We start from the raw sequence: 72089 nt of genomic DNA on the forward strand, positions 1-72089 counted from the left end.
GTCAGGGGAGCCACTCAATGTCAAACACAACACTGTCCTACGTCATGTATGAACATCTATATTCTGAGACGATATGATTGCCCTGTTTACACTGTAAGTCACAAGTGTTTATGCCAACTTCTAGACAATTATATGTCCATAATATCACTTGGACGAGTGTACGCGTAACCGAACATGGCGCGGATGATTTTAAGACCATCGTTTATCTGTGCATTTATAGAGCACCTGACGATGATAATGTGCCGGTATGGGCTCATTGTGAATGAGATAAAATATAAACAACTTGCATAGCAGTGTAGCTGATATTATTCATAAATAATACCTTATGTTGTGCAAAGAATTTTCTGGTACACTTTTCTTTGAAGCATTCGGAGTTTTATGTCTACCACTATGGCACCAAATTTCTTTTAATTACTGTCTACAAGCCTCTGCTGTCAAAGTTTGGGTCCCATGAGAAACTTCTGGACAAAATGACGCAAGTGTTGCAGTGATGTTGTTGTTTCTAAGTGACTACACGTATGACATCAGTTACAGAACTACCACACAGAACTCTAATGCCGGATATCTGTTTCGTTTGTTTTGTGGCCTTAGTGCTGATTTTGACAGATGAGAGGCTCTCTTTGGCCTTTGGCACGAACCAGCGGTATAGCATTGACTAGTTTCCCATTGTGGCAGGATATGTGGCGGTAGGGACAAGTCGGGACCCATTCCTTTGCAGGGTGTTATCTGCGGTGTAGCAGGGCTCTCCTGAACATCTGCCTAAAGATATGGACTCCGAATTACGCACCTATTTTTTCCTTAGGCACAGACATAATGTTATGGATAAAACCATGCGGAGTATCGCGAGTTGTGTCTTCCGTCCTCAGCCCCAAGATATTGCAACTCCTCCACACTCCCTATTGTAGAATGTGTCAAATGAAAGCAATGGGGCAGCGTGACGTGTGTTGGTTTGACGTAGACATCGCCATTGCACGTACTGTCCGCAACTGCTGCCTCTGTACGCGTAATCAGTCGGCCCCAGCGTAACGTTCTAAATCATGGCCTCACACTGACCACCCATGCTAACGAGTACAGGTAGATTTTGCACGACCTTCAAGTAAAGCAGTGTGGTTGTTGGTCGTTGACACTCACCCTTTTTTTCCGTATGTGCAGCAAATGTCTACAACATCCTCTAGGGCCATGGTCTGGACCTTCTCTACTATCTTCGCTGTAGAAGGGGCCCCAGATACATCAGTTTCCGACACCAGCCCACAGCTTACGACTTCAGCGATTCAACGTGTTTTCAGACGTAATGGTATCGAGCACCTCACCACTGCCTTGTTCCGTCCGGCATCTAATTCGGAAACCGAGCGGCTGGTCAGGATTTTCAAGTCACTGACGAAAAATATATTCCCACTGGCGAACTCAAGCGATGCACTGAGCATCCGGCCACGTACCAGTCCACGCCTTTCAATGGGCATAACGCGGCCGTAATATTGCAATGGCGCTGACCGCATACTCTATTTGACCTCCCGCATCTGCTGGTGCAGGCTCTGGGCTCCCCACACCTTGCCATATTCTCGTATCGGCTCGCATTTGCGAGCTTCCACATTCCCCAAAGCCCCTGGTGGATCCTGGGTGCCATGTGGTAGAAGTTTTAAGGTTTTGTGACCTGTCCACTTGTTTATGCAAATGTATTAACAGAGTAATGTATTAACAGAGTAACGTATTAACAGAGTGACTGGCACGCCCATGTTTTTTGTAAGTGGTCAGCCAGTCACATATCCACGTGCTTTTCTTTTAGTTATTCTGTGATTATACTTTTGTTTTAATCTCATGCCTAAGACTTCTCACCTTACTCCGTACTATTAAGGCCTGTGAGGTACGGCGACTGTGGGCGTCAATGCGAGTGAGGTGGGAGTAAGTGAATGAGTGTCATTTAACAGATTTACTTCAAACTGTGAGACAACAACTTTAATAATTTTATCCCCATTCATTTTTTTAAATATGTGTAAGGGCCCTGATAACCTCGGCATTGAGTGCCGATAAACTGCAAACACACACACACACACACCAGGACGTCGTGGTTGTCAAGAGGAGGCGACAGATCTTCAAGGTCGAGGTCGACCAGGAGCAGCTGGTCCCTCACCGAAACAACTCCATCAAGGACGTGCCATTCGAGACACTGGCGGATATTCCAGTTTCACCTTTTCGCAATCTTTGATGCAGACGGCATAGCTCAGCCCATTTTCAGCCCTATGTGTCGATTAAACCGGGGGTGGTTTGTACATGACATTGATTAGGGCTTCCCACGAAATTTGAACATGTCAGATGGAACAAACACGGTTCATATACAGGGTGTTACAAAAAGGTACGACCAAACTTTCATGAAACATTCCTCTCACAAAAATAAAGAAAAGATGTTATGCCTAATTTCCATGTTAGAGCTCATTTTAGTTTCATCCACCTACGCACAATGGAGCACGTTATCATGATTTCATACGGGATACTCTACCTGTGCTGCTAGAACATGTGCCTTTACAAGTACGACAGAATATGTGGTTCATGCACGATGGAGCTCCTGCACATTTCAGTCGAAGTGTTCGTACGCTTCTCAACAACAGATTCGGTGACCGATGGATTGGTAGAGGCGGACCAATTCCATGGCCTCCACGCTCTCCTGACCTCAACCCTCTTGACTTTCATTTATGGAGGCATTTGAAAGCTCTTGTCTAAGCAACCCGGGTACCAAATGTAGAGACTCTTCGTGCTCGTATTGTGGACGGCTGTGATACAGTACGCCATTCTCCAGGGCTGCATCAGCGCTTCAGGGATTCCATGCGACGGAGGGTAGATACACGTATCCTCGCTAACGCAGGACATTTTGAACATTTCCTGTAACAAAGTGTTTGAAGTCACGCTGGTACGTTCTGTTGCTGTGTGTTTCCATTCCATGATTAATGTGATTTGAAGAGAAGTAATAAAATGAGCTCTAACATGGAAAGTAAGCGTTTCCGGACACATGTCCACATAACATATTTTCTTTCTTTGTGTGTGAGGAATGTTTCCTGGAAGTTTGGCCGTACCTTCTTGTAACAACCTGTATACAGGGTGAGTCACCTAACGTTACCGCTGGATATATTTCGTAAACCACATCAAATACTGACGAACCGATACCACAGACCAAACGTGAGGAGAAGGGCTAGTGTAATTGTTTAATACAAACCATTCAAAAATGCACGGAAGTATGTTTTTTAACATAGACCTACGTTTTCTTAAATGGAACCACGTTAGTTTTGTTAGGACATCTGAACATATAAACAAATACGTAATCAGTGCCGTTTGTTGCATTGTAAAATATTAATTACATCCGGAGATATTGTAACCTAAAGTTGACGCTTGAGTACCACTCCTCCGCTGTTCGATCGTGTGTATCGGAGAGCACCGAATTACGTAGGGAACGGTGATGGACCTTAGATACAGAAGAGACAGGAACAGCACGTTACGTCCACATGCTAACACCATTTTATTGGTCTTTTTCACTGACGCACATGTATATTACCATAAGGGGTCAGGTACATGTACACACGTGGTTTCCGTTTTCAATTACGGAGTGGAATAGAGTGTGTCCCGATATGTCAGGCCAATAGATGTTCAATGTGGTGGCCATCATTTGCTGCACACAATTGCAATCTCTGGCGTAATGAATGTCGTACACGCCGCAGTACATCTGGTGTAATGTCGTCGCAGGCTGCCACAATACCTTGTTTCATATCGTCTGGGATTGTAGGCACACCACGGTACACATTCTCCTTTAACGTACCCCACAGAAAGAAGTCCAGAGGGGTAAGATCAGGAGAACGGGCTGGCCAATTTATGCGTCCTCCACGTCCTATGAAACGCCCGTGGAACATCCTGTCAAGGGTCAGCCTAGTGTTAATTGCAGAATGTGCAGGTGCACAATCATGCTGATACCACATACGTCGACGCGTTTCCAGTGAGACATTTTCGAGCAACGTTGGCAGATCATTCTGTAGAAACGCGATGTATGTTGCAGTGCTCTCCGGTACACACGATCGAACAGCGGAGGAATGGTACTCAAGCGTCAACTTTAGGTTACAATATCTCCGGATGTAATTAATATTTTACAATGCAACAAACGGCACTGATTACGTATTTGTTTATATGTTCAGATGTCCTAACAAAACTAACGTGGTTCCATTTAAGAAAACGTAGGTTTTGAAACGTCCCCTTAGAACAATTGTACACGACTGAGCTTAAACTGACACACAATATTTTTAGCGCAACGCAATCTGACTTTCAATAATCCCTACAAAAGAATGGCCCTGAGTAACATTAAACTATACCTTTCACAAATCACTTACCTCACAAAAATCTTCGTTACTGGAACTACTGCAATACAGCGAGCGCCACTACTGCCAGCTAAATAAAAGATTCAAACTACTGAAGGCACTAACTACTGATAGGGATAGTTAGCAAATGAAAGATATTAATAGAGAACAAACAATGTATTTACCTTAATATTCGTAATTGACATCCAGTATTACAAATTATCAAAACTCCGCCATCTCTCTCCCCACATCCACCACTGCTGGCGGCTCACCTCCAACTGCGCAACGCTACGCGCTGTTCACATCCAGCTGCCGCTGCCCAACACTACAATGGCAGACAACAATGCAAACTAGCACACAGAGCGCTACGTAACTTTGTCAATAAGAAAACATAAACAGCCTACTTACATAGCCCCCATGCTCCCCACAAAAAATTTTACAAATGGTGTTGGGCACTGGCCAATACTGATTTGAAAAAATTTTTCATAATTACAGTAAGAAAGATATCAAATGCACACACTTATTAATACAATGTTGGTCAAAAGCTAAAATTTTCTCACAGTCCATAAAGACAGTCCAGATCATTCATCATAATAGTAATTACAGTTTTTTTTCACAAAGTCTCATTAGTAAAAAAAAATTGCACACAGAAGTAGTGGATTTCCATGCAGTGTTGAAGAAGTAGTGGTGTCCTTCCAACGGAAAGACAGTGCTGACTCTTGACATGCTGACAGGTAATGGGCCACAATGGAGCAAACCCACAGCAGAGTCATTCGAAGTTCTGACGAATATTGGTAGGTAGATCATCACAGAGCAGACCCACTGTAGTCCTGGTAGAGGTTACGGTATTGGTGGGCCACCAGAGTTGCAGACCCACTGTAGTCCTTGTAGAAATAATGGTATTTGTGAGTCATCAAAGATGCAGACCCACTGCAGTCCTTGTAGAAATAATGGTATTGGTGGGCCATCAAAGATACAGGCCCACTGTAATCCTTGTAGAGATGGCCAGCAGCCATCTGTTGTGACTGTGCGGGTGCACAATCACCATCGAAGAGTCTTGCAGATAATATAGCAAGTTCATAACCACCACTTGTGCACTCACAAACTTTTTGGAGTTGTCCTTAGAACCAGCAATGCTGTTATCCAGTCCCTTGCTGAATTATTAACACATGTTCAAACACTAACAGTCCCTACTCCTCACATATTGTCCATATATTATGACCACCAGAAACGTGTGCAGTGAAATGAATGCTTACAAGTTACTTAATGTGATAAACTGGTGTCAATTACAATTATATAACATGAGAATACAATTACAAAGGCACAAAATACATCATTAAAGAACATAACAATACAGATAACATTTGTAGTACAGGCTTTACAACAGAATAGAAATAAACATATACATCAGGGTTACAGGAATTACAACATGAGTACATACATAAGAGATCAGAATAACTTTTGTAACATCAACTTCACACATGAGCATTAAAACAAAACAGAATAAATAATGTCTAAACATCTTTACAAAGTAAATAACATATTATTAATGCCAATTATATTTGAGGATAACAGTATTCCTCATCATAGTGAATATAGCTTAGTATTAGAAGAAGAAAAAATTCTATGAAACTACACAGAGACAGGAAGAAAACAAATACACAAGGGTACACAAACACATAGTGGGATAAGACAAAAGGGAAGGACAGGGTTTGTTTTACTGCAGTATTTTGCATGGAGATCTCCCTTCGTTCATCATTATTCCCAAAAGTCCTATTTATACCTCCTTCCTGTATTCTATTCATATCTCTTTCGAAATAAGTATTTCTGATTGTACAATACTCATTTTGGCCCAAATCTTTTTCCTATAACTTCTCAATGCATTCTTTCCCTACTGTCCATAGTCAGTTTCTTATATAGTCTACCCCTCTTAAGCTAACTTAAATCTACTGAGCTCAGATGCTAAACTAAGGGATGAGGCAATGCAGCAGCACATAACAAATTAACACAAACATCAATGACAAAAAATGACAATTTGCAAAGCAAGCAGCAGTAAATCTAAATTAACAGATAAAATGCAAAATTACAACTAATATGAGCCAATGTGCAGCAACAAGAAAAGCTTAACAGAGTAACACAAAGTTAAATTTAGCAGCACTATGCCTGGCAAACAGCAGCAACTTATACCTAAACATGACATAGCTCAAGCAGAAAAAATATTACAGTAAAAACAACAATGCAGACAAGGGAAATGTCTATTCACATCTTAATGTCTATGTAATTAAAGTGGTGCACCATAACAACTTATTGTAAAAAAATATTACCATGTACTTGAAAAGAAAATTATGTGTTACTGTTACTAGTTCCTTCTTATTGTTCTTTCCTTTCCAAGTGCTCCTTTTTTAAGGAATGTGGATCATAAAATAATTATTTAATAGATCTGTTGACAGAAAGTGTTCACATTAGCAAATGCATTTTATTTTATAAAAGCAATGCTGCAACACAGCTGGAAACCAGATATCAAATGAAATAAGCAATTACGCAAACCAAAGCATAAAAATATCATTCAATAGGTATGTAACATTTCATAAGTTAGTAGAAATTCTCTCAACTCTCGTAGAAAGACACTTGTCATAATCAGGTGTGCAGATGTACGAATATTTCTCATCAATTCATAAGAATTTCAGTAATTAGCACGAAGTACGAGTAATCATATGTTTTCAGGTAATGAGTGTGTAATATTTACGATGCTTTCTACAAAAGAATGTCAATAGCAAGGTTAATGGAAGTAATGAGGGTGTTGCATTTGCAATATTTTCTCTAAAGGAATGTCAATGGCGAGGATAAAGGCCTGCCTTCTTTGTTTTTTTTCTACCTGTGCTTCCGGAAAGGCACACCCTAATGGCTTGTTCTCCAGGTGTTTGACACAGCTGTGTGCCCACGACGCATTACGTGCAGGTGGTCACTTAACTTTCTTACGGAAATATTTACGACACCAGTTTCCGCTACAGTGACAGTCTCATATGAAAATTTCACAGGTCGAAAATTTACATCACAAGAGTGTAGAAACAAAATCCTATGAATATAACAGTGTCCAAAAAAAATTTCACCGGCACTGTGATACATTCACGCATTTACACACACATTTCATAACTCTTAAAGTACGATTCTCGGTTTCCAACATCCTTTTTCACAAGTCAAGAGTCCTTAACTTCTTTCATTATTCATATACATATAAACACGTAATCACATTCCTCATATATGGTAGCATCATCTTATTGACATAAACATACCTCAACAACATAATACACATCGTCATCATAAAAATAACACCTCAGTCAAATCTCAAAATCGTCGTAGCTTTCTGCAATAATTTCAAAACCTAAAGAAAATTCTCTGCTCATGTCAATAGTGTCATCTACCTCAAACGTACTTTAAAAATCATAATCTCATACCAAATACATCATTCAAAGATCTCATAGTATCACAATGGTTCCGAAAAAATATGAAAGTTCACACAGTACAGACAGAATACAATTTCATAAGTGTGAAGTTACTCAACGGTGTAATTGCGTAAACATCTGTCACTGACGTAGTAAAAAAAAATGTTTATCTCTCAGTTAAATGATCAGATAGCTGTGTAATTTTGTGTTGGAGAAATATGGTACCGATGTGTAAAGTTGTATAAGCAAATACCATATTAGCTAGGGCTCCTTGTGCTTGCCACACACATGGTACACAAAGTAAGCGTGTACCCCCTTGAGGTTTATTGTAATTATACCCTCAGGTGTTACAGATTACAAGAATGGAATGAAATGTATTACAGAAAACCTTTGTATCATTGTATTTCAAATATCTTTGAAAATAAATGTTTTTAGTACAAAATTAATCACTCAAATACATGTCCTGTAGCGCTAAATGTGCGTCTTGCTGTAAGATAATCTCTGTGGGAGTGTCGTAGTTATCGTCCTCCAAAAGCTAAGTTCAGCAGAAGCCAATGTACTTACCTCATGATAAACAAAAGTGAAACGCTTTGCGTATAGATTTCTTAGTTATTACGCTTATTGTTGTGATGAAGAAATTACTGTGCTGTAACGTATTGTTGTGCTACGGAAAAGGCTGTCTCATTGTAGCTATACCACAAAAGTTACTATTAATCATGTTTTACTTTCCAGAATAATACAGAAAAACAGTGCAGATATAAAACAGAAACACCGCAAAAGCAACATTGTAAATTGTCACTCATTAGTAGCGTCGTGATAAAATCGTGTAGCTGTCACATAAACTAACTACTGTCTCATCTGGTATCTCACTGAAAGTACCTTAAATCCAGAATCCACTCTCAAGCAAACCAAAATGTTGCATGAAAATTTCATTAGCAGTGCCGGTATATGTTCCAAGTATGTGAGCCTTATAGTCGTTACATAATCGTGCAACTAACAAGCAAGAATGCACACACACAATAACACTGTGTCGCCTGTTGACAATAACAATGCATTCGTAATTTCTGTTTAAATAAGTTCTCTTGGTTCTTGACTGGATATTTAACTTCAAACATTGTTGCCTGTTAACAGTTTCTCAGTGTGACAAATTGTACAAGTAGCGTGAAGAGAAAATTGCAGAGACTAAGTTAAAAAGCAGATTATCTGTCAATAAATGGTTTTACATGAGAAATGTTGTGTAAACCTTTACTCTTCCTAGTACGCAGAGTTTCAACTTCAACGCAATTATCATGTGGTAATACGTCGGATTCTGTAAGGTCCATTGTAAACTAGAAAGAATTTGTGACTCAAGTGTTTCTTCTTATGTGACAATGAATGAGCTTTAATGAGAACTTTCTGACCAATATATAATTTCTTTGCATTTGCTTTACCTTGTAGTTTTCTCCTTTTGTCTCCTGCAGATTTTATATTTTTAAGAGTAAAATCAATTATGACTTTGTGTCGAAGTTTACGTGTATTCGGGAAAGGTACAAGCTCTCTGATTCTGTTCGGAGGTTCTACATTCTTCAGACTAAGTTAAGCAGTGGAATCATGAGGCATTTCATTCAGCACATTTTGAAATAAGTGTAAATATCTGTCCCAATGCTGATGCTTTCTGTGACAATGAAGTCTGCAAAGCTTATTGATTTCTTTCATAATCCGTTCAGATGGGTTACAATGTGGTGAATACAATGAAATAAAAACAGGTTTGATTTTATGATTCCGAAGCATGCGTGACCAAACAGCAGATCTGAATTGCGGTCCGTTATCTGAAATGACTTTACTAACGTGTCCAACTTCATGTAAGAAATTTTTAACAAAGGCGTTGGATACAGACCGTCCAGTGGCTTTACATAACGGAGTGAAAGAAACAAATTTTGAAGTAAGTTCAACAGCGACTAGAACGTACGAAAATCCATTCGATGTTCTGACAAGGGGTCCCAAAAGATCAACAGCAGCAAATTAGTTTAATTTAGAAGGAATAATTGGAAACAACGGAGCACGATGTGAGATAGTAGACGGTTTCGCCTTTTGACAAAGTTTACAAATAGACAAGACTCTTCGAATTCGCTTTTCCATATTGTTAAAATAACAAGTCGTTCGAAGAATATGATAACATTTTCGTGGGCAAAAATGTGCGTAGCTGAAATGAATGTACCAAATGAGCTTATTAACAAAATCGTCTGGAATGCAAAGTACCCATAGCTTGTCATCAACAGTGCAGCGTTTGAAGAGTATGTTGTTTCTAACCAGGTAATAATGCCGAATCTGAGTGTGTGTCTTTTCATGCCATTTACTTTTGATGTCTTTCCAAATCGGATCTTTATCTTGTTCATGAGCAATGTCCTTTAAAGATGTGGTGATGAAGTTTTCAAAGGCGACTTTCTGAATGTAAAGAATACTGAGATTTTTCTCGAGGTTGCCTTCTGTGTTACTTTTCTCAAGCCCAGCCGGTGCGCGTGACAGCGCGTCTGCAACAATGTTCTCCTTGCCGGGAATGTAGACTATTGTGAAGCGGAATTCTTGCAGAAACAATGCCCAACGTTTTAACCTATCATGATTTAATTTTGAAGACATAAGAAATTGTAATGCACGATGATCACTGTATACTTTTACGTGCTTACCAGAAAGAAAGAAAGGGAATTTGTTAAATGCCCAAACGATAGCTAAAGCTTCTAATTCAGTAACGGAATAATTTTTTTCAGATTTTGTTAGCACTCGGCTAGCAAAAGCAATGGTTTTCTGAACAGTAGTGTCATTTTCTATGGCTTCTTGAAATAAGTGGGCACCAAGACCGACTTTAGAAGAATCCGTGCTAAGGCAGAAATCTTGTGACAGATCTGGATGAGCTAGTATTGGCGCGTGAAGTAACGCTTCTTTCAAAGAATTGAATTCCAACTGTGCTTGTTCGTCCCAGTTCCAAATAGTATTTTTTCCAGTGAGAGAACAAAGTTTTGGTGTAACTAGAATTTGTATATTCAGAAAACGACGGTAAAAATTTACGAGACCTAGAAAACTACGGACTTGTTTTTTGTGGATGGAACTGGAATGGCTCTGATTGCTTCTAACTTTTCAGGATCCGGCTGAATGCCTTCAGAAGAAATAATATGTCCCAAAAACTTCACCTTTGTCCTACCGAATTCAGACTTTTCCAAGTTAACTGTAATTCCAGATTCTGCAAAAATACGTAACAAACTGTTGAGGATGCGGTTATGTTGTTCCCATGAAGCTTCTGCTATTAGAATATCGTCCACATATAAGGTGATGTGACGTTTTAAGAACTCAGGTAATATGGAATTTAACCCACGAATGAATGCTGCCGAAGAAATGTTCAAACCAAAAGGAAGTTTCCGAAACTGATAACAAACGCCGAAACAAAGGAAAGCTGTGTATTTTCAGCATTCTGGATGAAGTTCGATCTGATAAAAGCTGGATCTGAGATCAATGGAAGACAACACTTTTACACCATTAAAATTTTGAAGAAGTTCTTCCATCGTCTGCGGCCTGTCTGTTTCAGGAATAATGATAGTATTGATTTGTCTCGAATCTAAGACAAGTCTGATCGATCCATTTTTCTTCTCAACAACATGTAACGGATTGTTGTATGAGCTTACTGCAGGCTCAATAATGCCCTCGTCAAGCATAGATTGTATTTCTGTTCTAACACGGTCCCTATAATGTGCTGGAATTACGTATGGTCTAACACAAAATTTAGTATGCTCACGAACACGAAATTGGTATTGAAATCCCTTGATTGTTCCTGTCTTGTGAGTAAAAACTGTGGAATGTGCTTGTAAAATCTTTAAAAGGTCCTGCCTATCAGTGTCATTACAATTCCCAATTGTTTGAATTTTATTCTGAATTAACTCATTAATTTCAAATATGCCGTCGATGTCATCCCTGTCAGTACTTGCAGAGTGATTGTTAGTGTCTAGTTCCGTAGAAAATTCCGAACTGTTATCTAACAGAAGGTAAAGCCGATTAATTTCCTCATCATGGTTTGAGAGCCAGTCTTCAAATTTCAAAGCTATTGACTTACCTTCTTTCTCTAAACTTATTTCAGCACCGTGAAAGCTTAAGACTGCTTTGTATTCATTCAAAAAGTCTACTCCCAGTATAATTTCCGTCGACAATAATGGAACAATAAGAAAGTTCATAGAGAAGCTGTGGCTTTGGCAAAAGAATTCTAAATGGGTTTGTTGGCGTACATCTACACTTTTTCCAAAGATTGCACCTTGTAATTTAATCTTACGTAACGGAAGTGTGGGGCAATCGTTCGATTTGTTGCATTTGCTAAAAGCTGTTCCACTAATTACTGAAATGGGACTGCAAGAGTCAAGTACTGCCGTAAATTTTACGTCATTTACAGTAATGTGAATCACAGGATATGCAATGTTGTTATGTTTTACGTCGTGTTCCTGGAGTAAGATGTCCCTAATGTCTTCCATTTTTACATAATTACTAGCTACGGCAGCTCCGTCATCAGTTTCATAAGTACGTATTGTGGCTGCCAGCGGAGTGAGTCATTGCCTATTGTCTCTTTGTTGGCGCGCGTCGTTATTGGGATTTGGAGACCTAACTTCTACAAATTCATCATGACGAGAGTGCTCTGCTCTGTTTAAATCTCTCCAGTTCTGATGCAATTCAGGTCTGTCGTTACGATCATATGGTCTGTCGTCATGTCGGTAGATTCGATAGTATCTTTCTTGTCGGTCACGTGGTGGAGAATTTCTCCCTGAATCGTAACTGCGCGCTGGACCGTTGCGTCTAAAGTTATTCTTTCTCGCTTGATAATAATTATTTTGGTTCCCATATTGTCTGTTTCTCTGATTGTCTCTGTGATAGTCATTACTGCGGAGAGGTGATCTTTCCCTGTAATTATTACTACTCTGCCAACGGTTGTCATACGGGTGGTGTCTATTTTGGTCACGATTTGTGTGGTGAGGATAGCCTTGTCGCGTCCAGTTATCATTTCTGTCGTCACGGAATTGTGACGGATGTGACCTGTAGTGATTGTTTTCCTGTATTCGCATCCCGCGACTGTCTGTGTCAATTTCTAATTCTTGTAACAGTCCCTGAAAAGCTTCAATGTCGTCTTTGCAACGTCCTGCTAAAATAATATGTCATAAATGTTCAGGCAGTTTGATTAAGCAAATGCGGATGAGTTCTGAGGGGCTGTATGGGTTTGACAGGTATTGATTCTTGTGCAACATGTGTTCAAAATATTTCACAAGACTGGAAAATTCAGATTGTTCGAAGTGTTTCATCATTATGATGCTATGTTTTACTCGGTCTTGTGTAGCTTGAGACCAATATGCTGAGAGGAAGACATGATAAAAATCTCCTTTACTGTGACAATCGTGAATGACCGATCGCATTCTTACACCTGGTTCTTTCTCTAAGTAGCCACACATAAATTCTAACCTGTGCTCCAATGACCAGTTGGGAGGGAAACAATGAGAGAATTGATGGAGCCACACTTGTGGATGAATGTCGTTGGCAGAATTCTTAAACGTTTTGAATTTACGTGTAGTAATGAACAGCTTATAGTCAAAATCATCGTGTCGGCGAGTAGCATATCGGTCATTGTTACGTCGTGTCGGCGGTTCCATCTCAAAATTCGTTGTACCTTGCCAATTTCTTTCATAATTACCGAAATGCCCTGTGTTATTATATTGTGGCTTTTGCGTATTTCTAAGTTCCTCTTCCCGTGTTGGAGCGCGAGTGTCCTCTGAAATACGTAATTCTTGTATTACCTGTGTCAGCTGATCTTGTACTTCCCGGATTTCTCTTTGGTGTTGCGTATTAATTTGATTCTGATTTTGTTTGAATTTCCTAATTTGTTTGCACTCTTCTGTGTCATTAAAGACTACTGGTTCTGTGTCATTCAGATTATCATCTACCTTCATAGATAAATTATTTAGCTGATCCGAAAGTTCAACTACTTTCTCTGATAATGAACTAATTTCTCCCATGTGTCTTTCTACTGTGTCCTTTAAGTTTTCCTGAGTTTTTGCAAGTTGCGTAACCGAATCGGTAGATGCAACTGAGTCCATTTTAGCTTGCAAGGTCTCATGATTTTCATGAACAGTTGTCTGCAGTTCTTTTATGGCTGCTTTGTGATTCTGTAACGCATTCTCATGACGCGAAAAAATAGGTTGGAAATGCTCACAAATTTGTGTTTTTACGTCATTACAGACCTTCTGACATTTCGATTCGATGTTATGTAACTCAGTAGTTAAATCTTCACGTGTTTGTTCAAGTGTGGTGTCTAACTTTTGAAGATTTTGTTCCATTGTGTCTAACTTTTGAAGCTTTTGCTGTGTTTGTCTCTGATTTTGTCCCATTGTGTCTGACTTTTGAAGATTTTGTCCCATTTGTTTCTGATTTTGTTCAAGCGTTGTGTCTAAATTTTGTAGCCTTTGTCACATTTGTTGCATTAACTGTAATAACAATGCACTGGTGTCTGAAACATGTTCCTCAGTGCTTTTCGGCAGTGAATTTGCACCGGCAACATTCACATTTTAACAAGCGGAAAATGTGTCTTGACTCATTTGAGAAAACGGTGAGGACGCAAAACCTGAATCTACAGTATTTGCAAAATTGTGTCCTATCATTTCGGATTCCTGAGGCGAGCTGTTGCCGACCGATCGATCGATAATGCTTGCCTGTTCACTACCTGTTTCACTGCCTACGCCATTATTTGACGCCCGCTCCATTTCCCTATGCACAGTTACCAAATTACTACTTTGAATATTAGTTAATTCATTACATGGTGGGGCCAACACACTGCTTTCGTCTTCACTGTCATTTCTCAGTTTACTTTGGAGCCGAGTGTTACGTTTTTCACACGCCATTATTGTCACAATATTTCACACGATAACACAGAAAAGCACAATTTGAATAGCAAAAATAGGGGAACACATTAACATAGCACTGAAAATAATATGTAGTTAATTACAAGCGCAGCTGCGAAATACTTGGTGCAAATCTACATGCATGCCACAACTGCTTTACAGTACAACAATGAAAGACTGCAACTACAAAGGAGATTCTCTCTACAATTACGCGCTAGCAATAAACAAAAGCTACACTAAATACACAAACTACAAGAAAAAATCAGAAGATTCCAGTGAGGTATCTTAGGCTAAGGGTCGACATATGAAACATCCCCTTAGAACAATTGTACACGACTGAGCTTAAACTGACACACAATATTTTTAGCGCAACGCAATCTGACTTTCGATAATCCCTACAAAAGAATGGCAATGAGTAACATTAAACTATACCTTTCACAAATCACTTAGCTCACAAAAATCTTGTTACTGGAACTACTGCAATACAGCGAGCGCCACTACTGCCAGCTAAATAAAAGATTCAAACTACTGAAGGCACTAACTACTGATAGGGATAGTTAGCAAATGAGAGATATTAATAGAGAACAAACAATGTATTTACCTTAATAATCATAATTGACATCCAGTATTACAAATTTTCAAAACTCTGCCATCTCTCTCCCCACATCCACCACTGCTGGCGGCTCACCTCCAACTGCGCAACGCTACGCGCTGTTCACATCGAGCTGCCGCTGCCCAACACTACAATGGCAGACAACAATGCAAACTAGCACACAGAGCGCTACGTAACTTTGCCAATAAGAAAACATAAACAGCCTACTTACACTTTATGTTAAAAAACATACTTCCGTGCATTTTTGTATGGTTTGTATTAAACAATTACACTAGCAATTCTCCTCACGTTCAGTCTGTGGAATCGGTGCGTCAGTATTTGATGTGGTTTACTAACTATATCCAGCGGTAACGTTAGATGACTCACCCTGTATATATGTGTGCCACGAAGTCCAGTGCAGAGTTCTCTTCGCCCAACCTCATGTGGGAGTTCGCGTGAAGCGACAAGCAAAAAGAGAAAAAGGGGTTAGGGGACCCTACTTTGGTAGTGTGAGACAAACGAAAGCGGGGAGGGGGATGAATGATTGGATAGTCTGTGCAGTTGTGTCTAACCACTGTGCCAAGGAGGCGTAGATGGTTAACACATCTGCCTAATAAGCTAGAGACCCATGTCTGAGTCCTGGCCATGGTACAAATTTTTATTTCTTGACAACGAATTCTTTCATTGCCCGAATTTAGACTTTTCGAACATATTCTGTGTCTGGCCACTGAATCAAACACAGAAATGATGTCTCTTCTTTCAAACAAGAACAAAAGAGCAGGCACCACTCGTATGCTCATAGACCTGTTGGTTAGTTGTTAGTTCTCTCAAAAATAAGGCTCGAGTACACCTAACAGCAGTTATGATTTGGTAAGATACACTCCTGGAAATTGAAATAAGAACACCGTGAATTCATTGTCCCAGGAAGGGGAAACTTTATTGGCACATTCCTGGGGTCAGATACATCACATGATCACACTGACAACCACAGGCACATAGACACAGGCAACAGAGCATGCACATTGTCGGCACTAGTACAGTGTATATCCAACTTTCGCAGCAATGCAGGCTGCTATTCTCCCATGCTGGATGTAGTCCTGTGGAACGGCTTGCCATGCCATTTCCACCTGGCGCCTCAGTTGGACCAGCGTTCGTGCTGGACGTGCAGACCGCGTGAGACGACGCTTCATCCAGTCCCAAACATGCTCAATGGGGGACAGATCCGGAGATCTTGCTGGCCAGGGTAGTTGACTTACACCTTCTAGAGCACGTTGGGTGGCACGGGATACATGCGGACGTGCATTGTCCTGTTGGAACAGCAAGTTCCCTTGCCGGTCTAGGAATGGTAGAACGATGGGTTCGATGACGGTTTGGATGTACCGTGCACTATTCAGTGTACCCTCGATGATCACCAGTGGTGTAAGGCCAGTGTAGGAGATCGCTCCCCACACCATGATGCCGGGTGTTGGCCCTGTGTGCCTCGGTCGTATGCAGTCCTGATTGTGGCGCTCACCTGCACGGCGCCAAACACGCATACGACCATCATTGGCACCAAGGCAGAAGCGACTCTCATCGCTGAAGACGACACGTCTCCATTCGTCCCTCCATTCACGCCTGTCGCGACACCACTGGAGGCGGGCTGCACGATGTTGGGGCGTGAGCGGAAGAAGGCCTAACGGTGTGCGGGACCGTAGCCCAGCTTCATGGAGACGGTTGCGAATGGTCCTCGCCGATACCCCAGGAGCAACAGTGTCCCTAATTTGCTAGGAAGTGGCGGTGCGGTCCCCTACGGCACTGCGTAGGATCCTACGGTCTTGGCGTGCATCCGTGCGTCGCTGCGGTCCGGTCCCAGGTCGACGGGCACGTGCACCTTCCGCCGACCACTGGCGACAACATCGATGTACTGTGGAGACCTCACGCCCCACGTGTTGAGCAATTCGGCGGTACGTCCACCCGGCCTCCCGCATGCCCACTATACGCCCTCGCTCAAAGTCCGTCAACTGCACATACGGTTCACGTCCACGCTGTCGCGGCATGCTACCAGTGTTAAAGACTGCGATGGAGCTCCGTATGCCACGGCAAACTGGCTGACACTGACGGCGGCGGTGCACAAATGCTGCGCAGCTAGCGCCATTCGACGGCCAACACCGCGGTTCCTGGTGTGTCCGCTGTGCCGTGCGTGTGATCATTGCTTGTACAGCCCTCTCGCAGTGTCCGGAGCAAGTATGGTGGGTCTGACACACCGGTGTCAATGTGTTCTTTTTTCCATTTCCAGGAGTGTATAATACCTCCAATAATTCCTGTTTCATTAACTGCACACATCTCCCCAATTCGGAAACTATTCAGACGCTATTTGTTGTAACTGATGAAGGTTTCACTATTGCAGCACGAATTATTCAGCTAGTTGATACTCATAGATCTCAATAATATGACTAATAAACTATTTGGTCAAAAGTATATGGACAACATTATGTAACGCGAAACTGATCACTAGATATCACGAGAGATGGACTCGTCAATACCAAAGGAGGCCGGAAGTGTCGCGTCGACCGTAGAGGAGCAGTGACAGCAGCACAGGTCCCTCAGCCGAGCTCAGAGACTTCGGTTAACGACTGGTCACTTAACGTCACAAATCCACCAGCGATATTTGAACCCATCTAAAGCTACCAATGTCGAATTCTCGTGATGTGACTGTGAAATGCAAATGTGAAGGAACAGCTGCAGATAAACCAGAACTCACGTAATGACGGAGGAGGTCGTCAAGAACTGGGAAGGGTGGTTGTAAGACATCGCAGGAAATCAGCGAAAGCGATCGTTCGTGAGTTCCAAGGCGTTGTGAGAAATCCAGTTAGCACAGTGGCTATGTGCAGGGAATCAGAAAGAATGGGGTACACTGGTCGAGCATCTCATAAGCCACATATTTCTGTAGCTAATGGCAAGCGATGTTTGAGGTGGTGTAAAGTGCAGCGCCACTGGACAGTGGATGGTTGGATAAGAGTGATTTGGAGTGATACCCTGTGGCAATCTAACGGAAGCGACTGGGTTTGGCGAATGCCCGGAGAACACTACCTACCTTCATGTACAATGACCTTCATGTATGGTGCAATCAGAAGAGATGGGATTACGATATGGGTGTGTTTTTTGTGGTTACGGTGTACATCCCTTCTTGCAATTAAGATCAGGTAATCACGGAAGAATACAGACTAATTGCACAGCATTTTGCACTGTGCACAATATAGGAACAGTTCGGAGACGATGATTGCATCAAGTTGACAACGCACCCTTCCATGAACGGCAAGGTATTTTGTACAAAAACAATCATGAAATGCACTCACCTGTCCAGAGGCCCGACTTGAACCCAACGGAACGCCTTTCGGATGAATTAGGCTCCAAACTCCAGCACCCACCGTTCATTAACTTCTGACCTCTGCTTCTGTATAAGCATGGGTTGCTATTCCTCCACTGACTCTCGAAGAACTCAATGAATTTTTCGCCAGCAGAGTTTTCGAGCCGTCATAAAGACGATGGGTGGATGCACCTCTTATTAATGTCCACTGGTAGGTACCTTAATTTTTTTTATCGGCCAATGTAACTCATCGAACTGAGCATTTCATGGTCGCCTGCTTCATCAAACATTTGACAGCAGTACCTGGATCACCAAACGGTTAAACTACCGCTGATCTTTTAGGCTTCAGTTTCAGTTTTCTCTCAGCTCAATGAGAGATTCTATTGAAATGCCAGCCTGGAGTGCTAAATGACACAACTGTTTCTTGTTTTCCTGAATTCCCTTCCAAGAGCGGTAATACCGAGCACTAAAACCGATACACTGACTCCAGTAGTCCGAGGAAAGTGCCGAAATGTATGTAGTGATCGAAGCTTGGCGGTACCGCCGCTGGACTGGTTCAAAACACCTGCGCCGACCTTGAAACTCCCTGCAGTTACAGGTAGAAAAAATTTATAAATTTTGTTTGGTGTGATTTATAATGTCAAAGGCCGTGCAGCGGCGAATACACCAGTTGCTGTCAGATCACAGAAGGGAAGCCCTCCCGGGAATGGTTGGCCTCTGGGCAGGTGACCAGCCGGACCATCGCGTTCTGTTGCATTGTTGAGGTACTCTCTGTCTTGGTATGCCATTCGGGGAGCTACTTGACGCAGTAGCAGCGTGAAGAAAGCTTATAACGGCCGGGAGAGGGATGAGCCGATCCCATTCCTCTACAAATCAGTATCCGATGATTCCAGTTTTCAGAGGATGACACGGCGATCCATCTGTACAGTTGGGTCATCCGAGGACTGTTCGAACGCAGTTTAGTTTAGTGTTTCGTAGACATGTGAGGGGAAGACTCATCTGATGTCATAAAAGAAACAATTGTCGACAGCAAAGAGATAGGTGCTCCATTATTATAGCAAAAATTTAAAAGACCTTTGGAAGAATTAAGGTCATATAAGGTGGACGCAAAGGATAATATTGCAGCAGGATTTCTATTACCATGGGCAGAAGTGGCAACAAAGTAACTATTCAGGATGATGTATAGAATGTGTGAGACTGGCCATATACCAATAGACTTTCGGGGAAACACCATCCATAGGAATTGGAATATAGCAAAAGTGCGAGAAATAGCACACAACTAGCTTGTTCACAAGAATAATATACAAAAGAATAGAAAAGAAAATTGATGATCTGTTTGATGACGATCAGTTTGGTTTTAGGAAAGCTGAAGCTACCAGAAAGGCATTTCTTACGTTGCGGTCGATAATAGAAGTAAGACTGAAGAATAATCAAGACACTTTCATAGCATTTGTCGATCTGGAGAATGGATTCGACAAAGTCAAATGGTGCAACATGTTCGAAATACTGAGAAAAGTCGGGTAAGTTGTAATGGAAGACGGGTAATATACAACACGTACACGAAGAAGGAACAATAAGAGTGAAAGGCAGAGATGTAATCTCCACCCCTACTGTTCATGTATGCATCGAACAAGCAACGACGGAAATAAAAGAATGGTTCAAGAGTGGGATTAAAATTCCAGGTGAAAGAATATCAATGATAAGATTCGCGGATGACACTGCTATCCTCAGTGAAAGTGAAGAAGTATTACAAGATCAGTTGAACGGAATGAACGGTCTAATGAGAAAGGATACGAACTGAGAGTAAATCAAAGAAAGGCGAAAGCACTGAGCAGTAGCAGAAATGAAAACAGTGAGAAACTTGACATAAAAATTAAGGGTCACGAAGTAGACGAAGTTAAGGAATTATGTCACTATAGGCAGCTAAACGGCCCATGACGGACGGTGAAAAGTTGGCGTAGAAAACAAACACTGGCGAAAAGGCTCTTCTGCCCAAGAGAAGTTTACTTGTGTCGAAAATACGCTTTAACTCGAGGAAGAAATTTCTGAGAATGTATATTTGGAGCACAGTATTGTATGGTAGTGAAACATGGGCTGCTGAAAAACCGGAACTGAAGAAACAGAAGCATTTGAGATGTGATACTACAGACGAAATTTGAAAAGTAGGTGGACTTAAAACGTAAGGAACGTGGAGGTTCTCAACAGAATCGGATACGAAAGGAATATATGGAGAACATTGAGAGGTAGGAGAGACGGGATGGCAGAACATCTGTTAACACATCATGGAGAAACTTCTACGGCACGAGATGGAGCAGAAGAGGATAAGAGCTGCAGGGGAAGATAGAGACATCAAGCAAATAACTGGGGATGCACGCCGCAATTGCTACAGTCAGATGAAAAGCTTGGCACAGGAAACGAATTCGTGGCTGGTGGCATCAAACCAATCGAAAGACTGATGTCTCAAATGATAAAAAAGAAGCGAAAATTCTATGCGTTGAAATATAACTTTTCTCTCTCTGACCTACTTAAAAATCACTAAAGGCCAAATACGCAGTAATGAATTTTCTAATAGAATTATTTTAGCCGTCAAATGTGACAAGAACGTCCGTTGTGACTTAATTAATAAATATTTTGTTTCATTACATCAACAAATGTTCATTTGGGTAATAATTATGTTTGTACGTGTTTTAGCCATGTGTACAAGATATTATTAGATGGTCGATACACCCTTACCCTTCAAGAAGAACGTAATAATTCCTATTACATCCTAATCAGGCGGTGACAGTTGTGAATATTACTGAACCATGAGTTCAATAAGTCATACATGCAAGATACTAACACGAATTATTTACACAAGAATGGAAAACCTAGTGGAAGCCCACCTCAGGGAAAATAAGTTCGTGTTCAGGAGAAAATGTAAGTGGTTAACTGACTAAATAGTGGAAAACCAATATTCATGACATTTGTAGATAATAGACAAAGCTACTGAAAATGTTGATTAGAATACACTCTTTAAAGCTTTGAAAGTAGGAGATGTAAAACACAGGATGGGAAAAGTTACCTGCACCTAGTATAGAAACAAGAGTGTCGTTAAAAGACATGCATGACGTGAAAGGGAAACAGCAGTTGAGAAGGGAGTGAGGCGGCAGTGAAGCCTGTCCTCAGAGTTTTGTGACTCAAACCCTCTCGATTACTAAATAAATTAATTTACTTGCAACGTCGTTTCGGCTACTTTCACCAACAGACATCTGAAATGTAAGCCAAGGAGCATAATGAACGAGCGACGTTTGTTATTTAACGTAATAATACAAATAATTAAAAAAATTAAGGAATATTTTTCGAAATTTCACTCACCATTTAATGGCTCTGAGTACTATGGGACTTAACTACTGAGGTCATCAGTCCCCTAGAACTTAGAACTACTTAAACCTAACTAACCTAAGGACATCACACACATCCATGCCCGAGGCAGGATTCGAACCTGCGACCGTAGCGGTCACGCGGTTCCAAACTGACGCGCTTAGAACCGCATGGCCACACCGGCCGGCCTCACCATTTAAGTTTTTTGGTGAGTAAGCTTCTTAATATTTTTGAAAGTTTTTTAGCTTGATGTATAACGAACGATAGTCACCCTTACGTTCCTCTAATTTTAGCAGCTGATACCTGATACCAGAATAATAAGTATAGAAATTTATTTTGCGATCCAAAAAGTTTCATTCACGAAACGTTCATAATGATTGCTGAGTCATTCAGGGAATTTATTTGCTTTATTAGTATCCCTCCACTGTTAGTTAACGTATTACTGAGCAAGCAATAAATATAAACACACATAAATTTGGAAATGGAATTAAGGATCATGGAGAAGAAATAAAAATTGGGGATTTCACGCTGACATTAAAATTCTGGCAGAGGCGGCCATGGTGTTTCAAAAGGAGTGTAAAGGAATGGACAGTAACCTGAACAGTGCTTATAAGGCGATTTTAAAAAAATGTGGTATAAGGGTAGTGGAATATAATCGAATTCAGTCAGGTGTTTATGATAAAACTTGGTTTGGAAATGATCCACTAAAATTAATGGAAGTGACTAGCTATATGGGAAGTAAAACAACTGATGAGGCTCGGGTTCCCGGGTTCGATTCCCGGCGGGGTCAGGGATTTTCTCTGCCTCGTGATGGCTGGGTGTTGTGTGCTGTCCTTAGGTTAGTTAGGTTTAAGTAGTTCTAAGTTCTAGGGGACTGATGACCATAGATGTTAAGTCCCATAGTGCTCAGAGCCATTTGAACTGATGAGGCCCGAAGTAGAGAAAACGTAAAATGCAGACTGAAAGTAGCAAGAAAAACGATTGATTGACTTTTATTGCCCAAAAACAAAACATTTACAGAGATGTAAAGTCTGTATAAGCAACGTCAATAAATGTACAAACAACAATGACAATAAATAAAAAACAATTAATTTATGTTAGAAATTATGCTGGGGAAGAGAAATTGGTTAACATGGAATATACAATGCTGAGCAATAACGTTATAACCACCTGCTTGATAGCTTTTTTATTTATTTTTGAAAGTAAATACACCACTGATTCAGCGTATCAGGGATCCGAAAGTTTGTTAATGGGTTTGTGGAGGTATGTGGCATTAGACGTTTACGCACAGACCACGTTATTCGCGTAAATAACGGGGTCGCTGCATCGTGCACGCGGAGATGGTGCCCGATAGCGACCCTGAAGTGTTTCATAGGATTATCATCAGTCGAATTTAGTCACCGAGATATCAACAAGGTTCACTATAATGCTCCTCATACCACTGTAGCACGGGTCGGGCTCCGAGGTATGGACCATTATACTGCTGAAAGGTGCCATTGCCGTCGAGGAAGGCCTCAAACACAAGAGAAGGAAGTTAAAAAATGGCTCTGAGCACTACGGGACTTAACATCTGAGGTCATCAGTCCCCTAGAACTTAGAATTACTTAAACCTAATTAATCTAAGGACATCACACACATCCATGCCCGAGGCAGGATTCGAACCTGCGACCGTAGCGGCCGCGCGGTTCCAGACTGAAACGCTTAGGACCTCTCGGCCACATCGGCCGGCGAGATAGAAGCGCTTCGCAGCTGTCAGCGTCAATACCACATGTCCCATGCAAACGCAAGAAAATGTCTCCCATAGCACAACCTGCTCCCCCAGCCTGTGTCCGAGGCGCACTGCACGTTTCGAGCAGCCGTTCACCTCTATGGCGGCGTTTGTGGAGACGACCATCGACCCAGTGTAACAAAAAATATGATTCACCCGAAGAACCGACATGTTTGCACTGATCGACGGTCACATTTCGATAGTGCCGTGCCAGCAACAACAGTAGTTGACGATGTCGGTGGGTCAACATGTGAACACGTAGGGGTAATCTGCTGCGCAGCTCCGTGTTCAACAATGTGAGATGAACGGTGTGTTCGGAAACATTTGTGCGTTCACCAGCATTGTGCTCCTTCGCCAGAGATGCCACAGATCACCATCTATTCTACTTTACGGAGGAAACAAGTCTCCAAACAACACGTTCTGTTAAGACTCGTGGACGTTCAGCCATTTAACACCTAGTAGCAGTTTAACTGTCCTACTACCTCTTTCTGTAGATACCCACGACGGTTGTACGTGAACATTTGTCCAGCTCCGCTGTTTACGAGACACTCGTTCAGCGGCTCTGCGTAATAATAACGTCCTGCCAAATTCGCTTATCTTCGATAGGGTGATCCCCCGTTCGTGTCTGCTTCGGTTTCACACTTCATTACTAAGTCACCCCACTAGATGGCATCCACGGCAGCGGTTGGAAGAGGTCATAATGTTTTAGCTTCGCCGGCCGGTGTGGCCAAGCGGTTCTAGGCGCTCAGTCCGGAACCGCGCGACTGCTACGGTCGCAGGTTCGAATCCTGCCTCGGGCATGGATGTGTGTGATGTCCTTAGTTAGTTAGGTTTAAGTAGTTCTAAGTTCTAGGGGACTGATGACCGCAGCTGTTAAGTCCCATAGTGCTCAGAGCCATTTTAACCATTTGTTTCGGCTTCTTAGTGTAAACTACAGTTTCAGGAAGTCTAATCTGTAGGTATTTGTATGAAGTGCTACCTTGTAAGAAGTGGAACACGGGCGATACACAGTTCCATCGGGAAGAGATTAAAAGCTTTCGAAGTGTGGTGCTTTAGAAGAATGTTCAAATTTAGAAGGGTACATCGAGGAACTACTGCACAGACTTGGGAAAAAAGTAATTTGTGGCCCATCTGGACCTGTTCATGGGGCAAATTGTGCGGCATTGGAGAACCACGAATTTGGTAATGGAAGGAAATGTGCAGGGTGAAAATTGTAGAGGCAGACTAAGGCTTGAAGACACCAGGCAGGTTCAAATGATGCAGAGGCAGCAGTTATTATCCAGAGATGAATGGGATCGTAGGGGACTGAGTGGAGCGGAGCTCAGCATCAAACTACAACAAAAACAGCAGATAGGAGAAGCAGGCAAGGGAAACTAACGAGCAGCATGGAGAGAAGTAAATCTGTATGCGAGGCGATACAGTAGCTGCCTTAGCACTGCCGTGGGATAGACTCCCGGCGCGCGCTAATAGCGTAATTACGGCGGCCACAGACATTATTCAGCGTCTGGCCACAGCGCCGGCCGTATTCGTCCACATTATCGCTTTGTGATTGACTGCATGATTGCGAATTAGCCGCCGCTGATGGGGTCTGTGCGTGCGCTGTGCTGCCGGTACGATCCGACTGTGCCAGTCGCACCACTGGTCAAGGACGTGCGGGTGGCTTTGGTAGTGGCCTGTGCTTGCGGCGGCCTTGTGTATGGTACGGTACCCTCGTTGGACTCTTATTCAAAAAACTACTTTTTACTCCAAATCGTGCAGTCATGAAACGCTGCTTTATCTTCCTTATTCACATATTCATTGTTTTAGGTGACTTGTTTTGTGTATGATACGACTATAGAGACCACATTCGTGGTCTAACTGTTGACATATCCATCTTGGGTGGAAAAAAGTCAGGGTTCGATTCCTGCTACTTCCTCAGGTCTGGAACGGTGTACACTCAACCTAGTCAAGCCATATGAGAAGCTGATTGAATACAGAAGCAGCATTCAGTGGTTCACTTTTTATTACACAGAGAAATAATCAGTACCGTAAAAAAAAGGATTACATGATACACTGTAAAATTAACTATATACTCCAAAAAGCTTCAATATTATTATTGTTTTACATTTCGATAGTTTTAATAACATAAACAATAAGAGTTTTATTGTGTATCCGAATCTGTATCCGAATCCTGCTCCAGCAACTGCCAGGTCTGGGTGCTGACGAGTCCTCTCCATTTGGCTCGGCCCTCCCACCACTCTTCTTCCTCCACTTGCCGCCAGGTCACACCTCTTCTTTCTACAGATATTTTCACTCCCATTTTCCACCGTGTTCTTGGGCGCCCTCTAGGTCTTTACCCATCCACCTTTAGTTCATCCACGATGCCCTCTTAACATGCCCATACCATATTAATCTCTTTTTTTCAATTTCTTCTCTCATACTTTCTTGTTTAAGGTCCATTCTAATCTACATTCCTTACTCTGTCCATTCTTGTTCTTCCCTTAACTGCTCTGAGAAATTTCATTTCTCCTGCTTGCAGTCAGCTCCAGTCCCTTTCTGTCATTGTCCATGTTTCTCCACCATAGGTGACAATAGGGAAGTAACAATTCTTACACATAAGGAGTTTTGCTTTTTCTGAAACTTCCTTATTCCATATATAGATTTCATATATTGCTTTACAAAAAATTAATTTCTTTCATATACTGTATTTCAAAATTTCTTTATTTAGTGATACATCTATTAGAAGTCATCAAATTAACAATTGTTAATTTAAACTTTAAAAATAGCTTCACAGGAGATTATGTATAAATAATTCATTTATTATGCGTAATACAGTGTGTCTGAAAAAGAACTCCCTAGTTTTATTGTGTCCTTGAATCTGTACAAAGTGACATACACTATTCTAGTTTGTGGTTTTTGATTCATCAACTCTCCAAGTTTGGCTCCCCTGTAGTTGGCAGGTCTGCTTGACCTGTCCTCTGTCGCCTCAGTTCAGTCCAGGAGTGCATGCAGTGCAACTCATCAACGATGTGCACTCCGGAACAGAATGCGCGTCATTTGGCTTCTGAAAACTGAGTCAGTTGTAACAGTAAAACGTAATTTTAGAGGACAATATGGTGGTGATGTTTCGTGTGTTCGGAGCCTGAAGCAGTCATTGGTCAGACGTTGTGCACAATTAGGTGCGCCTAAAGCTATTGTGTGTGATGTTGTGCGTAAAAGACTTCACTTCTGCGCCTACAATTTACAACTGTTTCATGAAATAAAACATACTTATAATATCTTAGGGTATGAGTTTGCTGTTGGCTTTCTACACAGAGTTTAATATGATGTCAGTTTTTTAAAAAAAGAGTCTCTTTTTTGATGAGGCTACATTTCATGTCAGTGGAACAGTTAATCGTCATAACTGCAGAATTTGAGGGGGCAGGGCATCCACATGAGGTTATTAAGCATCAACGTGGCCCTCCCAAACTTATTGTCTGATGCAGTTTGATGGAAGATCATGTGATTGGTCACTCCATTCATCATCATCATCATCATCATCATCATCATTTAAGTCTTCAGCGTTCAGTCTGGAGCATAGCCCCCCTTATACAGTTCCTCCATGATCCCCTATTCAGTGCTAACATTGGTGCCTCTTCTGATGTTAAACCTATTACTTCAAAATAATTTTTAACCGAATCCAAGTACCTTCTCCTCGGTCTGCCCCGACTCCTCCTACCCTCTCTGCTGAATCCATGAGTCTCTTGGGTAACCTTGCTTCTCTCATGCGTGTAACATGACCCCACCATCGAAGCCTGTTCGCCCTGACTGCTACATCTATAGAGTTCATTCCCAGTTTTTCTTTGATTTCCTCATTGTAGACACCCTCCTGTCATTGTTCCCATCTACTAGTACCTGCAATCATCCTAGCTACTTTCATATCCGTAACCTCAACCTTGTTGATAAGATAACCTGAATCCACCCAGCTTTCGCTCCCATACAACAAAGTTGGTCGAAAGATTGAACGGTGCACAGATAACTTAGTCTTGGTACTGACTTCCTTCTTGTAGAAGAGAGTAGATCGTAGCTGAGCTCTCACTGCATTAGCTTTGCTACACCTCGCTTCCAGTTCTTTCACTATGTTGCCATCCTGTGAGAATATGCATCCTAAGCACTTCAAACCGTCCACCTGTTCTAACTTTGTTCCTCCTATTTGGCACTCAATCCGTTTATATTTCTTTCCCACTGAGATTACTTTCGTTTTGGAGATGCTAATCTTCATACCATAGTCCTTACATTTCTGATCTAGCTCTGAAATATTACTTTGCAAACATTCAATCGAATCTGCCATCACAACTAAGTCATCCACATATGCGAGACTGCTTATTTTGTGATCACATACCTTAATCTCACCCAGCCAGTCTATTGTTTTCAACATATGATCCATAAATAATATGAACAACACTGGAGACAGGTTGCAGCCTTGTCTTACCCCTGAAACTACTCTGAACCATGAACTCAATTTACCGTCAACTCTAACTGCTGCCTGACTATCGATGTAAAGACCTTTAATTGCTTGCAAAAGTTTGCCTCCTATTCCATAATCTTGTAGAACAGACAATAACTTCCTCCTAGGAACCCGGTCATATGCCTTTTCTAGATCTATAAAGCATAGATACAATTCCCCGTTCCACTCATAACACTTCTCCATTATTTGCCGTAAGCTAAAGATCTGGTCCTGACAACCTCTAAGAGGCCTAAACCCACACTGATTTTCATCCAATTGGTCCTCAACTAATACTCGCACTTTCCTTTCAACAATGCCTGCGAAGATTTTACCCACAACGCTGATTAAAGAGATACCCCTGTAGTTGCTACAATCTTTTCTGTTTCCATGTTTAAAGATTGGTGTGATTACTGCTTTTGTCCAGTCTGATGGAACCTGTCCCAACTCCCAGGCCATTTCAATTACCCTGTGTAGCCATTTAAGACCTGACATTCCACTGTATTTGATGAGTTCCGACTTAATTTCATCCACCCCAGCCGCTTTATTGCACTGCAATCTATTGACCATTTTTTCCACTTTCCCAAATGTGATTCTGTTACCATCATCATTCCTATCCCATTCTACCTCGAAATCTGAAACATTACTGATCGCATTCTCACCTACATTGAGCAACTCTTCAATACATTCCCTCCATCTGCCCAAGGCATCCACAGGATTCACCAGCAGTTTTCCTGACCTGTCCAAAATACTTGTCATTTCCTTCTTACCTCCCTTTCGTAGACTGCTAATTACACTCCAGAATGGTTTTCCAGCAGCTTGACCCATAGTCTCCAACCTGTTTCCAAAGTCTTCCCACGATTTCTTCTTCGATGCTGCAATTATCTGTTTGGATTTGTTTCTTTCTCCAACATAACTTTCTCTGTCTACCTGGGTTCTGGTATGTAGCCATTTTTGATACGCCTTCTTTTTCCTTTTACAGGCTGCCTTGACTGTATCATTCCACCAAGCTGTTTGCTTCATCCTACTTTTACACACTACTGTTCCAAGACATTCTTTAGCCACTTCTAGTACTGTGTCCCTGTACCTTGTCCATTCCTTTTCCAATGACTGTAATTGACTACATTCAACTAACTGGTACCTTTCTGAGATCGCTGTTATGTACTTGTGTCTGATTTCCTTATCCTGAAGTTTCTCCACTCTTATCCTCCTACATATGGACCTGACCTCCTGCCTTTTCGGCCTCACAATCCCAATTTCACTGCAGATTAAATAATGATCAGTGTCATCAAAGAATCCCCTGAATACACGTGTGTCCCTCACAGCCTTCCTGAATTCCTGATCTGTTATTATATAGTCAATGACAGATCTTGTTCCCCTGCCTTCCCAAGTATACCGGCGAATGTTCTTATGTTTAAAAAAGGAGTTTGTGATTACTAAGCCCATACTGGCACAGAAATCCAAGAGTTGTTTCCCGTTCCTGTTGGCCTCCATATCCTCTCCAAATTTACCCATAACCCTTTCATACCCTTCTGTTCGATTTCCAATCCTGGCGTTAAAATCACCCATGAGCAGAATACTGTCCTTGTCCTTTACTCTAACAACTACATCACTGAGTGCCTCATAAAAACTATCCATCTTATCTTGATCTGTCCCTTCACAGTGCGAATATACTGACACAATCCTAATTTTCTTGCTAGACACTGTCAAATCTATCCACATCAGTCGTTCGTTTACATACCTTATTGCAACTACGCTGGGTTCCATTTCTTTCCTGATGTAAAGCCCTACACCCCATTGTGCTATTCCTGCTTTGACTCCTGACAGCTAGACCTTGTATTCTCCCACTTCCTCTTCTTTCTCACCCCTTACCCGACTGTCACTAACAGCTAAACCGTCCAGCCCCATCTTACTTGCAGCCTCTGCCAACTCTATCTTCTTCCCAGGGTAGCCCCCATTGATATTGATAGCTCCCCATCTCATTGCCATTTGTTTGCCAAGTCGTATCTTAGGAGTCCCTGGTTTGTCAGTTAGAGGTGGGACTCCGTCACCTACAAAGGTCCGAGGCATTTTGCTCTGATTGTTGCCAGCATCATATTTAAAGTACCAGGGAAGCAGGTTGCTAGCCTTACTTGCCCCGAGTCCCATTGGGTTTTACCCCTAACGGCTGAGGGACTAACCGGTGGATTTGGAAGTCTTTGCCGTATGAGCGCAAAGGTGACCACGACTCAGAATATGTCCGAGATGCCCAGCCTTATTCCAAAGTAACTGGTATCCCGACTGTCGGGACCACTTACTTGGCCACTCATACGTTGCCCGTGGTTCATGAACTAGGACATGACTACAGGAACCCACACCATGAACCATTTTTGTAGAAAAAACAATAAACGGGGATGTTTACTGTGACATGTTGACAGAGTTCGTCTTTCCCCAAATGGACGATATTGAGGCGCAAAAGAGGCTTGTGTTTTCCAACAAGACGGCGCCCCACATCATTAAAATAATCATGTGCGTGCGGCTCTTGACACTCTTTCCAGGAAGGTGGATAGGGAGGACTGGCCCAATACCTTGGCCACCACAAAGCCCAGACTTAACCCCACTGGACTTTTTCTTTTGGGGCCATATAAAAAATGTGGTGTACAGTGAAAAGATCGGAGACATCAATTCTTTACGCGAAGATTCGTCGCAGCGGCTGGGACAGTTATACCTGAAATTTTGGTGAATGCGTGGCGGGAAATCGACTATCGTCTCGACGTGTGCAATGCAACAAATGGACCCCACGTTGACGTCTACCAACATTAAACAAAACTTGACGGAAATCTCTTTCATAATACGTACTCATCGATGTAATTTTTCATTAATTTCCCCATTAAATTTATATTTAAAGCCAGGGGTTTTTTCTTCAAACACCCTGTACATTCTTTGATATATACACTGTCTGTCTTTCATGGTTAGTAGCTGAAGGCGCATATTGACCGAGTTGGATATTGGTATGCACTGCCATGTTGTACAGTTCTAATTTCTTATTATAGTTGAAAGTTCCTTCAAATGATCATTTGTCACGAAATTTGCGTGTGTAATTAAACACCGACATACTATTGTTGTTACGTAAAGCTTATTTCTGAAGAAAAGCTGTACTGTTTGATTTGTTAAACAGTTGTGACTAACTGCAACGAAAATTTTCTAAATTTGAAAGCAATGTGTAAACAACGAAATTACTATATGCTAAATGAAGGCAGTAATCAAGAAGTGAAAGTGTTTTAACAGCATGGCAGTATATAAGAGGGCAGGAATGAGGACGTACAAGGAAGGATCTTAGCTCCAGGTCGCTGATAAACACTTCCAATGCGTGGTTACACATTTGTGCTAACTATGTTCAAGGACACCCTCTGTTCCCTCTCCCTTACCAAACACTGGCAATTGATCAAAGTCATCCAGGGGAACCCCGTCCCTCCCATGCACCTTAGGCAAGTCGCCTGATTATATTCAAGGTCACCTTAATGTGTTCTTCATTGTCCAAAGATGCCTGTGGGTCTTGAACGTTAGGCACAAAGGAACCAGTAGGAATGAACATAGAGTTAAAGTTTATCCCTTCTGCTGCAGATTGGTCACTGCTGCACAAGACAGTTGGTGGAGGGGGGGGGGGGCGGGGAAGGTAAATGGTCGTCGTTGTCGTACTACTAGTAACGATGATTGGTCAGTAGTAGGAATCGGCATAGACTGTGGCTAGAGGTCGTTTTGGAGAATTTCGAGAAATGTCTGCAGTAGGACCCTCAAAGCGGTCGTGATCTGTTCATCCCCAGGTGGTAGCTGCATGATTCAGCTTTGCACACAGCTCGAACGGATGTGTCCTTATTGTCTACATCCTATACATGTCTTCAGCTGGTCTTCATAAAGTATAATGGCGGTGCATTCATAAATACATAAGTAGGATGGCGCATGTTTCATCAGATGTATGTGGATGTGTCGCCCTCCATTGAGAACCAGTTGTGTGGTAAATTTTCAGTTGCAAATCACTTTACCATATGGGCAGAATGCAGATACCATTGTCTACAAAGGGACCTCAGAGATAAGTTAAAGTACAAGGATTTTCCATCGTCTAAGTCTCACATGTTCCACAGTTCGTGACTTGCGTGTCTGTGTGGGTGACAGAATTTTAGACCACTTATAGTCGCACGTAGAATTATGTCACATACTTTGTCTTTAATCAGTTTCACATACACCTCCCACCTCACTATAGAAGGTCAGTGCCAATAAAATCCGCGCGCGGTATGGCCGTGCAGTTGAGGGCGCCTTGTCATGGTTCGCGCGGTTCCCCCGGTCGGAGGTTCGAGTTCTCCCTTGGGCATGAGTGTGTGTGTGTTGTCCTTTGCGTAAGATGGATAGATTAGGTAGTGCGTAAGCCTAGGGACCTATGACCTCAGCAGCTTGGTCCCATAGTCCTTACCACAGATATTTTTTTGCCAGTAAAATCGCTTCAAGCAATGTTGTTCTCTGAGAAACAGCTCAGTTTCAACCACCTTCAGTAGTGCACATTCAGTCGAAAACTGATCATTATCGATTTGCGAAGGGAGTAGCTCAGTCTTCTTCTGGTAAATTATAGCGCGCTAAGACAGTTGAATCACACAAACAGTTCCGAGGACGAGCTCTGTGGCTGGGACGTAAACCAGACGTCTGTGCCGCTACTCTGTTGAAGGCAATATGACTAATGAGGAAAATCGCATAACCCTAAATTTAATTCGTTGTTAACAAGTATCCACACCCTTGACCTCAAGTGATGTGACTTAATGTCATTACGACAACAGTAGTTGTTATCAATAAACAGCGACTCACTGATCAGCTCCCTGTGGTGCACAGCTCCAGAGTGAAGCCACACACCCAAGTGTTCCACTTGTGAAAGCAGGAGATGGAGTGGGTGCCCCTGTCTTATTGATCTTGGGGAGGTTTTGGGAAACAGGAGATTGGATCGCGAGTATTGAAAGTGGGGACCACACAGGAGTCTAACGAAAGAGGAATATCTGACAGGAATAGTGACTAAAGAATTGAATTACACATCAATGACGGAGCGGTTGTGAGCATGTGGGAAAAAAAATTGAATACCTAAGATCACACATTACGAAATGCGGATCATGTAATAGAGATGCAAAATACAGAATACAGCAAAGCAGGAAAGTTATAGCATGTATGAATTCCTTTTAGTGTGACAAAATTTCCAAAAACTATTAGAATAGCGTCGGTATCCTAATGGTTGAATCTCTTCTGTGCTGTGGATCACAAATATGGATTTTAAATGGCTAGCTCAAAAGAAATCTGATAGCTATGGAAATAGAATATTTTTGATTATTATGTAAGAGCTGGAGTGAGGATAAGTGAAACACTGATAGAGAAGTTTGAAAGAAAATCCGTAAACCAAAATCGTCAGTTGTTGAGAATGCTAGATCACCGATGCCGGAAGAAGATTTTTAATGCAAACCACCTAGCAGACGTAAACAAGGCAGACCAAGACGTTCTTCGAAAGACCACATAATTTAGGCTCGCTTGGTGTATGAAAGGAGGATGCTAAAGTTGGGTGGTAAGGAAATGCAGGGACGCGTGAGACTTGCTTGGGTACGTCAGTACCTCAGTTGGCAAAGCACTTTACCACCAAACGAAAAAGTCCGGTCTTAGATGGCTACACAGGATAATTGAAATGGCCTGGGAGTCGGGACAGGTTCCATCAGACTGGACAAAAGCAGTAATCACACCAATCTTTAAACATGGAAACAGAAAAGATTGTAACAACTACAGAGGTATCTCTTTAATCAGCGTTGTTGGTAAAATCTTCGCAGGCATTGTTGAAAGGAAAGTGCGAGTATTAGTTGAGGACCAATTGGATGAAAATCAGTGTGGGTTTAGGCCTCTTAGGGGTTGCGAGGACCAGATCTTTAGCTTGCGGCAAATAATGGAGAAGCGTTAAGAGTGGAACAGGGAATTGTATCTATGCTTTATAGATCTAGAAAAGGCATATGACGGGGTTCCTAAGAGGAAGTTATTGTCTGTTCTACGAGATTATGGAATAGGAGGCAAACTTTTGCAAGCAATTGAAGGTCTTTACATCGATAGTCAGGCAGCAGTTAAAGTTGACGGTAAATTGAGTTCATGGTTCAGAGTAGTTTCAGGGGTAAGACAAGGCTGCAACCTGTCTCCACTGTTTTTCATGTTATTTATGCATCATATGTTGAAAACAATAGACTGGCTGGGTGAGATTAAGATATGTGAACACAGAATAAGCAGTGTTGCATATGCGGATGACTTAGTTGTGATGGCAGATTCGACTGAAAGTTTGCAAAGTAATATTTCAGAGCTAGATCAGAAATGTGAGGACTATGGTATGAAGATTAGCATCTCCAAAACGAAAGTAATGTCAATGGGAAAGAAATATAAACGGATTGAGTGCCAACTAGGAGGAACAAAGTTAGAACAGGTGGACGGTTTCAAGTACTTAGGATGCACATTCTCACAGGATGGCAACATAGTAAAATAACTGGAAGCGAGGTGCAGCAAAGCTAATGCAGTGAGCGCTCAGCTACGATCTACTCTCTTCTCTAAGAAGGAAGTCAGTACCAAGTCTAAGCTATCTGTGCACCGTTCAGTCTTTCGACCAACTTTGTTGTATGGGAGCGAAAGCTGGGTGCATTCAGGTCACCTTATCAACAAGGTTGAGGTTACGGATATGAAAGTAGCTAGGATGATTGCAGGTACTAGCAGATGGGAACAATGGCAAGAGGGTATCCACAATGAGGATATCAAAGAAAAACTGGGAATGAACTCTATAGATGTAGCAGTCAGGGCGAACAGGCTTAGATGGTGGGGTCATGTTACACGCATGGGAGAAGCAAGGTTACCCAAGAGACTCATGGGTTCAGCAGTAGAAGGTAGGAGGAGTCGGGGCAGACCAAGGAGAAGGTACCTGGATTCGGTTAAGAATGATTTTGAAGTAATAGGTTTAACATCAGAAGAGGCACCAATGTTAGCACTGAATAGGGGCTCATGGAGGAACTTTATAAGGGGGCTATGCTCCAGATTGAACGCTTAAAGGCATAATCAGTCTTAAATGATGATGATGATGATGATGATTCGGGTTTCAGACGGGCACATAGTTTTATTCGCCCAGTAAGATCGAAACCTTTGTTGTTAATTGATATTTGCATTACTTAATCGTGTATGATAATAATAGTTGCATTTGTTGAACCTATCAAGATTCGGGTCATCAGGCCCTCTCTTATATCCAAAACGTCATTCAAGCACTTTTTATGTAACTTTCAAAACACAACGTTATTAAAATTTTAGTAATCTATGAAACACAGAAAGAGAAAAATAAATAAATAAACCCAGTTTACAGCCATTCATCCGATGTAGAACAAAGGTGGCAAGTTATAGGAAGCTTCATTTGAACCATAATCACCAACAGCAACTGATTTGACAGAAGGACTGGAAGAGGCAGAGAATGAAGAAAGTGTTAAAATATTGTTAGTGAAGACACAGGACAAGAAAGTGATGGGACTGACTGAGACATGAGGAGAGAGGACCGTGAATGGGAGAAGATGGATGTAATTTTATTCAAAGTTTGGCAGAAGAAACACAGTCTCCATAGCTTAACTTTTGGGCAGTCATTATTAAGACGGCAGAATTACGTGCTTCAGCCTTTTTTCTAAAGCAAGGGAGCATTTAATTATGCCCAGAATGATTGTTCCACGAGCGGACGGCAGAAATATAGAAGGGGTTCTCGAAAGTTCTTCTTTTGTGGGTGAGCACAGGTAGAATACTAAATTTTCGCCAGACCTCGTCCAGCTTGGTCCAGTAAGCTCTACAATGCTCTTTCGAATCGCAAGTTGTATGTTGGTGGAGAATATTTACATCCTACACAGGCTTTCTAGACCGAAGCTTGATATGTGGAAGGCGAAAGCAAATTTTGTTGCTTGGAGAGATTTTAGGGATTGATACATTGAATATCGTTCTCCATTCTGAGCCCACACTTCTTTCAATTAAATGGTTATTAATATCTGAATCGTTTACTAGTAGGTGATTTTCAAACAGAAACTGGTAAAGTTAGCCAATTTGGAACTCTGCAATCTTCTGTAATTTCCGTGTGCCACAAAATTTTGCTGGGTCGCCACCCAGTTTCATAAAGAATAAGAGCTGAATTACTCACGGAATTGGTAAGCATTACTGACGTGCTAGCGTTAATGAAAAGATCCAAGTGAATAGATGGAATGAGCTTACGGTAACAGGTTTGGTACAAATGATAAATCAAATAAATCAGAGCAAGCAGCAGATTAAGCCACAGCAAAATATTTTGACAGTCAGACAAAATTCTAGAAATACAAGGCCTGTCTTTGCGCTTCACACACACCATGTTGGATGTATTAAAATAATCTTACAAAACAGAAGATGTTTGTTTGAGAAAAAGTCATCACAGTTTAACACAGATCATTCAAATACAATATCACATTGAAAATTCACAAAATAATTTTAAACTGTGATTTGCCGTTGCCTGTTATTTAATTACTTAACTCGCTTATACTGTTATTGTACTGAATGCTGATGTATATTGTGCTGACAAATAAAAAGTAAATCTGAAGCGCACACGGGCAAAGATCACACAAAAATTCACGATTCACACACACAGTAATAGAGATAAAAAGAATTTTGCCAATCTCAATACGTCTAAGACGCAGGGAGGAGGAGGATATTAGTGTTTAACGTCCCGTCGACAACGAGGTCATTAGAGACGGAGCGCAAGCTCGGGTGAGGGAAGGATGGGGAAGGAAATCGGCCGTGCCCTTTCAAAGGAACCATCCCGGCATTTGCCTGAAGCGATTTAGGGAAATCACGGAAAACCTAAATCAGGATGGCCGGAGACGGGATTGAACCGTCGTCCTCCCGAATGCGAGTCCAGTGTGCTAACCACTGCGCCACCTCGCTCGGTACTAAGACGCAGCGGTTCATCCCTATAGCTACGACGTAATTATTATCAACACCCATAACATGGAACACTTTCCGACAAAGAAACTTATTTTTATCGTCTTCCTCACGACACTAAACTACGCTGGCGTGAAACACCCGCAATATTCAACAACAAAGAAAAATTAGTAACACTTGTCAAGACTTCAAGATCCCCAATGTATATGGTACAGACACAAAGAGCAGTAAAATATCACGCGGAATTGACAATAAAGACAGGATGGTACTGAAGTTACACACAGTGAAAGTATCTCCACGTAGTATCAGCAAAGCTACACAATCTTGAGGCAGAAAGGAAATGAAATACAAAAGTCACAAGATACATACACAGGAGAAAAAGTCACATTTAAATCGCAGTTAAAAGAGAAATCACAAAACTGAATTTCAAACCTGCCGGAGTACCGAACGACCTCCACCACGTCTTCTGGTTACACAAAGAAAGGACAGGAAAAAAACTTAATAAATACAGAAATGTAACGCGTGCCTAAACGCTGAAGAATTCGACTATCGAAGTTGAGACTGAAATAGCAAATGAGTCAGTTAGAATCACTACACATAATCACACATTAACACACCCAAAAGTGCCACGTCGCTCTGCCATTTTCACTCAAAAAAGTTTAACCACGAGTGTCGTGAGCACGATCCCCCTGTGACGAAATTTCCCCAGGAAACCGGAAGACAGCAGAGGGGTCCTTTTCGCCACCAACGTAACTACTGTCGAATGACTACCAAAAGGGCAGAAATTTTTTTGCCTCGACTGAGAAGGCTACGTTTCATACACTGTTACTACCACAGCAGAGCTGGCTGGCCTGGCCGAGCGGTTCTAGGCGCTTCAGTCTGGAAACGACCGACCGCTACGGTCGCAGGTTCGAATCCTGCCTCGGGCATGGATGTGTGTGATGTCTTTAGGTTAGTTAGGTTTAGGTAGTCCTTTCTAGGGGACTGATGACCTCATATGTTAAGTCCTATAGTGCTCAGAGCCATTTGAACCATTTGAACAACAGCAGACAGCCAGATGCTGTACTGCTCCATGTAAAAGATAAATTTAAAATACGCACTGTCGATTCATTTAAACGGAGAACCGAGAGGGAAAGCGCAGTAGTTAGCACACTGGATTCGCATTCGGGAGGACAACGGTCCAATCCGTCGTCCGGCCATCCTGATTTAGGTTCCGTAACTTCTTTAAACTGGTTAAGGCAACAGCCGGGGTGGTTTCTTCGAAAGGGCGCGGCCGGTTTCCTTCTCCATCCTACTTTAATTCTAGCTTGTGCCCCGTCTCTAATGACCTCGTTGTCGACGGGACGTTGAACGCTAATCTCCTCATGCAGAGGTTTGAAGGAGAAGGGACATTTGGAAGCGGAAAATATAGCAATATACACTCCTGGAAATGGAAAAAAGAACACATTGACACCGGTGTGTCAGACCCACCATACTTGCTCCGGACACTGCGAGAGGGCTGTACAAGCAATGATCACACGCACGGCACAGCGGACACACCAGGAACCGCGGTGTTGGCCGTCGAATGGCGCTAGCTGCGCAGCATTTGTGCACCGCCGCCGTCAGTGTCAGCCAGTTTGCCGTGGCATACGGAGCTCCATCGCAGTCTTTAACACTGGTAGCATGCCGCGACAGCGTGGACGTGAACCGTATGTGCAGTTGACGGACTTTGAGCGAGGGCGTATAGTGGGCATGCGGGAGGCCGGGTGGGCGTACCGCCGAATTGCTCAACATGTGGGGCGTGAGGTCTCCACAGTACATCGATGTTGTCGCCAGTGGTCGGCGGAAGGTGCACGTGCCCGTCGACCTGGGACCGGACCGCAGCGACGCACGGATGCACGCCAAGACCGTAGGATCCTACGCAGTGCCGTAGGGGACCGCACCGCCACTTCCCAGCAAATTAGGGACACTGTTGCTCCTGGGGTATCGGCGAGGACCATTCGCAACGGTCTCCATGAAGCTGGGCTACGGTCCCGCACACCGTTAGGCCGTCTTCTGCTCACGCCCCAACATCGTGCAGCCCGCCTCCAGTGGTGTCGCGACAGGCGTGAATGGAGGGACGAATGGAGACGTGTCGTCTTCAGCGATGAGAGTCGCTTCTGCCTTGGTGCCAATGATGGTCGTATGCGTGTTTGGCGCCGTGCAGGTGAGCGCCACAATCAGGACTGCATACGACCGAGGCACACAGGGCCAACACCCGGCATCATGGTGTGGGGAGCGATCTCCTACACTGGCCGTACACCACTGGTGATCGTCGAGGGGACACTGAATAGTGCACGGTACATCCAAACCGTCATCGAACCCATCGTTCTACCATTCCTAGACCGGCAAGGGAACTTGCTGTTCCAACAGGACAATGCACGTCCGCATGTATCCCGTGCCACCCAACGTGCTCTAGAAGGTGTAAGTCAACTACCCTGGCCAGCAAGATCTCCGGATCTGTCCCCCATTGAGCATGTTTGGGACTGGATGAAGCGTCGTCTCACGCGGTCTGCACGTCCAGCACGAACGCTGGTCAACTGAGGCGCCAGGTGGAAATGGCATGGCAAGCCGTTCCACAGGACTACATCCAGCATCTCTACGATCGTCTCCATGGGAGAATAGCAGCCTGCATTGCTGCAAAAGGTGGATATACACTGTACTTGTGCCGACATTGTGCATGCTCTGTTGCCTGTGTCTATGTGCCTGTGGTTCTGTCAGTGTGATCATGTGATGTATCTGACCCCAGGAATGTGTCAATAACGTTTCCCCTTCCTGGGACAATGAATTCACGGTGTTCTTATTTCAATTTCCAGTAGTGTACATAACTGGGATACTGGAAGTGTCGATACTTTAAGTACCTCTATAACGTTGAATGGTGACAAACGAAAAGTACAGAACTAAATCACAAATAAATGAGTGCGAACAGCACGAGATACACGTCAAATAATATGAAACGAATCTAGGAGAGTCTTTTTCACTTTCTCAGATCTAGTGGTGTTGTACTAGAGAAACAGGAGCCGGGCGAACTGCTGTTGATTTTGACGTGTTAGTGTGTCTTCTCAACGTGTAGTTTACCTCGACAACAGTCTGTCTGACATGACTGCTACAAGCCTACATAGGTGCGCAGCACAGGGCAACGGAATGCTGAATCAGTTGTGGCGCTGTACGTTAACTATCCCTCGAGCCTGTTCCAGTCCTCTTCGTGGTAATACCGTTTCTAGTTTTGATACTAAAGCGCACGTGCTAGATACATGTGTAGCCCAGCGAGTAAGACAGTCCTTTATTTTCAACAACTGGCGCGCTGCAATGACGCCGTTTCGTGTATTCCTCAGGTATGAACCCCAGTTGTCGCTGGTAGCGTGCCCACTCCCGCGGCCAAAGACGTGATAATAAATTTTCGTTGAAGCCTGTGGGCTGCGCCTGTAACCCCCCGCAACCGTTCGTGGAAGTTAAACTTGTGATGGCAAAGGTTGTTGTGAACTGATGTAAATGTGATACAATTACTGTAATAAATACTACAAAAGCATTGCGCATTTTATAGTATTTTTGCAGGTAGAATCATTTCTTATTGTATTTTTAGATGGCAGGCTATATAAATACGCTATATAAATACGAAGAATGAACAGATTCAAAGATGGTTGCTGGAGGATGACGAAGATGGTGACGCTTTGAGCGAAAGTGAGGAGTAAGAAGGGCTAGTGGAAGAAAATGAGACGCCTGTGTCTCCTCAGAAGTTTGATACGTAAAAGGAAAATGTGAAAGACGCTGCTGATAAAAATATTCCTTCGTCCGCTTTAGTTACCTTCTAATCCTTGCTACACGGTACAACATGAAAATTAATAAGTCAAAAACAAAAATCTTAGTAGCAAGCAAACAAAATAATCAAGCAATTACGAATATAAGGCTGAATGGAGAGAAGATGAAAGAAATACAAGACTTTGTCTACTTGGGAAGCAGAATAACATCAGATGGTCGTAGTAGGAAAGATGTAATAAGTACAATAAATCAGGCAAAGATTGCATTCTATAAAAGGAAAGGACTCCTCACATCAAATATGATAAGTCTGTCGTTAAGGAAGCGGTTAATAAAGACCTTTGTTGGGAGTGTGCTTCTCTACGGCAGCGAAACCTGGACACTTGGAGAGGACGAAAGAAGAAGGATTGAAGGATTCGAAATGTGGTGTCTGCAAAGGATGTTAAAAATTCCATGGACGGGCAGGATGACAAATGAAGAAGTCCTGCAGAGAGCGGAGGAAGTTCCAGTTCTTTGGAAGACGGTCAAGAAGAGGAGAGATATATGGATGGGACACATTCTGAGACATGAAAGTCTTCTCCACACTATAACGGAAGGCCTTGTGGAGGGCAAAAGGGCAAGAGGCAGACCTAGAAGAAAGTACATAAGCCAGATAATGCAGGAACTAGGATGCGGAAGTTTCACGGAATTGAAGAGGCTGGCCGACAATCGCACTGAATGGAGAGCTGCTGCAAATCAATCTTAGGATTGGCAACTTAAGAAGAAGAAATCCTGTAAGGGCACGAGATGGAAATTCCCACCATACAATTTACGAACCAGATCTCACAACATTTCGGCACGCCCACCAGACGCAACAGGTTTTAACTAACGATGCTAAAATAGCTCTTCTACCATTTCTGCTATTTTTCGATGATGGTGTTTGGTACATTATCGTTGATTCGACAAACATTTACATTGGCACCATAAAAAGCAAATATTAAGGATACTGTCCAGTCCCAATAAAAAAATTTAATAAGCAATACTTCTCAGGTCAAATGAAAGGAGAACAACTGTATCTTCATTAAATTTGAAGTATCAGAGTTTAAGAAGTGGGAAACTATAGAGGAGGATATTTGTGAAGGGAAGAGAGATAAGACGCGTAAGATCAATACACGCGCATTAACACACTATTTGAACAGCAGTGAGACGTCAGCAGAAGTTGACCATGTGTTACGTAAAGTAGGGACATGAAGTAGCAAGTCGGATCACGGATTAAGCACGTGATGGATCTATTTGACACTGCGCCAAGGGGCACAAACCCTGACGCTAAGGGAAGCTTTCCAGTATACGTAAGCGGTAACATCGAGTAGAAACCTATAAGAGAAACCGAATATTAAAATGTTTACACGTCGAAGGAGCCGGCTAATGGAAGTATGCTGAACGGATATTATAGATGGTCAGCCGCGTTTAGAACGGTATATAATCGAGAGATTCTGGGAGAGGATTCAGAGAGCAGTAGTATGATCGACTAGCGAGTGGCCGCTTTGAGGAGCCGCCGTGTAGCTACGCCAGGCGGCAGCAGCAGAAGTATGCACGCGTAATATTCTCAGCGAGAAGTTTGTGATCAGATCTGGTAGCACGCACATCAACTGCAAGACTAGTAATCATTATATATTCTGTGGAATAGCTTTGAACACAGACGATTTCTCTTTGTCTCAAGGAATAGACAGCATTTGTAGATTCGTAACTAACAAGAACAATTTACGGAATAGTAATTGTCTCTTGTAAGCTTGATGAAAGGAGAAAATATAAAAATGCAGTAAATGAAGCAGGCAAAAAGGAATACAAACGTCTCAAAAATGAAATCGACAGGAAGCGCAAAATGGCTAAGCAGGGATGGCTAGAGGACAAATGTAAGGATGTAGAGGCTTGTCTCACTAGGGGTAAGATAGATACTGCCTACAGGAAAATTAAAGAGACCTTTGGAGAGAAGAGAACCACTTGTATGAATATCAAGAGCTCAGATGGCAACCCAGTTCTAAGCAAAGAAGGGAAAGCAGAAAGGTGGAAGGAGTATATAGAGGGTTTATACAAGGGCGATGTACTTGAGGACAATATTATGGAAATGGAAGAGGATGTAGATGAAGATGAAATGGGAGATAAGATACTGCGTGAAGAGTTTGACAGAGCACTGAAAGACCTGAGTCAAAACAAGGCCCCGGGAGTAGACAACATTCCATTAGAACTACTGATGGCCTCAGGAGAGCCAGTCATGACAAAACTCTACCATCTGGTGAGCACGATGTATGAGACAGGCGAAATATCCTCAGACTTTAAGAAGAATATAATAATTCCAATCCCAAAGAAAGCAGGTGTTGACAGATGTGAAAATTACCGAACAATCAGTTTAATAAGTCACAGCTGCAAAATACTATCGCGAATTCTTTACAGACGAATGGAAAAACTGGTAGAAGCCGACCTCGGGGAAGATCAGTTTGGATTCCGTAGAAATGTTGGAACACGTGAGGCAATACTGACCTTACGACTTATCTTGGAAGAAAGATTAAGAAAAGGCAAACCTACGTTTCTAGCATTTGTAGACTTAGAGAAAGCTTTTGACAATGTTGACTGGAATACTCTCTTTCAAATTCTGAAGGTGGCAGTTGTAAAATACAGGGAGCGAAAGGCTATTTACAATTTGTACAGAAAACAGATGGCAGTTATAAGAGTCGAGGGGCATGAAAGGGAAGTAGTGGTTGTGAAAGGAGTGAGACAGGGTTGTAGCCTCTCCCCGATGTTATTCAATCTGTATATTGAGCAAGCAGTAAAGGAAACAAAAGAAAAATTCGGAGTAGGTATTAAAATTCATGGAGAAGAAGTAAAAACTTTGAGGTTCGCCGATGACATTGTAATTCTGTCAGAGACAGCAAAGGACTTGGAAGAGCAGTTGAACGGAATGGACAGTGTCTTGAAAGGAGGTTATAAGATGTACATCAACACAAGCAAAACGAGGATAATGGAATGTAGTCAAATTAAGTCGGGTGATGCTGAGGGAATTAGATTAGGAAATGAGACACTTAAAGTAGTAAAGGAGTTTTGCTATTTAGGGAGTAAAATAACCGATGATGGTCGAAGTAGAGAGGGTATAAAATGTAGACTGGCAATGGCAAGGAAAGCGTTTCTGAAGAAGAGAAATTTGTTAACATCGAATATAGATTTAGGTGTCAGGAAGTCGTTTCTGAAAGTATTTGTATGGAGTGTAGCCATGTATGGAAGTGAGACATGGACGATAACTAGTTTGGACAAGAAGAGAGTAGTAGCTTTCGAAATGTGGTGCTACAGAAGAATGCTGAAGATAAGGTGGGTAGATCACGTAACTAATGAGGAGGTATTGAATAGGATTGGGGAGAAGAGAAGTTTGTGGCACAACTTGACTAAAAGAAGGGATCGGTTGGCAGGACATGTTCTGAGGCATCGAGGGATCACAAATTTAGCATTGGAGGGCAGCGTGGAGGGTAAAAATCGTAGAGGGAGACCAAGAGATGAATACACTAAGCAGATTCAGAAGGATGTAGGTTGCAGTAGGTACTGGGAGATGAAGAAGCTTGCACAGGATAGAGTAGCATGGAGAGCTGCATCAAACCAGTCTCAGGACTGAAGACCACAACAACAACAACAAGCTTAGGCGAGCGGCCTGTTGATAAGAATAAATTGAGTCTGACATTTATTAAATAAGCGGTTAGGAACTAGCACCTTTTTTATGAATTATAAAAGAGATAATAAATGAATTACTTAAATAAATAATGAACTCTTCAAAATTCCTATCCCGCCATTAATCCTAAAAGATTGCCACTGCAACCAATAACCATCCAGTTCCACCTTGGACAGCTTTCTCCCTCTCATCTCCGACAACAAAGGTGGACACTCCAACGATCCTCAGATTGTCTTCAACATTCCAATTGCACTACAACACTGTGCTGGGACGTGACAAGGCAGTGAGGCATATCATACTGACCTCATTGAAACCATGGTACTTATAGGCATTTTATTAGTAATTGGAACTTGCCGTGCAGGGCGAAGAAATCTAAAGGTATTTTGGTATAATTCGAAAGGTTCTGGCATTGAATTAGTATATAAACCTATGTCAGAGAGAAGATTCAGATTTCTACTGAGAATCCCCCGCTTTGATGATGTAAGAAACAGCTAGGCTCGTCAAGCAAACGACCGACTGACTGCAATACGCCGCATTACTAACATAATGCTTCAGAACTGTAAGAGATATTACACTCCAAGCGAAAATCTTACGACCGATGAGTAGTTAGTCACTTTGAAGGGGACGTTGCGGTTTCGTGATGTACATGCGAAACCAACCAGCAAAGTTCGGTATAAAGATCATTCTGGTGGTGGGCGACAAGTATCTACATCCCTACAATTTTGAGATCTACGTTGGCATGCAACCAGAGGAACCATTTAAATAATCAAATAAAGTGCGTGATATTGTCCATCGACTTTTGAGTCCATTATGTGACCTGGGATGCATTATCAGTATGGAAAACTGGTTTACTAGTTGACATGCAAAGAACTGTTGACTCACAAGATTACGGCCATAGGAACACCAAGAAAGAATAATCCAAAGATACCTGAACTGTTCAAAACAACACAAAACCTGAGAAATAAACGAATCCTTTTTCGGTTTGCAACCTGATTGCACGCTAGTCAGTTATGAGCCGAAGCGTAATAAAGTAGTTTTGTTGTTGTCTACACTTCATATTGGTGACAAAACCGATGCTGCTAGTGGTGATGCTAGAAAAGCAGAAACCATCACATTTTAAAACCGAACAGTATGTAGCGTCGATATTTTTGATAAAATGTGTAGACAATACGACGTTACTCGAAACAGTTGGCCTTGGTCTCTCACAGTGTTTTACAATTCTGTCAATAAGGTGGGCATAAATGGTCTGTTGCTATATCAGATGAGCAACTCTGAAATGAAAGTCGTTCGCCGTCTCTGCCTTGAAGAAGTTGGATTCGTGCTACCAAGACCTTCTACAGAGCGTTGAATATCGCAGCAAAACATACCCAGAGCTATCAGACTGAAAGGAAGACTAGTTTTCTGACTTTCAGAAGAACCCATTCACCCTGTTAGACTTATTCATGGAGAAGTTGGCCGCTGTTATTGTTGTAGCAGGGCTCGCGACTGCAGCATGCGTAAACAACGTAGCAGATGTACGAGACGCATTTGCAGCGATCACTAGCCTGTCTTGTGCCCTGAAAGTATGCCAATCAAATAAAGATGAGCATTAAAAATTGATTATTTGTTCCATTAGATGATCAGAAATCAGGAAACTAATAAGTATTATTTTTGAATTAAAAATTATGTGAATATCATCAAAACCGGTGCTTGCATACTGATGTTTTAAATAGTTTTTTATTTCCTTGTTTACGGTAGCTAAAAAGTTTAAATTGGCTGTTTTTATGTGTACAGGCGGTAACAATGAAGATGTATGGTATTTATACCAGGTATTTTCTTTAAATTATGTCCAAATTTGTAAATAACAAATTTCTTGTTGGGAAACGTATGTAGTCCACGCCTGCGCTCAGGGAGTGTTTATGGGCACGTGCACCCTAGTGTTAGATCCTTGATCGATGAGTTTGAGGTGTTTCCAATCGAGCGATCTAGCATTATGCCTAGATATGTGGGCTGTGGCTTAACCCGGCTCCGTAGAACGCGACATTAAGTTTTAAGTCACTGAGCTGGATACGTAGTTGTAATAATCGTCCCTCTATTTTACTGCCCTTGAGCCAGAGTCTACGCTGTCTGTGAACGTTTGTAATGCATTTAGATGCTCTGAGAGGGTGTCTTTCCCTTTAGTTCAGTATCAGCTGACGAGGTAAATTGAATGCCCTGGACAGTAACAACGTCAACGTTTCTACACACGGGACAATGGCGCCAAATTCGGAGATACTGCAAGCTTCTTCATATTGTTACAAGCGGAGAACGTTTGCTTGCTAAATGTCGATGACCTACTAAATTTGATTGGTAAATTTGTTTGATAATAACTCCCCACTCTCTCACACTCTTTTAGTCTGCAGGCACACTCAGAAAGATGTATTGGAGAATATACATACTGCACACCACTGCCGCTTCCGTGGCTCTGTTGTGGAGTAAATCAGTTCTTTCAAGTGCAGTGCTTGTTTTTCCAGTAAAACTTTCATACCATACGACTTCTTTGCAAATATGCGCTGTTCTTCGCGGATTAGGCCTAGTAAAATGTGCCACCTTTTAAAATTGTATCACCAGGTTTGTCTGAGCTGCCTCTGTTAATACTGCAGCCCTGTTCAACGCAGCGGCATCGTCCATATTTCACTGGGCTAGGGAGGTGTAACAAATTGTGTTTCTGACATGGCGATACACTGTTTCGGGAGTGATGGAAGACGCCAGTGATGTTACCGGACGTTTTGTAACAATGAGACACCAACCAGAATGGTCGTGTTTCATGACACTTACATGTGCTCCCGCGAAAGGCCCTTAACTGTGAAACAGACAACGAATAATTAATCACTGTGGATTCCGGACACATTCTTAATGAATAATTCGTTGCTAAATTTATTATCGGCCTATGTATTTCAAAAAGAAATTTACTAAACTTTAAATGTTGTTTAAATCCTTATTAAATATTTAGACAGAAGAGAGACTGTAACAGATTCGTCACCCAATGGCGAACAGTCTTCCCGAATCTCATTACAGATGCTATCGTTTTGATAGGATTTAATTATTTGCTGAAGATGGCGGCAACCGTTCAATTCAGTTAATTATTTCAGGTTGGTCTGGTAATAGGGATAGGATTGTGTTTCGGCTGACTGAGTCAAGGAAGGATGTGAAACCTCTGTGAACGCGAAACGTTACCTGTGGTCTCCCAGCAGGTATTCTTGGATATTACCTCCTCATCCAGCAGTTGGTCCTGAGCCAGTTTCTTGCGTTCAAAAGCTCGCTGTACACTGGACATTTGTCAGATCAGAAAAAACCAGAGGACAGCCACCCAGCCTCACAGCCGAGTTACGATGCGATTGCATTCTGCTTCCTTGAGACAAATTACAGATTGCGTGTTCGTTGCATTGAACAGAAGATAGTTTTCAAAATAAAATGATTGAAATGGTTCAAATGGCTCAGAGCACTATGGGACTTAACTTCTGAGGTCATCAGTCGCCTAGAACTTAGAACTACTTAAACCTAACTAACGTAAGGACATCACACACATCCATTCCCGAGGCAGGATTCGAACCTCTGACCGTAGCGGTCGCGTGGTTCCACACTGAAGCACCTAGAACCGTTCGGCCACAACGGCCGGCCCAAACGGTTCAAATGGCTCTAAGCACTATGGGATTTAATATCTGAGGTCATCAGTCCCCTAGACGTAGAACTACTTAAACCTAACTAACCTAAGGAGAGTACACACATCCATGCCCGAGGCAGGATTCGAACCTGCGACAATAGCAGCAGCGCGGTTCCAGACTGAAGCGCTTAGAACCGCTCGGTCACAGCGGCCGGCAATAGTTTTCACTGAGTAACTACGACTGGCTTCTGCTCTACGAAGTCTTCCACTATGTGGTAACATCTCACTACGGTCATGCTGCTCAGTCTCTTCTTTAGTTATCTAATGGATGCAGCATTCTCCCTCTCTCTAGCATTTTGGGATCCCCGTATTCACACCACTCCTTCCAGCACGTCTGTAGTGGAATTCTGTAATTTCATGTACACACTCCTGTACTCATAGACTGAAGTTTGCCTTGTATGTGAGAAGTATTACATTGTCTAGTCTCATGACTGTGACCACATCTCAAAACCCTGAATGACCCACCTTTCGCAACGCGGACCACTGCGAGAAGTGTAGTGAGAGAATCTGTAAGCCGTGGCCAACTGCGCTCTCGATTGAGAATCCAAAGCGCGAAACCTGGTGGTCAGGGCAGTAAGGTAGACTCATTCTGATGCTCTTCGGACCAAGAAAGTTTACTGTGAGCTCTGCAACTCGTTCCTTTGCCATCGTGCCTGGCAAAAACAAACTTCCCCAAGAATAGCTTCATGCTTCTGTTGACCCACTGTACCTTCGGAATAACGAGATCACGCATAAAGTGCCACAGAAACGTTCCACAGATTCAGACACTCCCTCCCCTAGCCTGGACGCTTTTGATGACTGTTGCAGGGTGTTTGCTTTCAATAGGAAGGTGCATAAAACGTGAGTCATTCGAAAAGGTCGCATGTTGCCATTCTGTGGACATCCAGTTGCGCAACCACCGTGCAAATTCCAGCTTTCGTCGCTGATAAACAGCATTCAGCACAAGTGCAAGAAACAGAGCCTGCTGCGGAGGTCACGAGCTGCAAAGTTCTCTGAACGGTGGTTGAGGAGACACTGCTGGTAGCAACTTGGCCCATCTGGGTAGAGATGGGGGATCCGCTCTTGAACTAATTCATTGAGTTGAATCTTTCAAAGGAGCGAACAATCAGTGATTCAGAAAAAAAGATTGGTAGCTCCAAAGGTTTCCCACGGCAGAGAAAGAGAGAGAGAGAGACGGATCATATCAGCAGCGCTTCTGCTGGTCACAGCACAGTGCACGCCACACAACACAGCCAGCGCCGGCCTCTGCCCTGCTTCTATGTTGGCTGCCTGCATTGTGCAGTGCCCCATTGGATTTTGTGTTTCACATATGCCGTGCCGTCTCTGTGCGTCATCTGCCGCGTGCAGTGTCTGGCGCAGCTTAACTTCGCATTGCACTCTGTCGGCGTCCTGCCCTCTGGGCAATTGATGCGAGCAACAGGACAGAGAGCCACCTAGCGGATAACATAGGAACTACTTGCAACAACCTGCTCGCAAGGGAACGGACGATTTGTCTCGGAGCGGGTGAGTTCACCACTCCCCCCACCCTCGGAACTCACCCGCTCAACGCTCACCCCACTGTCTCGACTCTAGCCAGAGCGTTGAGCAAAGCAACTCAGGTGTCACTCTGGTCTTTGTGGTCTTAGCTGATGCAGTAATACAGCTCACGGCTCGACCTGCTCGATTCAGTGCTTCTGCATCGGAGTTCGTCTCTACTGGATATTGTTCTTCATAGTAATACCGCTATGTATATTACATTATTATGTTATGTATACATCATTTGTTTTTATTTTATTTTTATTTGTTTAAACTGATCAGATTAGGTTCCTGACGACTCCTCGTACTATAGGATTTTTATTATGGACACTCGAATTTACGCTTTAATTATGAGCGAACCGATAAACGTATCGCAAAATGTAATACACCAATATCTTCCTTGTTTTATTCTGCGTAGGGCTATATGCAGCACTTTCGTTTTACAGTCAAATATATATTTTTTTTCTTATTCTGGTACGGATTTTGCGATTTTAGGCGTCTTCGGAAGGAAACGTTCACTTTAAAAATATATGGCTTGCGATGTATTTGTATGAGGTTAATGAAATTTTAATACATTATAGCCAAATATATTGTTAATGTAAATCTCAAGTTACAACATTTTCCGATCACCCAAAAAACCACGATAGTGCAAAATAAATCAATAATCAAAAACTTTGTCATATAGTGGAAATTTCAATAAACAATACAAAATTCTTACTCATTATCTGTGTTACTTCAAAATAGGATCAAATAAGATCAAAATACAGGTATAGTACTGGAATAAACCAAGTTTAAAGGGCAATGTGCCTTCCATTCATTTTCTATTGTAAATGAGTGGTGAGTCATGAAAAACAGCTAATTCATTTCAGGGAGTGAACAGTTCTGATCCGATCTCTGAAAAGAACAGTTTTGCCCATCTCTACATCTGGGCGGTCAGCAGCTAGGGAGTTGCACGTCGGTTCAACCGCACGCAACTCCTCAGCCGTCGTTCAGCTCTGTCGTCTATGGCATATGGTACGCCACAGATTTCTCAGCATCGATTTTGAATTTAGCTGTTTTGTCACGCACCATACACTTTTACCAAAGCAGCTTGTGAACAGTTTATAAACTTAGTCATTTCGAAAATGTTTCCCCCCTCGGTCCGAAAGACCATGATCGTACCCATTTGGACGTCAGACAAATCCTTCCACTTCCACATTACGACAACGACTGCATTATTTTCGCGTGCCCCTCCCCACCCCCCCCACCCACCCCCCCCCCCCCGCCCACACACACACATACACACATTTTATATAACCTTCACCGCTTGTGCTGCCATCTTCAGTCTGTGAGTGGTTATTATTGACGTTGGCGTCGAACACAGGCTGTGGTCACATTAAGGCGACTGGTCCAAGATATAAGGTGTCTATCCGTTATTAGAAACGTGATTATACTGTAATTGAACTCTCCTTCTTTGTATCCGAATGGATCGCACAGACGCTTAGGCTTCCACACACGGGTTATACGTTTCAGGATAGCCTCTCGATCTGTGGAGGGCTTTGGAATTTCATCTTGAATACTGATGTAGAATCTGACTATTTCAAACTTTCCATCACCACCTCATCTCCCATCTCCTTGCCGGCCAAGTTCTTCGTGTGATAGTTCGTCCCACCAGCAACATACGAAAAGGGTATCGCTGAGAAGAGCACAACAGCAAAACGATGCGATGCATACGTCGGCTACGGAGGATGGTAAACAAATAACGGTACGACAGTCACGGTTATGCAGCGTACCTAAAACTGAAGAGAAAATACATAGTATTTATCCCCTTTACAGATAAAAGTGTTGAATTTAATAGATAATACGCAAAGGACACCGAAGCAGAAAATGTATGATTCGTTTTAAAGCCAACTACGTACTCCAGTTTGCGGCACCCGCGCAGATCTAAATACGTTCAAACTGGGCAACAGTACATGAGTTCGTGGACCACTGTTGAGACATTTACGACTTCGTTTGCAGAATGGACACTAGAAACGAGGCTCTAATCCAAAAAAATGGCTCTGAGCACTATGGGAATTAACTTCTGAGGTCATCAGTCCCCTGGAACTTAGCACTACTCAAACCTAACTAACCTAAGGACATCACACACATCCATACCTGAGGCAGGATTCGAACCTGTGACCGTAGAGGTCGCGCGGTTCCAGGCTGTAGTGCCTAGAACCGCTCGGCCACGCCGGCAGGCGCAGTACTTCCATTGCACGATAATTGTCGAGGAAATCGTCAAAATGCTATGTGGTGGAACTGCCTTGTAGAACGTCTTGTAAATCGCGAATGGTTGGACGTGGGTTGGACTTTAGTTGTATTAAAATGGAAAATAGTATTCTAATCACTACCTTATTCCTTCCTCCCAGTATTTCTTTAGCTATGGGTTCAACACCTTTGGAGGCCAATGAAGTTACTACCTGTTATCATATTTACTGTTCTATTGCTTTCTCTACACTTGAAGTTACATCTTCCCTCGGGCAACTGGCATTTCTTTGTACAGGGTGTTTCAGATGTAATGGTCAATATTTAGGGATATGGCAAGAATAATCATTCGAAACAATAAAGTTAAGTAAACATAGGCTCTAAAACGCATACCTTAAGAACTGTGTGCCCTTCTTCGACACTGCGTAAGGGATCTCTTCTGCGCAAGCCCTTTGCTTTCCATACTCTTGGAAGTGGTAATATGGAGCAAAAAACGAAGAAATTCCCAGTAAACATGTGCTCTAAAACGCATAACTTAAGAGATATGAGCACTGTTCATCTTCGCTACTTTGAAACACAACTCTTCTAATGAACAAGTGCTTATAACTTTTAAGGTATGCATTTTGGTGGAAATTATAGTAACAGCACAGTGAGGACTTTATTACAGGAAACGATTCGATATCCGTTGAAGACTTCAGAAGGAACAGTAAGCAAGCTCAGGTTTGTTAAGAGTGGAAGAGTGGAATCAGATGTACCCTTTCCGAGCAAGCCTCTCCGGAACTGGTCTTAAGCGAATTACGAAACCATCTAAAACTTAAATCTGACGAGTGGTTTAACTATCTGGCCGCAATGCCTCAAATCTCTCTGTCTGGTAGACTACGTGCCATCGGTATCTCGATCTGGCTGAGAGCGTACTGCAAGCGGTGAGCTAATGGAGCAGTGACACTGAGTTAGGGACACAAGTCACGTGCGTCTTTCGAGTGAACGTCGCGGTACACGTAGCTTATCTCACGTAAAGTGTTATGTGTCGTAAAAGGTTAACTTCATCTGCCGTACACTATACAGGAAATATAAACTGCTGTACGTTAAGCACCAAACATACACTAGTCGAAGAGAAAATTGTAAACGTTAAAACGTGGCCCAGTAAGGGTGTCTCAGCGGTACTGGAAAGAATCCTGCTCACACACAACGGCATTCGAGTGATGTATCTCACAAAAATACAGAATAACACAGACCAGAATGTTTTAGAGTTTGTATTATATTTATCTGTTTCACTGAGAGTTTTACGTTGAAGTTGTTCATTTCGTATGGATCAACGAATTAATGGCAAGAATTGTTTTAAAAATATGTGACGGAAGATTGCTGAGAATAATGTCAGTTTCTGTTTCGGCTTCCTAACAAAATAATGAAGTAAACAATGAGAAATTGGCATCTCTCTGAAGAGTAACTGTTAAGAGAAAGGGATGGCTCTGTGGAAGAAGTGTCGGTGAGAATCGTGCACAAGAGCACCAGTGACCACAGGTTAGGACCACTGCTTACATACTCAAACCATTAACCCATTTGTAAGGTTACCAGGCGTTTTATGTCCTTATACATACGGAAATTCGAGTCTGCAAAGAATCTGGGGTTTGCTGGTTCATCTTTAGAACTCGTAACACACGCATTGTGTTACAAAGCGAACTGCTGCAATGAGCAGTGAAACAGAAGCTCTGAAATGTTAAGCTACAAGTGAAGTGTGTACCTTGAAGCTCAAGAACGAAATTGGAAACCCATTCTATCCACCCATGATTAACAAAATTGTCCTCCCCCTGGCACCCCCTCCACACACACACACACACACATACACACACACACACACACACACACACACACACACACTTACACAATTGAAGTGCAGATGAAATGGAACTTTTCTTAGCTATCAACTGAACATCGACCACTGAGTAATAAGAATGTCCCCTCAAGCATGTATTTATTGACTGTCAGCATGAAAGAGTAAAACGAACTATCAAAATATACACAAAATTTATGAGTGTCTTTCCCATCTAACATCTCAGCTGGGTGTCAGATCACTCCGCAGCATATTTAGTAAACACTGATCGCCATGACCACAGTCGTTGACCTACCTCAAACCTAGTTTCGAGGTAGAAGAGAAAACTTATTTCTAACGTTTCGTAGTTGGAAAATTAATTGTTCAAGTTCCCTCTTATGTACAAAAATATTTAAGCGACACGATTAGAATCAAGCAAGTGAAAATATTGTCGTGAAGCAACTTGGGACTTTATCACAACCAAGTAACAAAGAATAAGAATATTTTCAGGACGTGATTAGAATCAGCCAGCTGAAAACAACATGGCGGCATAGCGGCACAGGACTGTATCACATACAGGTAACAAAGAATAATAATATTAACGAGGCGTGATTAGAATCAAACATGTGAAAGTAAGATGGCGGCATTGCAGGGCACACTGTATCACATAAAGATAACAAAGAATACGAATATTTACGGGCCGATTTTAGAAACATCCAAGCGAAAGCAATATTGGGGCATAGTGGTATGGGTCTGTATCACGTACAAGTAACAAATAAAGCGCAATCAATTTATAAAGAAGTGCATCGATAAACAAATATATTGTTATTGAAGGAATGCATCCTATTTAGAAGGCAACACAACACACGTGAACTTCATACTGAGTAATCGGAGTAGTAATTTCTCAGTAGACAACTTTAAGAAGACAGCAGATCCTTTATAATGTAGTAAAGGACGATGCCATTGACTCTGCAGGACATTGGATCCAAAATGCTGGAAGACACTCCTTTCATTATTTATTCCTTCACTTTTTATTTCATTCTTAATTTTGCGAAGGCATGACCCTTTCGTTCTTAATTTGCTATGTCGCTATCACATTGATACTTGAGAGAGAATGGGGACACGTATTTTGTTTTTTATTTATTTATTTTTAACACAGCTTCTCTCTCATGTAGCCATAATGGTTGTAACACTGGGGTTGGTCATGACCTTAATCCTTATCGTCTGTCAAGCCCATTTGTAGTTGATCAACCTGAAACATTGGACACAAATTATTTAATTGATCTTGACTGATAAATGTTCCTATTAATCCTAGTTAAATCAGACTAGTAAGATGTTATCATCATACTTATTACAAAATACTCAATGAAACTGCGAAATAAGATATGTACGCTAACAGGTTAAAGGTTGGCACAACTACCTTACATGCAGAAATCGCGATCCCTATATTCACGACGGGGACACTTAAATGGTTAATACTGTGTAACCTCTTTGTTAGTGAAAACTTCCATCCTGATGGGCGCCGACAACAGAGAGCTCAAAGAACAATGTAGTGGAACTGAATATATTTATCGTTGCAGTTCCATATTTCACCATAAATAGTAGAGTGAAGAGCATGTCTGCGTTGTCGATCTGTGGTAAGTCGCGATCGTCTTGGAGATGAAGTATGGAGTGCAGATGTGAATTTAACTACACAGACGATGTGTTGTTGTGTCAGCAAAATCCTACATCCGAAGTTACTCGTATACAGAGTACATTCACGAGTCAAGGCGATCTGCTTGCACACTTTTCGGGAGCACATACTTGATCCAAGCGCGCCGTCATAAGTGTGCACTATGCAATGTCCAAAGCTCCGTGGAGACGCACCGATTAAGAGAATCAAAATAATTCTGCTTCAAGTGGCACAATCGGCACTTTGACAGACGAAGCCTGAGAGTGATCACTGGACGTTTTGCCTGCAGTGTCTCAAACAAATCACACACTCTCCAGCGATGTGTGTCGGCTGGACAGCCACTAGAGAGTGTCGAGACATTATGCCTTGATATTAGCAAACATCGTATCACTAATGAGGACTCTAGACACTGCCAATGTCGACACTGATAACAACCTGATTTCCTCCCACTCTTGCTAGACATGAAACTGCTGCCCAACCAACAGTAGTTAGTACAAAACTTTCTAGAATCTTCCCAAACATTTTAAAGCAACATCTGCCTGAAGGGCTTTACCGACCTTTTAGGCCTCCTAGATATAGCGGCAGGAAAGTGCTACACGTTCTGCGTGGGATGAACTCTTAACCAGTGAGTGTCGGGCGCCTGTGTGGCAACAGGAGAGGAGGCTGAAAAAATTGCAGGCGATTCTTGTTAGATGGCTATCTTTACTGCCCTCTTTCAACTTTCGCCCACTCCCCTAACAACGGGAGATGACTCTCGCTGGGTCGCTTCACAGGATAGCTTTGCGGTCGGCTGTAAAATTTTGCCTTCGGCTGCTGTGAAAAAACTCCCAACTCGCTCCCCTCCCCACCACCCAACTACTGACAGTCCATCGCTTCCTCAGCCTCTCTTGCTATCATGACAAAATTGCTTTAGTAAGCGAGCAACACGACAGCTTTCAGTGTGAAGGTGCCCAGTATCAACCTGTACGGTTAGTAAACCGATTCCCAAATGACAGAAATACGTTAACCCAATCGATCAAATTAATTATGTTCATTGATCATGTAAGGAGGCGAAAAACCGCAGTCTTCCTGGTCTCCTTTCCCCACCTTGACCGTTTAGTTTGAAAGCATGGGTGAGTGATTTGCATGCTTTTTAGAAGCCAAATATGACCCTTTGCTTATTCTCCCAAGTAGCAGTACCATTGTTGAAGCAATTTTAGCGAATCACCTTGTCCGAGTCGTCTGCTAATATAGCAAGTTGCTCTCGCGTCTTTCTGCCCATACGCATTGACTAGTGAAGCGGACACCATCTCCCTCTCCTAAAAAATTTGGCCTCCACTCTGAACAAGGAACAGAGTTTGACCATGTGTTGAGGAGTCGTGTCCCAGCCCGTGGTGGATTAGCAGGTGCGCTCCTAGTGGACACAAAACTGGATTAAGTAACGATGTGTTTCAGTTATGATATCAGTAAACTTGAAAGCATCCGCACTTTCTTGTTCCCTTATAAATTCTTTGCGTATATTCCTATTTTCTGAGCGTGAAACTCACTTAGTTCTGAGGCGCTTGGATCTTGTGCTCGTGCTTTGTCCGTTATTTAATTTCACCCACACTAAGTAACTCCTTTCGCGATTATTTTGAACAGTTTTGCCCCCAGTGACGTTTATCACTTTTCTTTAGTGTGCTAAATGCATTTTTCCGGAGACACAATCTTGTTGCTTTGTGCTTGTTCGTGAGATCATGTGGCGAGTGGTTAATCTGTTATTATAGTAGAGTTCAATGATAAATATCTGTGTTCGCGACAGTAGTAATAAATCTGCTTGCCAATAATCCCAGAACTGTGTGAATGATTTTGTGTAAGCTTGAGTACAAGTGGGGATGGGAGGTCACTTTGTTTTTTTAACCGAGTGCTTCGATCGATGTAGTCAGCATGCTTACTATTACCAGTTCTTTGCAAGTTTTATTGTAAACTTCTTTCCGCAACGGGCAAGTTCCCGCACGTCCTTCTCCCGTCTAATTACTTAATTTATTCTTATCGAGAGGGATGCCACTGCTGGGATGACACCCAGACAGATCAGATTATACACGAGATGATATAATGAATTACGATAACTGGCTTTCATGTCATTTCTACCTAAGCCTAAGATACTTTGTGTAATAAATTTGCAGTTCGCCTTCGAAATTCCATTTTTAATGATTATACCTCTCCCCCTCTCCACAAAAAATAGTTAACGTATGAATATTTGCAAGCACTTGTTAGTAATTTTATACTTTGATGACACTTGTAAACAAAATAATACAACAGAATCACGATTGTCGTACGGGCGGTCGGATCTTGCGCGTTTGTTGCGTGTCGTTTGACGAATTAGATTCATGTGAAAGCTCTTCTCTGATCCAACACGATTATTACACATCGAAAATTAATGTGTCTCATTAGTTGGTTCAAAAATGGTTCAAATGGCTCTGAGCACTATGGGACTTAACTGCTGAGGTCATCAGTCCCCTAGAACTTAGAGCTACTTAAACCTAACCAACCTACGGACAACACACACATCCGTGCCCGAGGCATGATTTGAACCTGCGAACGTAGCGGTCGCGCGGCTCCAGACTGTTGCGCCTAGCACCGCTCGGCCACTCCGGCCGGCCCATTACTTGGTACTTAACCGAAGCCCATTTGATGTGTTGAAAGATATTAATCAAAGTGATCTTGGGCAGGAATTCTCTCCTCTGCGTAGAACTCCATATCCGTTTTTGATTAAACAACTCCACGAAATGAACGCAATCTGTCCTAGAAATCCCATAGTGCCACATCTCACCACCAGGCTCCTCTTTTAACATTCGTCACTATAGTGAGCTTTCATTTTTGGAATTCCATTTCACCATGTGGAGGAATACTATGGCAAGTCCGAACGCGGGAGTGGAAGAGTATTTGGAAGATGGGTGAATATGTTAGTAAAGACTGCACAGGGTCGGATAAGGAATGCATAGAACAGGATATCGGCTGTGTCCTTTTAATGGACCCACCCCAGCATTCACGTTACGCGGTTTCGGGAAACACGGATAATGTAGATGAGGATAGCTGGATGAAAGGTTAAACAACCGCCCTCTTCAGTGCGTGGCTGGCCAGTGTCATAACCGCTCCGTCATCTCGCTCAGTCGTGGATTGCTAGTTGTGAGATTGCGCAGACTCTGGAAAATACGATTGGAGTGGGACTGAATTTGAATTCTTAGACAGCTGATGAGATGGGAGTTTTTCTGAAAGTATCTGACTTTAGCGGTCAGGTACATTACGGAAAGGGCAGTCGCAGTTATTTGTTGAAGCCGTTGAGAGATGTGAGTGAACACTCGACACAGTGCGTACCGCATGTGGGGCGGTAGAGGTGGCCACGAAGCAGGTGTTTGCGTGGGACAGTGAAACGATGGAAGTGAAAGGTGCAGCCAGTTTTGTGCGTGAGGAATTACGATTTAAGCTTCTGTGAGGGAGTGGATCGCAATGGACAGGTTACCGTTATTACACTGAGGTAGGGGCTGCTCTCAGGCTTAGAAAATGCCGTTGGAAGTAACAACGATGCATATACAAAAAATAATAACACAGAAAAATACCATTCATTTCATGTGACCGTTAATTCCACACGACCCCTTTCCGTCAACACACAATTTTACGAAAATCTGTGACATCGAGGCTGTACGTCCACACCGCGGACAGTGTTTCGCTGTTCACATTCAATTAGCAATTCACAACGTACACAGCGCTGTCTCGCGGTCGGGTTTGGTAGGCTTTAAAGTCATAATTCTGCCTACCAGTGACGTGATGTTGTCCGTGTAAGCTCCAGGGCCCTTATTTACCTTTGACCACTGTGGGAACGGCTGCCTCCGGCGTGAGCACAAAGATAACAGCTAGAGGGCCGCATCAAAGCGAATGCCGCCAACTGACGGAGCACCGCGTTGTGAGTGGTGAGTTGAGTCGGTCACTTGTGACACACTGGTAAGCAGTAACTCTCATCACAGAGGCGCTTTTCCTGGACGGTGTCTCGACAGATACGTGTGCGTAATAAGACAGTCAATGATTTAGTCAATGGACTTTTACTGTAAAGGAGCAGAGTTAAATATCTTGGACCTGGCGTAGTATTGCCAACTGAAAATTATCAAAAGCATCATAGTGCTTCAGAAAAAGCCTTTCTTTTGTTTAAAAGAAAGCCTTACAAATTATTTCAGAATAAATAAATTGTTTATATTTTACATGGCGGGGCAATGAAAACGCTCTAATCTTAATATGAGCACAAAATAATATATTTAAACTCTACTATGGTATTAAACAATGATATTTAATTGTTACAAACACAGTCCAACAACCCTAAAGTACTTTTCAGTATTTCTCTGTGGTGTATGTTTTGAACAATGATTTCATCTTGGAACTCTTCGATTTGGTCTGCGTTTGCATAGAAAAACAGTAATACTAGAAAATTGAATCCGCATTGAAGCAAAACACCTTGTTATTCGTATATTTCTTTATTCTCCCAAACTAGTTTCGGCGACAAATATCACCATCATCAGTGGTTTTTTTTAATGTAAAACATGCAGAAAATAGCCGGCCGCGGTGGTCCAGCGGTTCTAGGCGCTCAGTCCGGAGCCGCGCGACTGCTACGGTCGCAGGTCCGAATCCTGCCTCGGGCATGGATGTGTGTGATGTCCTTAGGTTAGTTAGGTTTAAGTAGTTGTAAGTTCTAGGGGACTGATAACCATAGATGTTAAGTCCCATAGCGCTCAGAGCCATTTGAACCATTTGAACCATGCAGAAAATAGCATGGTTATACAAACACAGTAGCACATCATTACATTTTTACTATTCGTTTTTTGAAATATAGTTTTCTATGAATACTTTTTTACTATCTTATTTATTGTATGTTACAGCAGGTTTTAAGCAATTATTATAGCAGTCTGCGACGTAATTTCTGTGCGCTTTTTTTCCGTTACCGGTTTTGTTACTTAGTACTTTTTTACTTAGCTAAGTAACAGCCCAATACACACCAAATAACTGGTTTCCGCAACACTACCACAACCCCAAGTACATATTGCTGACATACGAAGCTCACCTGCTAGTACTTTGTTTACTAACAGCAGCTCACATGGTTGCAGATGACATGATGTTCGCTAAGTAAAAAAACGGCAACAAAAAAAAAGTGCGCAGAAAATGTGTCGCAGACAGCTTAAAACAAGCTGTAACATGCAATAAATAAGGAAGTATAAAAGTATCCATAGAAATCTATGTTTCAAAAAACGAATAGTAAAAATGTTATAATGTCCTACTGTATTTTTATAACCATGCTATTTTCTGCATGTTTTAGATTTCAGAAAATCCACTGATGATGGTGATATTTGTCCCCGAAACTAATTTGGGAGAATAAACGAATAACAAGGTGTTTTGCATCAAGGCGAACTCTATTTTCTAATATTACTGTATGTTTTGAAAGTGTATTTTTCAATAGAATGTACCATTGAAAGAAGAACTAAATTATCTTCAAGAATATAGCTATAAAATTCCTCATAAGACATAACCTTGAAACTGTACTTGACCAGTAAAATTCCTTTGACTCAATCTATCACAAACCAATTCCTCCCTTTTGTTCACTGAGCATCTGAGAGAAAACATACGTTCAGTAGATGCTTTGCTGCCAGGAACTGCAAAGAAAAAATAGCAAAACTTCAAAAAATATTTCGACATTTTGACACTTTTTGAACGAAGAACACCACTGTTGCTCTAGTTTTAAGTTTTCATCTTACACTGCAGATTTGACACAATTCTCAATGTTGCAGAACTGCTTAAACAGATTCGAATCATCTATTTTCACGCCTTTATTATGTAGGTACTGTCGGCATAGATGAATGTCCTCAAAGCAAAGGTCCTAAGTCTTTGAGTTTAAGCCATTTGAAGCACTTGAACTCTTCCATATGCTGCATCCGTTTTTCCCAGTATTTAGTGCAAGTTTCATAGAAACTATACACATTTTTCATGTCCACCTGGTGGTCGTTTGTCAAGCCAGCTTCCGAAAAGAAATTAAAATCTTGTATGACTTTGAGAGGTAAGTTTTTTTTATTGTTCTAAAGTCTGTTTTTCAGAGAAATTAAGACCGTTTCTAATAATTCACGCACTTCTACAATAGAATTGCTTCCCTTTCCGCAACACATCATTTTGCAATGAATAATGTTCGTGGTCGAGGAGAGAATCAGAAGATATTGCTGTAGAAATTTGTTCCGTAGATAACTTGTAATTGTTGTAGGCACAGATTTCTAATCTTTGCAGAATAATTAAGAATTAAGTGTTGGACACAACTGCAGAATCCTTTCTGTTGCTCGGTACAAGGACAGCTGTCTAGACCTAGAATGGTTTAGGATGTGATGGTAATCTACGTACAGAAATTCGGAGAAATCTTTCAGATCCTCTGGACGTACTGTATACGCGTGGAAAGAGTTGAGCACTTTCATAACGAAAGATTCCAAAGGGAGGGAATAAATTCCATGCTGGAAGGTGGTATGGAACACGTACATGTGCAAGACATCCAACTCCTAGTATGCTTTAGTTTTTACTGTCGTTTGAGAGCAGAATGGAAATTTTTATCTCCACTGAGTGCAAGACTCCCGAAGTTAACATTTGCTTTGACACCAATAAAAGCAAACCATTGGGAAGTAGTAAGGTTATTCTTGCTCAGAAGTCAAGGATCTTTGTATGAACACCATGGTTTTCATAATCGAAATTTTGAATTACACTTGGAAACAATTTCAGTGTACCATGATTACATCTGTACCCTGACCAAAATATACATGTTTGTCATTCATCTACAGTGTGAGGTGCAATGACATTTTTATATTGACTTCTGTTTCAGTTCCTCCACAAGATAAATTTTGTGCAACCTCAGATTTCGGAAATAGGTTTTTATTTAATTTGCTTGTACAATCCATCGATTTTTACGAATGATAGTAGGCTTCTGTGTCTTCAACGTTTCTGACACAAGCGTGTGTTTATCTAGTCACAAAATCGAGCACTGAGCCAGAGGTGGAGTTGGTTCGTTTCATCCTTCTATGTATTTACGTCCTAATATGACTTTCCAAGTACATAGCAGCCTTACATCGCATATTAACGTAGCTATCACACACTGCACATTTACCACAGCTTTACTTTCTTCCAAATACAAAGCTTTGAATTTGTCTGAGAACTTACACTGCCTTTTCCTGCTGTCACTACAGTTTAACTTAAAAGACGACATGCTTCAAAACAGATATCAACGAACATGCTTTTGTTTCAGAGCGTCGAACTATCTAGAGAGTTTCCAGAATGAGATTTTCACTCTGCAGCGGAGTGTGCGCTGACATGAAACTCCCTGGCAGATCAAAACAGTTTTGATCTGCTCTACCATGGTAGAGCACTTGCCCGCGAAACGCAAAGGTCCCGAGTTCGAGTCTCGGTCGGGCACACAGTTTTGATCTGCCAGGAAGTTTCATATCTAGAGAGTGCCAGACAAACTACAATATCTCGAATCGAGGTATCGTATTCATCGACTACGAATACAACTCCCTGCAATAATTATACCATTGGTAGCGAACCTCGTGACAAAATATGGAGCCAGAACAGTGCAGTCCGATTACGCTACACTGAAATTCGTCCTGCACGTTCGTTACGAAGAAGATGGACATTTTATAAAACACCGAAATTGCGGTCGGGCATTCAAAAACGGATCGAAATCCCGAACGTGTCCGGAAAAAGCCGGACGGTTGGTAAGACTTAACGGGCATCAATATTTGCGTCTGGTGTAGTTTCAGAAAATTATTTCAACACCGTTCTTTCCAAAAAAAAGAAAGGCTCTGACACAGGGTGGCAATTATTAAACTATATGGGAAAAAACGTAAACTAGTTACAAACTACGGCGTTCACTCACTCAGCATGTAAACGTCATTACAGATATTCGGATTTAGGTTACGATACGTTCAATATGCCTGCCATCATTCGAGATGATGTAGGGCACACGAATAGCGGTATTCTGCATGACCCGTTAAAGTATCGGAACATCGAGCTGTCGATGACCTCCTGAATGCCTGTTTCCAGCTCAGCAATGGTTCTGGGGTTATTGCTATACACCTTGTCTAATATAGCTCCACAAAAAGGAGCCGCATGTGTTGAGAACCGGAAAATGTGGCACCCAATCGAGGCCCACGCCAGTGGCTTCTGGGTACCCCAGGGCCAGAGTGCGGTTCCCAAAGTGCTCCTGCAGGACATCAGACACTCTCCTGCTTGGATGGGGTCTAACTCTGTCTTCCATGAACCACACCTTGTCGAAATCAGAGTCAATTTCTGGTAATGGGGATGAAATCATCTTCTAAAAGCTTCACTTAGCGTTCGGTGATCACCGTGCCATCGAGGACTATCGCACCGATTATATCGTGACGACACTACACACCACACAGTTGTCCGTTCAGCACGAAGAGACTTTTCCATCACAAAATGCAGCTTCTCAGTCCCTCAAAGGCGCCAATTTTGCTTATCGACGAACCCGTCGCCGGCCGCTGTGACCGAGCGGCTCTAGGCGCTTCAGTTCGGAACAGCGCTGCTGCTACGGTCGCAGGCTCGAATTCTGCCTTGGGCATGGATGTGTGTGATGTCCTTAGGTTAGTTAAGTAGTTCTGTCTAAGGGACTGATAACCTCAGATGTTAAGTCCCGTAGTGCTTAGAGCCATTTGAACCATTTGACGAGCCCGTCCAAATGAAATTGGGCTTCGTCGCTAAACCGAACCATGCATACCCGTACTAATTCTCATCATTCCCCATGCAACCGTACAGTTTGAACGTTATAACGCAAGCAGTTCAGAAGTTATGACGATTTCATTTCATACAGTTAATTAATTGTCACCCTATACATTCGGTGTGAAGTGCTGAGTTACCTCTTCGTCTCTATAACACTCGGACGTGTCTTTGCCGTTTTCTGTGGGTGGGACACAGTGCCACTGATAACCCGACCACTTATTCAGGCGTGTTAAAGTGCCGCATTAGTGTTGGGGAGATGCCTCAGCGACGGTTTGAATCCAGCCAGTGGATTAACCACATGGTTCGGTGTGCCGGCCAGCCAGTACGTGGTTTTTAGGCGGTTTCCCGCATCCGACTAAGTGAATATGGGGCTGATGCTAGGTCCCATCTCAGTTACAGAATTCGCAAAAATTCAAAAAAATTTCGCACGCTGTCACGTGGATCACCCATTTCGAGCCTGGAGCTGAGGATGGAAATATCAGGGTGGTGGCTAACTGCTCTGACTATGAAACACTGGATGGATATATTCTGGGTAACTTGCTTTCCATTTCAACAAAAGGCGCTTATTTCATGCATCCCAGTGTTTGTGACGTGTAATCTCCTGAACTGTGTTTTTCCAAGCGATATAATTTGCACGTACATTCAGCCGTACGTGTCGATACCGTCTGCAATATGTCTTGCCAATAGAGCCGATAGTAAAGAAGTAATAAGTTAAAACTTGATGTCTGATGCTGAAGCTTTACTAAATAAACAGCGGAAACGTAATAAGCAATACACTTTTTCTCCTTTCATCATTTTGCTGTAGGTTGTCGGCTATGAAATGATTCGTAAGGGTTTGAAATGTTGTGAAAAGTTTGTTGTCAGCCGTTGAGTGCTTTCGCTCTCAAATACTGAATGAATAAAGTCCGGGAATTTGCGCGCAGTCAGTGATGCTGCGCCAGCCGCTGTGGCCGAGCGGTTCTAAGCGCTTCAGTCTGGAACCGTGCATCCGCCACGGTCGCAGGTTCGAATCCTGCCTCGGGCATGGATGTGTGTGATGTCGTTAGGTTGGTTAGGTTTAAGTAGTTCTAAGGTCTAGGGGACTGATGACCTCAGATGTTAAGTCCCATAGTGCTCAGAGCCATTTGAACCATTAGTGAAGCTGCGTCAAGTCAAACACACAATTTCTCTCTGCAATACTTGTCTCATGGTTTTCAACTTTTATCGTAAGATTACACCTCTTAACGAGTTGAATACGAAAGAATTTTACACTTTAAATTCCGTCAATAATTACGCGGAATACTGAGAAACAAATTTTTCTTGTCTCTGGTACCACTTAGGAAAGCAGCCTGCATCTAACGTCGGCTTCCGGGATATTCGCTTTGTAATACAGATAGGAGGCGTTATGAAACGTCCCCTTAGAACAATTATACAAGACTGTGCTTAAACTGACACACAATATTTTTAGCGCTACGCAATCTGACTTTCAAAAATCCCTACAAAAGAATGGCCCTGACTAACATTAACCTATACGTTTCACAAATCACTTACCTCACCAAAAATCTTCGTTACTCGAACTACTGCAATACAGCGAGCGCCTCTACTGCCAGTTAAATCAAAGATTCAAACTACGGAATGCACTAACTACTGGTAGGCATAGTTAGCAAATGAAAGATTTTAATAGAGAACAAACAATGTATTTACCTTACTTATCATAATATATATGCCATCCAGTCTTACAAATTTCAAGTCTCCGCTATTTCTCTCCCCACATCCACCACTGCTGGCGGCTCACCTTCAACTGCGCAACGCTACGCGCTGTTCACATCCAGCTGCCGCTGCCCAACTCTACAATGGCAGACAACAATGCAAACTAGCCACAGACTGCACACAGCACAGCCAGTGATTTTCATACCGAGCGCTACGTAACGTAGCCAATAAGAAAATATAAACAGCCTACTTAGAGCGTGAACAGCGTAAAATATTGAATGATCTACTATGAATAAAATGGGAATATCGCATACTTCTGAGAGACAACGTAATCAGCGTCTGGCAGACTTTGAAAGGGACTTGATCGTAGGTCTCCATGTACATGGCCATGTACATGGCCATGAGAGGTCAGGCACACTCGACGCCAAGTTTCCGGGCGACCAGTCTGGCCACCAAAAGGTGGGATCGCCGTGCAAGTCACCAAGCACGTCGTAACGCCTTCACGCCCGAGCCTGCCATCCGAGAACAAGAAATTGACTACCTCCATCATTATGTGACATCCCGCATCATAGGTCAGAGTCTAGCAGCAGCCAGACGAGGGAATTACTTCCCTTTGGTATTACAACAATCCACGTTAGTACCACAACACGAGCTGTTGGGTTTTTAGTGGCAATATGACCAGAAAGCATTGACTAGTGATGTATAGCGTCTCAATGCGTTCAGCGATGAATCTTGATTCCTCACTAGCCCAGATGACTATCGTTGGCAAATATGTTGGCGATTTGAGAAGAGGTGACACTCTTGCATAGTTTTGGAGCTGCACAGTGACGTTACTCTGATGTCTCGGTGAGGGGAGCCTTCGAGTATGACTTCAGATCCTGACGTATGTTGATAGAGCGAGTTTTACGTCACAGACATCTTGTGTACTCATGTTTGGACGTTTATGTGAGCTATTTCTGTGCCATACTTCAACAGGACCTTGCTCGCCCACCCATGTTTATCGACAGTCTGGTGATGTTGAGGTACTCCCAAGGCGAGCGAGATCTCCAGACGTCTCCTCAGCAGAACACGTGTGGGACCAGCTAGGACGTCCACCCTGTCCCAGTGCCACTTCCAGGGTGCTGAATACCAGTTACAATAGTCGTGGGCCAGCTTGCCTCAAGCGAGGATAAAAAGGCTTCACGATACCCTACCCAACTAAAGAAGTCCACGCCAGGGGGAAGCGACGTCATACCGACAAGCGAGCTCATATTGCCAAATTATTTGTATATCTGTCCCGATACTCTAATCAATAAAAAAACAGTACCTATCCTATCAGCCCACGACGTTTCATTTCGCGCTCTGCTCCCCTTCTGCGTACATTACATATTTTGTCATGCAAAGTACGTATGGCTTCTGCCTTACGCTATAGACATAGGTTCTAAATGGACACCTATCCGACAATCGTGGATGCAAGCAGTCACACGGATTACTCAGTAGTTATTTCGTTAGTTTGGCGGTACTGAAAGACAATAATCAGGATGCTGTCAGGAATGTCTGACGAGTCTTCTACAGTCGCCTCCGACAAAGCCAGACAAGTAATGTTAGTCATCGTTCACTGCATCTAAGACTATACCAGGTTTATAGATGTGTCCGTGCAGGATAACATTGTGAGTTGTACTGCCACGCACCATCTTCATACTCAAGTTACGTATCGTGTAATCTGCTGTTGATAAACCGTTGCAAATTGTTGCTAATCTGTGTTGCCATCTACTTTTGCCACAGCTGTTACCATCTCGCTGGTGAGGGAGGATGGGTACAGTATATTTTTCTTTATTTGTGCAGTTAATTCAGCAGCCTCCCTTGAAGCCACAACGGCTCCATCTTTCCCTCGTTATCAGTGTTCTAGAGGGAGCACATGAGATCAGTTTGATAGGTAGATGGTGGCCTGAGTTGTCCCTCTTTTTAGTCTCTCAAGCTCTCGCAGCAACTGTGAAACTTCACTTCTCACTCTCTGTCAACGACACAAAGTAGCCTGCCGGGGAACACCGAGCCCTCTGATTGGCCGGTGTATGAGCGCAACAACGTTCCCTTCCCAACAGTTACAGCATCCCTCTGGAGACAAGGAATCTTCAGTCAGTTCTAGTCTGTTGGAGCTCGTGGCTGTAGGCGCGATGTAGTGTCGGTAAGCCTGACTGTACTTCGTGACTCCAGCTTCCTCGGTTACAATATCGTGACTGAGTTAGGAAATCCTTCATTTCGAGCGCGTTCGTAGCTTTCGGTTTTCTCCGACGATTACCTCGTAACTCTAAGGATTTCTCTGTCATACTGGTCATATTGGGGTCTGGTGTCCGACCTCTGTTGGTTGTTGTTAATATCAGGGTAAAGATTCTCACTCTCAAGATTACATCTGTGCCCCCTGCATTATTTCTCTGTGTGGTTTCTTTCTTGGTGATATGAGCGTGGAATTAAGATTCATTAAATACACTCCTGGAAATTGAAATAAGAACACCGTGAATTCATTGTCCCAGGAAGGGGAAACTTTATTGACACATTCCTGGGGTCAGATACATCACATGATCACACTGACAGAACCACAGGCACATAGACACAGGCAACAGAGCATGCACAATGTCGGCACTAGTACAGTGTATATCCACCTTTCGCAGCAATGCAGGCTGCTATTCTCCCATGGAGACGATCGTAGAGATGCTGGCTGTAGTCCTGTGGAACGGCTTGCCATGCCATTTCCACCTGGCGCCTCAGTTGGACCAGCGTTCGTGCTGGACGTGCAGACCGCGTGAGACGACGCTTCATCCAGTCCCAAACATGCTCAATGGGGGACAGATCCGGAGATCTTGCTGGCCAGGGTAGTTGACTTACACCTTCTAGAGCACGTTGGGTGGCACGGGATACATGCGGACGTGCATTGTCCTGTTGGAACAGCAAGTTCCCTTGCCGGTCTAGGAATGGTAGAACGATGGGTTCGATGACGGTTTGGATGTACCGTGCACTATTCAGTGTCCCCTCGACGATCACCAGTGGTGTACGGCCAGTGTAGGAGATCGCTCCCCACACCATGATGCCGGGTGTTGGCCCTGTGTGCCTCGATCGTATGCAGTCCTGATTGTGGCGCTCACCTGCACGGCGCCAAACACGCATACGACCATCATTGGCACCAAGGCAGAAGCGACTCTCATCGCTGAAGACGACACGTCTCCATTCGTCCCTCCATTCACGCCTGTCGCGACACCACTGGAGGCGGGCTGCACGATGTTGGGGCGTGAGCGGAAGACGGCCTAACGGTGTGCGGGACCGTAGCCCAGCTTCATGGAGACGATTGCGAATGGTCCTCGCCGATACCCCAGGAGCAACAGTGTCCCTAATTTGCTGGGAAGTGGCGGTGCGGTCCCCTACGGCACTGCGTAGGATCCTACGGTCTTGGCATGCATCCGTGCGTCGCTGCGGTCCGGTCCCAGGTCGACGGGCACGTGTACCTTCCGCCGACCACTGGCGACAACATCGATGTACTGTGGAGACCTCACGCCCCACGTGTTGAGCAATTCGGCGGTACGTCCACCCGTCCTCCCGCATGCCCACTATACGCCTTCGCTCAAAGTCCGTCAACTGCACATACGGTTCACGTCCACGCTGTCGCGGCATGCTACCAGTGTTAAAGACTGCGATGGAGCCCCGTATGCCACGGCAAACTGGCTGACACTGCCGGCGGCGGTGCACAAATGCTGCGCAGCTAGCGCCATTCGACGGCCAACACCGCGGTTCCTGGTGTGTCCGCTGTGCCGTGCGTGTGATCATTGCTTGTACAGCCCTCTCGCAGTGTCCGGAGCAAGTATGGTGGGTCTGACACACCGGTGTCAATGTGTTCTTTTTTCCATTTCCAGGAGTGTATTTACGTTGGATCCTTTGCGAAATGAGCTTGGTCTTTTGTGCCAGACCACGTGACGACGTGGCTGTAAAGATTCCATAGCAAGAGTTCGTATTCGCGGTAATTTGATCCTCTTTGCTCAGGCGAAAGTTATTATCATGGAAATCGATGAGTGTTACTCGATTTCCGGACGGAAGGGCAGTGTGGCGTCTTCTTATCGTAGTACTCAGCATCTGTTCTGTTTAGTTTAGAGTAGCGGCGGTTGCATGCTGATCACCTCATTCTCGTACTAGGAAGTAACGTTACTTTTAGTCACGACGACCAGGTTCATCGTTTCGTTGTCTGCTACTCTTTTGTTTCCTTGAGGCAGGCCACTGGACCAATTTCTTCAAGCCCCCTCCCCAGCCGCTTCAAGTTCATCTTTAACGCTATCAGAATAACAAGATTCACTTTTTGTGCTTGTAAAAGATTCACGTTCTGTTGTGTTGTTAATAAAGGTGCAATATCAATATGCATTTTTTCCTTCAATAGAAATTCACCCGCTCACATGGTAATAGTTTGCAAGCCACCAATAAAATACTTCTGATTAGCAAGGTAATTAATTCTAAATTATGTGGGCGGTCTCTCTAAAATGTCGCGCGAGTTTTGCGTCTTTTCCTGTTGTGGTTCAACTGGTTCACGGACATGTTGCGGCCATTGCACTTACTGTACCGCTAATATCGAAATCAAATGCTTGCCCTTTAGAGTAAGGGAGAGGTTATGGCACACTGCGGGTCGCGAATAAAATTCCACTCGATGTGATGAAAGTAGGATAAGTGCTAATGAGCGTTAGGGTTACTGAGCTGGAAACATTTTTTACAGAAGTAATTTTCCATAGTGAGACTCATATGACCGAGATTGAGAGGGAGAGAGAATGGATAAACTAATTTTTTTTTCAGCCCAACGGGCAATGTAACATCCACGAGATAAATTTTAGCTACAATACGACAAGAGGGAATTATGCTTCTAACAGTTATAAACATTACCAATCCGACATATAGAAAAACAGTGAAATAAAACAAAACGATGATAAATATTAATTATTTGTGTAATATTTTATGATGTAATTGAACATATCGATGTGACAATGATAATTGTAAATTCCTTTTATGATCTGCGTTTGTCTTCCTTTGTTTTTACCTTTTTTTTGGTTGGCTTGTGTAGGTTGCGGACACAAGACGTATACCAAACTGAGGTTTTTCAAGAAATTTTATTATTTGTTAATTATTACTTAAGAATAGAGTTCATTATTATAATGAATATGAGTGAATAATTATTTGTAACTTTAATTCCTCTCTCAATAAGCATTATCTGTGTTAATTATTTCTTTCTGCTACAAGGAGTGCAGCCAGTGATGATGGCGGTTTGTATCGCATATTTCCTGTGTTTCTACGAAAGTATCAAATGATTGCTTGATGAAAATTAGTCTAAATAGTGCACAATATAAAAGTAAAGTTGAATAAGCATTAATTCAAATACTTATCCTGTTAAAAGGAAGTTTGCTCTAACAATAGAAAGTCTCTGTCAATTGACTGCCCCCATCTTAACAATTATCTCAGCGGCAAATTCAAATTACGCAACTCTGCAAACATAAATGCCGAAGGTAGTAAAAATGTGTAAAAATAAATTTGCACCGGTGGTCCCGAGGTCATTTTAATGAAAATAATTCGAATCAGATTCGATCTTTAAAGATAGTGCACGTAGCACGACCCATGTAACAAACTTTCCTTGCTGATGTATGGAGCCGAAATATTGTTTCAGGTAACATACATCAGTGTTGTGCGCGGCTGATATTCTTTGGTTTTAATGATGATTTAGCTGAAGATAACTGTTTCCATCTTAATCAGTAGTTGTATAGAATCTGTTGTATGAACACTGACACAACTTACAGACAACACTTTAACACAACGTTAACTTGGATTTCTTTAGCAACTTGACCAAATCTTTAGCCGGGAGAAAAAATATTTTGTAATTACTCACTTTAATGAAACAACATTATCATTTTGATTTACAGATTAGTTAAATACCAAACCACTGAATAACACAACGAACGCCACGGCGGTAATTGGTAGGATGCCTTATTCGGAATAGGTGTTAATGGGCGTAAGGTTTACAAAGCTCGAAACATTTTTATAGAAGTAATTTTCCATAGTTAGACAAACAAAACCAACATACCAAGCCGAAAAAACTATGCTTAT

The sequence above is a fragment of the Schistocerca cancellata genome, chromosome 3 (assembly GCF_023864275.1).
Source record: "Schistocerca cancellata isolate TAMUIC-IGC-003103 chromosome 3, iqSchCanc2.1, whole genome shotgun sequence".
Taxonomy (NCBI): Eukaryota; Metazoa; Arthropoda; class Insecta; order Orthoptera; family Acrididae; genus Schistocerca; species Schistocerca cancellata.